The 62,162-nt window shown below is 38.4% G+C and overlaps 2 protein-coding genes across 2 annotated transcripts; both read right to left on the bottom strand.

Annotated features, from left to right (window-relative positions):
• Nucleotides 1–26,103: 26,103 nt before the first annotated feature.
• LOC131040595 (UDP-glycosyltransferase 86A1) lies at nucleotides 26,104–27,823 on the bottom strand. The gene is made up of 2 exons (XM_057973549.2): nucleotides 27,252–27,823; nucleotides 26,104–27,153 (listed from the first exon to the last, which is right to left on the bottom strand). The coding sequence occupies exons 1-2, from the start codon at nucleotides 27,706–27,708 to the stop codon at nucleotides 26,258–26,260; spliced, it is 1,353 nt and encodes a 450-aa protein (XP_057829532.2). The 5' UTR covers nucleotides 27,709–27,823; the 3' UTR covers nucleotides 26,104–26,257.
• Nucleotides 27,824–30,619: 2,796 nt separating this feature from the next.
• On the bottom strand, nucleotides 30,620–33,057 carry LOC131040593 (UDP-glycosyltransferase 86A1). The gene is made up of 2 exons (XM_057973545.2): nucleotides 32,459–33,057; nucleotides 30,620–31,681 (listed from the first exon to the last, which is right to left on the bottom strand). Exons 1-2 carry the CDS (start codon nucleotides 32,916–32,918, stop codon nucleotides 30,744–30,746), a joined length of 1,398 nt encoding a protein of 465 aa, XP_057829528.2. The 5' UTR covers nucleotides 32,919–33,057; the 3' UTR covers nucleotides 30,620–30,743.
• Nucleotides 33,058–62,162: the final 29,105 nt, after the last annotated feature.

Below are 62,162 nucleotides of genomic sequence, written 5' to 3'. Positions count from 1 at the left end.
ATACAAAATCCAAAAACATTCAAAAATATCTCGCAAAAATACCAAAAACATTCAAAACAATTCAAAATCCAAAAACATCGACAAAACCATTGAAAAATCACACAAAAACATGGCAACACCTTGTACATATTCATCCGATCAGATACAAAACAAACATTGACAAACTATTCACACAATGACCATTTACCAATCAAATACACAATCAACATCAACAATCCAAACTGTCTTTAAAACAAGGATGCATCCTTCCTTACCAAAACAAAGACAAAAGTGACGTTTTCTTTGACAAGGAAATTATGTTAAGCTATCAAATACTTGGTTGATTTGTGAGTACAATCGTTTGTTTATCTGTATTAGGATCTTGCAACATTGTTTTGTATCGTTTGCGCATTACTTCCGATGAAGTACTGGGGCATGTACTAATGGTGTCTACGTGGGAAGTTCACCAAGCTATGTGATCTTATGCAAAATGCAGTCATAGATCACTATGGCTTGTTGACTACAGCGTATACCTCGACCATATGAGCATGAACCATTACCAAGGATCCTTATTCTTTATTCTTTATGTATATATACTGTTTGGTTACAGGTACAATGCTTTTTCTTTGGTTCCTCCTACCTCATCCAAACTGGATAAAGGTTTTATTTCTTAGTACGGTATGCACTTGTCTCAGGATCTAATCAGCCTAAGATCAAGGAGGACGATCCAAGTCATGCATGAACGAAGATAATCCTTGTCTGTTCCGCAAGCAATACTCTGGTCGACTTGACCCTTATATCAAGTCATTTGTATTAACTTGCTATATTAAAATCCATGAAAGAAATACTCAGGTCATCTTGAATCATTATGTCAAGATGCTTGTATTCTCTTCCAACATTTTAAAGCTCAATGATGAAAATAGAGCACTATGGATCGTCATTTCATCTCATCTGTTTATATATTGCATTCCATTGCATATCACCCATCCGTTCGCTCATTCATATGTAGGTTTTATATGCAAAAGTGACCATTCAAAACTGGTCTTGGATACAATCACGACCGAGTACTCTGATACATCATCCAATGCATCATGCAAAGTCTTACAAACCTTGCATTCCTCATGATCATATCATCCTAACATTTAGTTACATCTTGCATTAAACATTCATGTCATTTTTAACATTGCATATAGTTCATTTTGGACATTTAGTTTTCATTTGCATCATTGCATTAATCATAAATAATTAGATTCATCCATAGGATCAAATTGTCTTTGATTATTTTAGACCATTTTATTAGGCATTCATTTAGTGTCAATTATCCATTATCATCTTATCAACTTGTATCATTTATTATGACACACATTCATTTATCGTTAAAAGGTGCATTCATTCATTCATTAATAAAGTATTTTATTATGCTCATTTTAGGATTCATTTCACATCGCATTCATTTATCATCTTTTTAATTGCATTAAGGTGCAGTTATTAAAAACATAAGTTATCGTATCATCACATTATCATTTGTACTTAAATCCTATTTAAAGCATTTAGAATCATAAATCCATTTGTTCCTATAAACATTAGTACCATACCATTTCATATATCCATTTTCCAAATACATTCATTTAAACACATTATCCTATAAACATTTGTACTTTACATTTTGTTTATCCATCTTGCATTTGACAAAACATCTAGATACATATCCATACATAACATCATTCATTCAACCATCGCATTTACCTCATCACATAAAGCATCTCATTCTTATATCAAAATAGGAAACACCAAAAATCCTGTTCATATAAATCATCATAAGCATACATCATCATCATAGCATTACATACATAAAATCATTGCATCCAAAAATCAAAAACCAAACCATACATATATAAACCTGCATTCATATGTCAGTATCCAACATCATACCTTGTCATAAAAACATGCATATAGGAAACATCTCATCAAATGCATACATGTACACATATCCATCTCAGCAATAAATCATCATCATGCATAAACATCCATACATAATCAAATGTATATCATCAAAATATGGGATCTCCTCATATATATATCATCTCATATATCAGAGTACAATGAAGTCTACAAAAAATCGGCTACCAAGAGCCATCCAAGATACAGTCCACAAAATAAAGATACAAATACATATATGCATGAATGATCTCTCAAATGCCGCTCTAGCCTGATGCTGTCCCAATACCTCCCCCTGCTCCACCACTGGTGCCTGCACCACCTAATCCATCTCTCCGTGGAGGCCTCATCGAACCACCACTCCCTCCTACATCTCCTGATCTCTGCCGCCTCAAAGGACCCATCACTCCCCCACTACTCTGCATCCTCTGTGATTGCTCTGATCTCGTATGCCGCATCTGGGTATAACTGAGAGCTCGCTGACTGAGTGGCACCACCTGCTCATATAAACCTTGCCAGTACTCTATCTCAGCCTGTGCTCGCCCAAACTGCCTCATAACATCCCCTGAAGGCCCCTGTGCTCCTACTCTAGCTCGGACTCTCTCCTGCAGCTCCGCCAATCTCTCCACCGCAGTATCTCTCTCCCGCAGCACCACTGTCAGCTCTGACTCACGTGCAAATAGCTGCACATCCCTGGCTACTACCTCCTCCTCTAATCTCTCTATCCGAGTCTGCAAATAAACTATCATATGATCTCGCAGATCTCTAGTAGCTCCCTCTCCCGTGTCCATCACTGCCTCACCTGTATCATCCTCTCCAATAGGTCCCTCCCCTGCACCACCCTCTCCAGCAATACCCTCTCCTCTATCCATCGAGATCTCTCTCTCCATACCCCTCCCACTCAGCTGCACTCCTCCCTGCATCAAAGGTCCCTGTGATATCTACAATGGTAGTCCACCTCTCCCTCTCCGCTGCCTCGACATCCCCAACCCACCTCCGCCACCTCCACCTCCATCTCCTCCTCCTCCTCCCCCACCTTGACCTCCTGCTCTCCGTCCTCATCCCCGTCCCCTCTCATCCTCAAAAGATGGGATCGGCTCTGCCAGGTCTGATATCCGTCGAATCGGGTGTGCTGCTCGATACTGTGTATACTCCGCTGTCACCCCTGCATCAACGACCCTCGGTCGTAGGTCCCATGCCCTCGCCTGCAGTGTCTGAAACTCTACCAGTGCCTGATCATACGGTAGCACTGGACCCCATGCATACCGCTCCCGAATAACCCATGCATACTCTCCAGATCCACTAGGCAGTCCTTGCTGCCGTCCGAACTGCCTCATCACTCGTCCCGGCACCTGTCTCTCCACATGATACGAGGTCCTCCCAATGAGGAATCGGGTCATGAACACATAAGGTAGTGCCTCCGCGTCATCCTCCCATGGCTCACACTCCAAGTATGGCCGCCATATCACTGCATCTAAGTCATCCAATGCCCGCCGCCACCACTCTAACTTCCCCAAGTGGGGCTGACTCATCATGCCACTGTACATAAACATGTATGGCTGATCCACCGCACGAAATCTAAGGCTCACCGGTCGGGTCACTGGTAGGTGCTCCCAAGCCCACACATGCAGCACCGTCATGCCCACTGCTAGAGAACCCCTCCCTCGGTACACTACCTCGTGGAGCTCCTGATACATGTGCGCCAGCACGCATGACCCCCATGCAAATCGGGTCCCCTCGGTCATCATCATCTCTATCACCTGTCCCCATCCCACTGCCAATCCATGTGACCGCCTGTCTGGACACAGAAGTCCTCCCACAATCCCTGACAACACTGCTGGAAGGGGCTCATATAGTGCCGCTATATCCTCCCATGCGATCGAGCCATCGTCAATATACACGTCCTCATCAAAAATCCTCTGACATGAAAGAGTCCCCCAGGATCTGTCATATGTAACCAGCTCTCCTCGAATCGGAATCCGAAGGATGCGCCACACGTCCTCCAAGGTCACAGTCATCTCTCCCTGTGCCAAATGAAAGGTGCACGTCTCACTGTGCCACCGCTCTGCCAATGCTGTAATCAAACCGTGATTCATACGAATCACGGACATGTGCATCACCTTGTACAAACCAGTCGCAATAATGCAGTCTATCTCAGTTTGAGTCAATCGGTCCCGCAACCCCTGTGTCGCAGGATGACGCTCGCGTAACTGCAACACGCGTAGATCCTCCTACAGATAGACATTCATCAATCACCATCAGTTGTTTTGTTTTCAAACTTTCTTAAGTTTAAACCTAGACTATCATCAGATACTTTGATCAAGTATCTTCGGGTCTCAACAGGTAAGCAATCATGGGCACCTAGACTTCAACAGAAATTTATCCTAACAAATGACCTAAGTCTCATCGGGCTGCTATGGTTCAAAACAACTCCCACTTCACCTCACCATCCATCAATCATTGACATCGGGAGATTTTCTTCATTCAAACTGGGGCATCTCTTTATCCTAAGGCAAAAGCGCTATTTTACCTACAAAAGCGCTACAACCCTGACAAAAGCGCTCAAAAAGCTATACAACAACGCTACAACTGCAAAAGCGCTAAACCAGCTATACAATAGCGCTCTTTTACATCAATAGCGCTCAATTCACCCCCCAATAACGCTATTTAGTCCAAAGCGCTAAAACTTTCATACAATAGCGCTAATGCATTGCAAAAGCGCTCAAACAACAGCACAATAGCGCCATTGCGGTACAATAGCACTAGTTTATGGAGCAAAAGCGCCAAAACCAGAGTTCCAACGCTCTTGCTCCGACTTGACTTGGACTCAGCTAAAAACCTATCAAAAATGCATGAAAAGTAAGTTTCCGAATTTGCGTACCGCTGGTCCGTAGTCATCTGGGCGCTGGAACCGTCGGACTTACTCGAATTTGTGCTCGATGATCAGAATCGGCATCGTAGCTGCTGCTTGCTCCTCCAAATGTCACTGTCAGAGCTCTCGTTTTCAACTGGTCACGGTCACAAATGATCATGTTTTCACCTCTTTCACCCCATTTATACCCCTCACCATCACCGTAACTTCGTCCCGCTCATCGCCGTGGTCCTCATGAACTTCCTGAGCCCCCCATTTCCCCACGTTTCCCCTGATTTCTTCTATTTTTCACCAGTATACCCAACTTCTTCTCTTCTATCACCCTGCCAATTTTCATTCTTTTTCGAGAGATCGCCCGATTTTTCAAAATTTTCCGACCCATCTCTCGAGGGGGCATACCACCCATAAAATTCACATTTTATGGGGCATTTCTTCACACCTATTTTTTCTTTCTTTGAAACGACGCGATAAACCGCACCGTCTCAAAGAGGGGCAAATGTAGTCACATAAATCTGTCCATTTTAATTAAATGAATATTTCGTATTTATTTGATTAAAAATCCACTAACCATCAATTAATTAAATTAATATTTAATTAATTCATCCCCAAACATTCTTCTATTAATTAAATAAATTATTCAATTTATTTTAATTAATTCATTAAACCAAATACAAATCAATTAAATAAATAAAATCTATTTATTTAATTAAATCCCCCTTTTCCTCTTTTAAATAAATTAAATAAAACATTTATTTGAATCATTATCCCCACCCCACTTGCATTTTCCTACAAATGCAACTTGCACACATTTATTGAAATAAATGAATTTTTATTTTAATAAAATCCTATTTTCCCTCACCCACCAAATCCACTTGCAAAAATCTAATCCCCTTCTAGATTCTTCTAAACCCTTCCTAATTAGCCTAATCCCTCCTCTAAACTTTGTCACATCCCTAAGCAAAGGGAAGTCACTTCTCAAAACCTCAAAGTCTTTGATAACCATTAAAGGCTTCAAGTCTTCAACCACTAAATGGCTCAAAGTCTTTGATAACCTTTAAAGGCTTTCAATCTTCAACCACTTAATCCCCAAAGTCTCCAATAACCATTAATGGTTAACTCAAACCCTCCCACATGGTTAAAACATTTGTTTTGACTCAACCTCTATCCAACCCAAAGGTCTCATCAAGCATTTAATGCTTTGACCATGATTATCTCTTAATCATTTGCACAAAGGTTTATCCTTGCATTAACTTCTAATCCAGTGGGTAATCTTAATTTAGACTTGACCCTTAGCCTTTAGATAACCATGAGGTCTTCTCAGGCCTTTAATGCCTCCAACCTCTTCTCTCAACCCAATCCTGTGTTGACACTTGTCACTATTTTATTGGTGCAAATTGTGCACATGGATCCCCAACTTTCAAGCTTGACCCTTGATTAAACCCTTCAATCCTGGCCATCCATTGCTCCATTTTTTCTATAAATAGAGCCCATTCCTTCATAATCCAGATCCTGAAAACTTGTATGCATTTAGGCTATAGACATTTTTAGAGAGCATTTAGCATAAGCAATCTAACATCTTATCATTTTGGTTAAAATACATCATTTTAGCATTAGTATTAGCTTTTTATTTCACATTTAGAGCTATACTACAATCTCAATCCTCCATAAGCATCCATAGTGCAAAAAGCTGCTGAGAGCTACACTATTTTGGAACTTGGAGAGGAGAGGAACAAGGGAGAAGAAGCTAAAGCCATGCTAAGAGGCAGTTGGAGATGCCTCATAATCTGTGTTTTGTTTATTAGATAAATTAGCATGCTTTTAGTGTCTCTCTTGGTATGCCTTTTTAGATTAGTTTTTGATTGACTAACACTAACGGTTTTCGTGTCTTTGGTGTTGTTTATCATTTGCTAACCTTGTGCCATTTAGGAGGGCATCACTTTGTATGGAAACAATGTTCGAACCATAGCTACAAAATTTAGGATAGATGAACAAGTTAGATACATACTAACAACTCTAAGGAATAACAACATCCATATAGAAATAGAATTGAATAACTTTAATTGTAAGATAAACAAATATAAATGATGCAAATATAGCAAAGTAAATAGGCTACAAAACTCCCATGTAATTGTTTCATCAATGATACCTATAGTTAGATAGAAAGAATGTGGGTAATTGTTAGGAAGCATGTTAAATAGACATAAATATATTGTTAGAGTATTCGGGTATTTACTTGATTAATTAAACAATATTTGTTTAATTATTTAAGTTTCTTTTATCTCTTTTACACTTAAGCTAACTTTAGGTGCATATAATTAATTATTATGTGCAAACCTAGGTTTTCCCTTTTAGGGTTTATTGACCTATTAAAGGTTGAGTTATTTCTTTTCATTGTATGAAAAAGGATTATTATTGACAATACATTTTGGAGATTATTGAGCTCTCATCTTTTGGAGCATATTTTTCCTATGTTTTTGTTCCTTCTGTGATTTCCTTCCTTGCTTCTCCTTGTAACAGGTTTTTCAGCTTGCAGAGATCATTTGGGCTCTTGTGGTGTTGTATTTTCTCAACTCCTATATGATATCAGAGCTTCAGATCTACAGCTACTTGTTCTTGTTTTGAGAATTTTTTGCTTTGGAAGCAGATCAGGGGTTTCAGTATTTTTTTTTGTACCTAGGGTTTGACCTTTTTTTCTAAGCACTTTGGGCCTAAACGGACCTCACCATTGTGCTCAGAAGGCCCGAAAATCCCTATGGTCATATAAAATTCGACCTATTTTGGTTCCTGAGCCTCTGGGAGTTTTTTTTTTCAGATCCAGGCCGTACGACCTTGACACGCATTTTGAGAAAAAAATATTTTGCCTTTTTACGGCATGCAGGCCGGATTTTAATTTTTTATTAAAAAAATCAAAAGCGAAAATAGGGTTTAAATAAAAATTTGTTTTTTGCAAAATTTATTGGGGGGGGTTCCCACGGTATGCAGGGTACCGTGGGGCCCCTGCCATGTTGCAGGCCCCGGTATAGCCGCCGCCGACAGCTTTCCTAGCCCCTGCCGGCCCTCCGGCCCCTTCGCCGGTCTCCAGCCCCCTGACGGCTCGACCCCCTTCCTGCCTCTCTACGACCGCCGATGGCCCACCGGCTCCACCCAGCATCGCCACTGCCTCCTCCGCGCCGTAGGGTGTTCAGCTCCTTGGCCACCACTTCGCTCCACCCCTGGCCTCTGCCTCCCTGCGGCCCAGCAGCTCCTGCGTCGCCTGTCGTAGCACTCGGCCGCCGCCGCCGCCGCCGGATGCCTTCGCCACTGGAGCTCCTCCCTGGCCCCCGCCGCCGACCTCCGCCCGGCCCTGCGCTCGTCGGCCCAGCCCCGCTCTACCGGTGGCTACCCTGGCTCCGCCACCCGACTGCCACCGGAGCTCCTCCCGGCCACCGAACCACCACCCGGCCACCATTGGAGCACCGCCTAGCCACCAGACTCCCTTTTTTGCCTCTTTCAGGGGGGTTTGGTTTGTTGGCCATATCTTGGGCATACGAAGTCATTTTTTCGAAAACGAATAGGCGTCGGAAAGCTGGTTCTGAGCTTGACCTCATGGTTTTGGTAATTTTTTTCCAATTTTGCTGTTTGACTGTATTTTTTTTCCAGTCAAAGTGGGGTCTCTTTTTTGCACTTCGGGAGCCATAAAATGAGCATCTGAACTCCGTTTTTTGAAAAGTTTATATTTTCGGAAAGCATGTGTTGTGTACTTTCCAGCCATATGAGTTTTATTTACAGATTCTACTCCATGTATATTTCATTTAGTTTTTTGCTTTTCAACACTCTGGTGGATATCTTGGTTATTTCAGGTCTTGGGATCTCTTATCTAGTTCAGATGTCTCTGTAGACACCTAAAATTGTCCAGTCTAATTAAATAAATACTTTATTTATTTAATTACTTTAGCCTAATTCTTCTATTAATTAAATAAATCCTTATTTATTTAATTAATTCATTTATCCTCTTCTAGCCTTATTTCTCATTTAAATAAATACATTTATTTATTTAAATTATCATTTTCCTAAATTAAATAAATATCTTATTTATTTAATTGATCCCACTTCTTCTATTAATTAAATAAATCTTTATTTATTTAATTAATTCATTAGCCTTTTCAACCTATGACACATGTCATTCATCTCTTAATTCCTACACTACCTACCCCCTTCATTATTTTATTATTTCTTCTACCTACCCTCTAATCCTAGCCGACCTCCTTTTTACACCTCTCAATCTTATCCCTCCATTTCATATTGTGTCTTCTAGTTAAGGAGATGCCTTCTTCATTATCAAACCCTAATGATCATCTTGACTACACTACGATTCTACTTGCAACCACATTCCGTTCTTTGTTGAGCTCTTGTGCACATAAAATCTGAGAGCAAATATATCAAGCAAGATCAATGGAGATAGGAAGGATGGAGATCAAAACCCTATTGGACATGTGATGGTATAATCTTTGTGATTTCATGTGATTTGCATTGTCTTAGGTAATCTTCATATGTTATGGTGGATCTTTGTTGATTGTTAGGCTAGGGTTTTGTGGTTGAATTCATTTAGCCTTTCAATGTTGTTATTATTGTTATCCATTTTCACCATATACATTTTGGCATGCCCGGTGGGACACTTGTCCCTTTGCATCTAACCTCCTTGTTGCAGATTTTGCGTTTTTGAAGTTGCATATCGGACATTTTTCGACAGCATTTTAGTTTTTTTTTCGCGTCTATGAACTTTCGGATCGCGTCTTTAATTTTCTGGCGCGTTTGCGGGATCTGGAATCGCGTCTGTGTTTTCGACAAATTTTATTTTGCAGGTTTCAGAAAGGAGCGTCTGTGTTTCAGAAACGCGTCTGTGTTATTTCTACCCGCGTCTGTGTCGGAAAGGAGAGTCTGTGATTTTTAGGCGCGTCTGTGCATCACAGAACCGCGTCTGTGTTATCCAGACGCATCTGTGTTGAGGGTAACAGCGTCTGTGTATTTACTATTTCGGAATTTTGAAGTTTTCATTGATTCAATTTTCGGATTTTGTACTTAGGGTTTCAAATCTGGTTTATTTTTGGACTAACACTTTCAGATCTAGCTAACTAAATTGGTGCAGCTTGTCTTGAAAGCAAAACGTTTTGTTGAAGGCCCCTATGTCACAAAGTCTTTTGAGTTTTTAAAATGTACCTAACTTGTGTGTTTGCAGGAAGGGGTGATTATGTCAAACAACCCAAACTACTAACAACTTTTGTTGCAGGTCCTTGGCTAGGGTTTTGAATTTTTATTGTGTGCCTTGTTTTCATAGATTAGCAAACACTTCCATTGGTGCACTAAAATTGAATCATTGTCTTTTGTGTCTTGAGCAATAGGCTCTTTTTGTTTAATCTTTAGAGGGCCTGTCTTCCCGTGTGGTCATTAGGACTACTAGTGAGAAGAGGACGACCCAAGTGGTAGCGAGGAAAACCCACCTCATCTGAACCACTATAATCAAATGTATTCATGGTGAAAACTATGAATAACGTGTGCTGATTAGTTCATACCGACACTATGTCTCCCCATAAACCCGTTTGATCAAATTTATTTGATCATTTGTAGGGCATAACCCCTACCGGCTGGGAGCCTTTTGTATTTACAGAGTTGAAAGTGCCGCATGTATGGCCACACGAGCGGATGCCCTTACTAGCACCATTTTGTTTTAGAGGCCCAAATCCTTCTACTTGTTGGGGCAGGAGGTCGGACCTTTGGTAGCGGCCCACACACATACGGTTCTTAGTAGAGATACAAAGTTCGCCATGGGGAGTTTTCATGGGGACTGATGCTTGGCTGACCCGAGAAGTGAGTGCCGAGGGTGGAGCCAGTGAGGTCAAGCATCTAGTATCCGCTCTGAATAGCGTAGCCTCGGGGGTAAAACCCCATGTGGGATCAACAACTATTGTCTTGGCCAGCCATAAGAATTGTGCTTGACTTATGTTAAACATTCAAAACAATCAAGACCAAACAACAAAACATTGTGTCTTTTGTGTCTTCAAGTGTATGCAAAACAATTTTACATCAAACAACACACTTTTCTTGGAGTCATTTTGGAGTCTAAACACTTGCAAACATTGATTCCTCATCAGCATTGTGTCCTCTTGTCACGAAAAACAGTCAAACAGTCAGATTTGGTCACAACAAAACGACTTCACAGATTGGAAAAAATTGCACAAATTTTACAGAAACGCGTCTGTGTCTGTTTTAACCGCGTCTGAGTCATATAAGCGCGTCTGTGAAGGGCAGAATAGCGTCTGTGTTTATAACAACGTCTGTGTTGAATATAAACCTGTCTGTGTCGGATAACAGCGTCTGTGAAGTATACAGTCGCGTCTGTGTCCAGAATTGCAAAAATCTTTACAGTCCAGCAAACATAAACAAGAAAATCGCAAAAGCGCGTCTGGGTTAAATAGAGTAGCGTCTGTGTCCGAAAACTGCGTCTGTGAAGTATACAGTCGCGTCTGTATTCAAAATTGCAAAAAAATTTCACAGTCCAGCAAACAAAAGAAATCAGTTTCGGAATACTTGAGCTTGCTAGGTTGTTTCTTCAGGTTTCATCTAGCATTCAACCTGTCCTTGGGTCTCACATAGTCCATCATTTCTTCACATCTCATTTTACATTCATACTTGTCTAAACTTGAGTCAAAAGGTCACTTGCTTGTCCTCATCATACTTTGTCAATACACTACATACAACAACACTTTGCTAAGTGGTCCCTCATCAAGGTTTCTTACCTTTGGGTCTCATTTGGTCTTACTTAGAGTCAAGGTCAACTTACCTCATCAAGAGAAACTATCCTCTCTTTGGAAGTCACACCTACTCTACTACATACATACTTGGTCTTACACTTTGGACATTGCAAGTACACTTCAGACTCATTTACATTTCATCCAACTCTTGGTCTTCCATACTCTTTCCATTTTTCATCTAGTCTCACACATCTTGGTCAATACCTAGTTCATGGTTGAAACCTGTCTTCAAAAATCTAGGAGAGAAACTAAAGAAGCTCAAGAGTCCGCAAACATGAGTTCTTATGAGTATGACAATGATTTATTTTTCAATACTGATCACACTACATTGCCGGACATGGATGTCTATAGAAACAATCCAAATGTTGAGAACGTGGACACTACAAACAACAATGCTACACACAATGATAATAGGGACAACTTTTCAGTACATTCAGCAGATGTGGAAGAATCCATTATGAATCCCCATTTCAATCGATTGGTTGAGGAAATAATGAGGAGATATAGACAATACTTCTTACACATGATGGCACAAAGTGGAGCCAAGATACCTCATGATTTTGACATGTCTCAAATAATGGAACATAGACCTTTGCTACAACCTCACTCCAACATGGATCAAAGGAGACCTAATAGTGGAGGAAATAGAGGACCACACATGGTACCTGAATCACCATCAGCTTTGCTTCAAAAACCAGAGGTCCCACATACACATGGTCAAGCATATGATACTTACCTTCGCAGACCATTATGGAGGTAGTACGCCGACAGAAATACTCAATCACATACTCAAGCTAAGGATCAACCACCAAAACAATGGGATATTCCAAGGCATGCTCAAAATTTGGACACAAGGAAACCTCATGTCAAATTTGGGGGCAACACAATGGAACATGACATGCCTGTAGAATATGGTATACATGCGCAAAATAGATATGGTGTTCCTCAACATGAATCTATACCAAGTGGTCCATATATGCAGCATCATTATAGACCTCCTCCATATGAACATGTGTATGATCAATACCATCCATATATGCAACATGCTCTTCCTCCAATTGGTGCCTCAAACATGGGGTATGGTCCAAGAAGTCGATCTCCACCTAAGAGCAATTTGGAGGAACAAATCAGGGACTTACAAAAGAAAATGGAGGACATAAATGCACCAAAGCCAACATACACAATGAGAGACATATGTCCTTATCCATTTGACAAGAGCATTCCAATGCCTCCATTTCCTACACACTTTGTGACGCCTAAATTTGACAAGTATAGAGGAAAAGGGGATCCTAAGGCACACATAAGACAATTTTTCACAGCTTGCATTGAAGTGGCTTCAGAAGAGACATATTTGATGAGATTATTCCCACAAAGCTTAGGCGATCAAGCTATGGAATGGTTCTCCCAACTTCCACCTGGTATTAAGTCATGGGGTGACTTAGCAGAGGCATTTATTCAACATTTCTCCTATAACATAGAGACAGACATATCAGTCACTACTTTGTGCAACACCAAGCAAAAAGAGGGAGAATCTTTTGCATCATTTTTACAAAGATGGAGAAATCTAGCCAGCAGATGCTCTTGCGAAATTCCACAAAAACAAATGGTAGAAATGTTCACCCAAAATGTTAACAAAGACATTGGCTACGATCTAAGGAAAGCTTGTTTGTCCACCTTCAAGGACGTCATTGAAAAAGGCTTAGCAACAGAAAAGGTCCTAATTGAACAAGGAGTCATTAAGATATTCAAGGAAAACAAAGATGACTTTAAAGGAAAAGACAAGCCAAGATTTTGGAATAAAAACAAGAACATAGTCAATGATGGTGTTGTTGATGCCAACACAGTGCGACCCAAAGTCATCTTTTCAGGATCAAGTTCTACAAACAATCAAGTGAATACTCAAACAACTTCTAGATCACGAAGGAAGTATACCCCGTTGGGAGAACCACTTGAGTCAGTCTTCAAAAAGCTGGTGGCAAACAAGGTGATCACAGTTCCAGATTTTCCTCCATATGAACCAAAGGTTAAACCAAATTGGTGGAATGATGATGAGTATTGTGAATTTCATAAAAGCAAGGGTCATAAAACAGGTAATTGTCATCGACTGAAGAATATTGTGCAAGATCTCATTGATAGAGGTGACATTGAGATTGAGGGACACTCATCCAATCAAGAACATGAGATGTTTAAGGAACCATTCCCAAAGCACGACAAGGGAAAAGCTAAAGTCACAGATGATCAAGCCAACTATACTAGAGCACCTTACAACTATGATTCAACTACCAATCATATCTCGATGGACAATCATATCTCTACTATTACCATCAAGAACAAAAACCCTGAGAATCCTCCTCAGCGACCCAAGATTGTCCTAAGAGGTGTTGGATCTTCTTTCGAGCCTACCTCTGAATGTCATGTTACAACTCGTCGAGGTAAAATTACTTTGCCAGGTGCTTCAACTAAAAACACCACTTCTTCATCTACTAAACCTGAGTATGACCTTGTAAAACAGTTAGGGAAGACACCCACGCTCATCTCCATCCTTGAGCTCTTACGCATATCCCCCGCTCATAAAGCTATTCTTGACAAAATCTTGAGAGACACCGCCGTTCCTACTGATCTGAACGTGGACCAGTTTCAAGCCATGGTGGGATACCTTTCCATTCCACACTCCCTTACATTCATAGAAGCCGATGATGCCTCCATAAGTCAACCACATAATACACCTTTACACATTGAAGCCTTCATACACAAACATAAAATCAAACGAGTCCTGATAGATGGAGGAGCTGGTCTAAACATTTGTACATTGAGCACCATTAAACAATTGGGATATTCCGATAAAGCTGTGAATTCAAAAAATCAAATCACCATCAAGGCATACGAGGATGAAGAACGCTCATCCAAGGGCATGGTCACCTTACCTCTAAAAATTGGGCCAGTTACAAAGGATGTGGTTTGTCAGGTCTTGGATTTAGATCTCACTTATAATATATTGCTAGGACGTCCTTGGATTCATGAAATGAGGGCAATCCCATCGACATATCACCAATGCATTAAGTTTCCTCACAATGGAGTCAAAGTAATAGTTAACGGTGATCCTAATCCGTTCATATATTGCAATAACTTGAGATCACATACTGAAACCATCATTCCCAGTAATCGTGAAGCTGTTCCTTCTTCGGCATACATTGACCTTGAGTCATTAAAACCTTCGACATCAAAACAGGGTGAACTTAAAGGCAGATTTCTGGACAAAGGCATGGGAGAATACACTTTAAATTAGACCATGTATTTACGACAAGTCATGAGCTCTCCAAAAGAATATGGAAGGCCACATCCTAACAAGCAAACATTCATCATGACGCTCAAATGGGACCCTACTACCTTTCAAAGATGGGGCGACCTGGAAGAGGAAGGTTTATACAAAATGCTCTACAAAGACATTGAGGATGACACACAAGATCAGATCAATATACCCTGTGAGAAATTTGGCAAAGGCTTCAAGATTCTAAACAAATTCGGGTATGATGGAAAAAGCCCTCTCGGGTTACGAAAAGAAGGCGTCATGGAGCCCTTACAACCTGAATTGACTGTAAAAAGGGAACGCTCGAAGGGACTTGGTTTTCTGACTTCCAAGATCCACACTAAAAGGACAGAAGAGGCATCACGAATCAAAATTGCCAAAATTCAACAAGAGGATCGCTATTCCACAGACTCCAATGAATTGGAATGGGGTTCAGACAAATCCTCCAGTGACTATGAGCTCACCGAGACATTCAGAGAGCCAGATGAACCCACAGAAGAGGAGGAATTTTATAACAAATTCAGAGTTGGTCAAGAAACAACCCATGAGGAGTCTACATAGTCTGTGTCTCAAGGTTCTAGGTTGAAATCACATAGGATGAGAACACCTGTTCCGGAATGCGCTACTAGTGATGATAATTTGGATTCATTCATGATCGAGACTGATGAGGAGAGTGCCATTGATGACCTCGATAATTACCTTGACATACCCGAATATAACCACATCTTCACTCTTAGCCCCGCAAACTCCAAAAATATTAAAGGCCTTCCCCTTGTTCATCACCAACTCATTGACTGGGATAATGAAGGACCTGCACAGTTGGATACATTCCAAAACGATGAAGCTTTTATTGATTATCTAGGCATATGAGATGATCTTCCCCCTGGAGACCATAAAGCGAGATACACCATAGAACTCAATAGCGTGGCATATTTTGGTGAGGGTGTCGGACATTCCAGTCGCAAAAATATGAAAATAAGAACAAATCAAGGGTCTTATGGCGAAAACCACACTGTGACGCTATCTGACCCCAAAAAAGTAAAAAGAAAGGACGTATCTGAGGGTGAAAACCTCTCTGAGGCACCCGAAGATGGAAGGCTCGACATTCTCCCAGCATCATATGAGGAAAAATCATCCATGTTGGTAGAGGAGACTATCAAAACAAACATCGGTACAGAAGAGGTTCCACACAACATATTCCTAGCTCAATCACTGACAGAGTCTGAAAGGTCGAAATTCATAAGTTTCTTCAAAGAGCGACAAATCAACTTCGCCTGGTCATACGCTGATATGCCTGGATTGGATCCGGATTTAGTAATGCATCATCTGACGGTCAAACCGGGGGCAAAACCAGTAAAACAGAAATTAAGAAAAATGCATCCACAAGTGGCATTACTAGTCAAAGCAGAACTTGAGAAATTACTCGATGTCGGATTCATACGTCCAATTGATTATCTTGAATGGATCTCTAACTTGGTACCTGTCAGTAAACCAGACCGCAACATCATAATTTGCACAGATTTCAGAGACATTAACAAAGCTTGTCCAAAGGATGACTTCCCATTACCAAACATTGACTTGATTGTTGATCTCACAGCAGGTCATGAAATGCTATCATTAATGGATGGATTCTCTAGCTATAATCAGATAAGAATTGCACCCGATGATCAACATAAAACAACATTTACTTGTCCGTGGGGAACTTTCTGCTGGAATGTCATGCCTTTCGGGTTAAAGAATGCAGGTGCTACATATCAAAGAGCTATGACTACTAGCTTTCATGATCTCATGCATGTAACTGTGGAAGATTATGTTGACGACCTCCTGGTCAAATCAATAGACAGAAATACACATTTGGACATACTTTCAGTTGCCTTTGATCGGTTGGAAAAATACAAAGGAAGATTAAACCCTAAGAAATGTGTCTTTGGAGTAACCTCCGAGAAGCTCCTAGGATTCATTGTATCCAAAAGAGGAATTGAAGCGGATCCAACAAAAGTCAAAGCTATCTTGGAAATGCAACCACCAAGAAATATCAGTCAACTTCGATCCTTACAAGGCAGACTCCAGTCCATACGAAGATTCATAGCACAACTGGCGGATAAGTGTAATCCTTTTCAGCACCTGCTACATAAAAACATCAAATTCAAATGGGATGACAACTATCAACAGGCTTTCCAGACGCTCAAAGACTATCTCCTAAATCCACCAGTTCTGATGCCACCAGTTCCAGATCAACCACTGCTATTATACATATCAGCTACTCCAACAGCACTGGGGGCACTCTTAGCACAACAAATTGCTGGGGGCAAGGAAAAAGCAGTATACTATATCAGTCGCACATTGGTGGGATACGAGCTAAACTACACACCAATTGAGTGTGCATGTCTGGCTGTGGTCTTTGCTTCACAGAAATTACGACATTACATGCTTACTCATAAGACAAAGTTAGTTGCAAGGATAGATCCGCTGAAATACCTTCTCAATAAAGCAACACTTACTGGGCGACTGGCCAAATGGGTAATGATCCTTAGTGAATTCGACATCGAGTATGTGGACAGAAAAGTAATAAAAGGACAAGCCATCGCAGATCAATTAGCAGATGCTCCCATGATAGATGATGTTCCTCTAAGTTTAGAATTTCCAGATGAATCCATTTTAACAGTGTCACATGCAAAGCCATGGCAACTGTACTTCGATGGCTCATACACACAGCATGGGGCAGGAGCTGGCATCCTCTTTATAACTCCTCAAGGGGATTCTATACCAAAATCATACCGCTTATCATTTCCTTGCACTAACAATATAGTGGAATATGAGGCATTAACAACAGGATTACGAATTGCAGTTCAATGGACGATCCAGGAACTTCGTGTTTTTGGAGATTCTCAACTTGTTATCCGTCAAGCAACTGGTGATTACCAAACAAAAGATGAAAAATTACTGCCTTACAAGCAAATGGTGGATGATTTGAAACAACACTTCACAAGGATAGATTTTGAGCAGATACCAAGAGAGCAGAATCGTGCCGCAGATGCCATGGTTACAATTGCTTTATTGATTGATTTACCTCCAAACGAGACCCGCTATGAGTTCTTGGTGGATAACCTTTTGGTCCCTTCATATGAGATAATGCCTACTGAGATGATATGTGTTGTCAGTCCCGAATCTCAGTTATATGGTTCCATTTTTACATACCTACGAGACAATACTTTACCCCCTGATCTATCAAATAACCAACGTCGTACTTTCATTCACCAATCCTCTCGATATGTCATTTTAGCTGATATCCTATACCGGCGAGGTCTAGATGGCACTCTTCTTAGATGTCTAGAAAGCGACGAAGCTCAGATTGCGTTACGAGAAGTGCATGAAGGGATATGTGGTCCACATGCTAGTGGTCCTACCTTGGCCAAGAAACTCATTAGGACTGGATATTACTGGCCCAATATGGAAAAAGACTCATATCAGTTTGTCAAGAAATGTAAGCAATGTCAAATTCATGGAGACCTCATACATGCGCCAGCACAAGAACTACAACCACTTGCGTCTCCTTGGCCCTTTTGTCAGTGGGGACTCGATCTCATAGGCAAGATTCACCCTCCTTCCTCTAATGGTCATAAATTCATTATCACGGCCACAGAGTATTTCACAAAATGGATTGAAGTCGTGCCTCTCACACAAGTCACTGGAAAACAAATTGCTACATTCATCCTTAACTATATCATTTGCCGATATGGTATTCCTGTTTCCATTATCACTGATAACGGGCGTCCCTTCAAAAATCAGGATGTTTGTGAACTCTGTGACCGCTTCCATATTTCCCATCGTTTCTCCACACCGTACTACCCCCAAGGTAATGGCCAAGCTGAGGCGTCTAATAAAACAATCCTTAAAATCCTCAAGAAGACAGTCGACGACGCTGGCCGTAATTGGCATATCCAACTCAATCCTGCACTTTGGGCCTACCGCACAAGCGTCCGTACACCTACAGAAGCTACACCCTATTCACTAGTCTATGGTTCTGAAGCCATCTTGCCTATTGAGGTTGAGTTACCCTCTTTACGGGTCTCTTTGCAAAACATCATCACTGATGAAGACTACAGGGTCTCTCGCTTATAAGAACTAGAATTGCTGGATGAACGGAGACAAACTGCTTTTAATCATCTCAAGGCTTATCAACAACGAATAAGTCGCAGCTACAATCACAAGGTCAAGCCTCGCACATTTGAGGTAGGTGACTTGGTTCTCAGAGAAAACCCCAAGAATCAGCAAGACAGAGAGAAGAAGGGCAAGTTCGAACCAAACTGGCTTGGTCCTTACATCGTTACAGCAGCATATGGATCTGGGGCATATCAGCTCTCAACTACAGAAGGTGAACCTTTGAAAGATCCTATCAACAGCATGCACCTTCGCAGGTTCTACATATAGCTCTTCGGAATATCCTAATTCAAAAATACAAAAAAAATCAAAAATTTCAAAAATACAAAAAAAATTATAAAACAAAAAATCGTTAATTGGTGAAAACCTGGCAAACAGATGCCTTGTGACACAAAAAAAAATTGAAAAATAGAAAAAAGTAAAGAGAAATAATTTCGTCCAACGGTGAAAACCACTTCGGTGGTGCCCTAGGCAAGTACCATGGTGAAAACTGGGTCACCAGCGCCATGTGTAGAGACATTGCTCCTCCCTCCTTCAGGATTCTCTTTCATCATTTCACTTTGCACACACTCACAACCTATTCGTTCATAACAAACTTACCCAGTCCCATCATGGCTTGTTATTGATCTACCTAAGATTAGCTAGCCATTCATAATAAACATCCCTTTCCATCCATAATAAATCAGATCCTATCTGTGGCTAAGACAAATCCTACGTCTAGTAATGGGTGTGGAACTGAGAACACCACATGTTTCGAGGAGTAAAGTTTCTTCCAGCTTCCTTCAGTCTATCCGCGCACAATCCGCAATAAAGCAACATTTGCATCACAGATCCGCAATAAAGTTTCATCTTCTCCGCAATAAAGTATCAGTTTCATGGATTCAGTCAGTTTCAGATGAGACACAACAGCAACAATGGGCTTCAACAAATCAAATATTTCAACAGACTCGGACAACATTATGGTTCAGTGCTATCTATCCTTTCTGTGAAAGTAAACATTGTGACCACAATCAAATAAGACTTATACAAGTGACAAGAGACACTAAACTTGAGGACTACAGTGGATGTTGGTGTCGAGTCTTGGTTTTCTTTTGATTTCATTTTTTTTGGTGACATGTCTTTTAGCTTTTCCGGGATGTCTTTGACTAGAGCTTCTATCTCCAGGATGTCTTTGACTAGAAAGGCGAGGATGGGGTATCGTCACCTATTTGTATTTTCTGTCTGTGGATTGTCTCTTAGTAATGCTATGACTTGTCCAAGGATATGAGGACACTGTGAGTCTAGTGTGAACTGGGGCATTCCTTGTTTGTGACTGTCTTATCTCCATGCAAACAGGTACAATGACTTTCTGGGTCGAACATATGCCTCGATTGTCATAACCTTCTTACCATAATAAAGCTCAATGATGATAACGCACAAGAAGCTCTTTCACTTTCATATCTTCTGTCTTCCATCCCCCATTCTTGATTGACTTCCATCATCCTTCTCGAGTCCGCGTAGCCTGCTATCACATGATTGAGTATAATGACACACCAAAAACATTTGCATTTCATGTAGCTGCACCTGCATTACCACATATAAGCATTTCATACATACATATAGATATCACAACTGCATCACATCCTGCACACAACACCTGTTAGCACAATTTACATTTGCATTATCATATTCATATGCATTACATACATTTACATTTGCATTGGCATAACATTTTAAAACATAAAAGAACAAAAATATTGCATTACATACATATTTGCATCCATATCATAAGCATCACATAAGAACATCTCATCACATAGGTACACAGGCATATAGCTGCCACAAAGATGAATCATCTCATATATATATATAATGTCATGATACAATGATGTCAAAATCATATGGCTACAATCACCCGCAGGTATCTACATCATCATATAAAATGGTACAAAACTGATACAAAGGAACCCACTGATAACTCCTGCCAACACTATTGGTAGTGCTAATCCTATCCATGTCATGGTATCCCATGCCACATGTCCCAACCTCATCTCCAGTCTTGGATCCTAGAACAGTCGTCTAAGGGCATCCCTATCTCCGTCTCGATCGTACAAAATCAGCTCCCCATCAATCGGTATCCGCATAATCCTATATACATCCTCCAGGGTGACTGTCATCTCACCTATTGGCAGATGAAACGTGCATGTCTCAGAGTGCCATCTCTCAGCCAGCGCAGTTAGCAAACTCATGTTTGCCCGAAACTCAAGCACATACAGTACATGTCTCAAACCCATCTCCTCGATGGCAACTCTGTCCTCAAATGACAACTCAGGTCGCAACCTCTGTGTCGATGGGAATCTCTCCCGTGACTCCAGCATCGGCAAGTACTCCTGCAGTCAAGCAAATCAAATCATGTCAGTCATAGTGGCATTCATTGTTTGTCACAAAATGCTACTGGCTATCTAAATGCATATGGCTATCTACCCTAGTGACACTCACTGTTCATCACAAAGTGTTGCTATTTATCCTAGTGGTACTCACTGTTCATCACAAAGTACTACGTGTGTGACACTCCCTGTTCATCACAAAGTGTTGCTCACATTTGCACTCCCTGTTCATCACAAAGTGCTGCTCATATTTCAGTACTCCCTGTTCATCACAAAGTACTCTATCTTGGTACTCACTGTTCATCACAAAGTGCCTTGATCTATCCTAGTCTTCCTAGAGGACCTGCTTGAGTGTATCCCCTCAGCAGCTTATCTAATCGACAGTATATGTTCATCACAGAACTGCCGATTTGACCTAGAAGACGCAAATTCACATTTTTTAAACACAAACGCGCTTTCCTGACATAAACATGCATTTATTACATTACCTAGCATGCATTAATGACAAAAATAAATACGTCAAAGTACGAGGAGGTTTGGTGGTACTTACCGGCTCTCCTGCCTCTGCTGGCCTCTGGAATCAGCGAACACGGTCGAATCTATGCACGAAAGCCATCGCTGCTGACTGCTCCTGCTCTTTTCTCGCTCTGCACTTTGATCTCGTGAGGGTGTAGATGACAATGAGGATGTCTTTTGCCCGTGGTCTATCTTATAGCCTACCCTAGCCTTAGCCTTCATTTCCCGAGTTAGTCTTCCTCATCCCGTGACTCTGTCACTTTATTCGGTCAGTCCATTCTAACCTTTCTTTCTTATTGAGAGATTGTCTGCAATCTTTTCAGACATTTTCATCCAATCTCTCGAGGGGGCATATCATTCCCATCCTGGGGCAACTCCGTATCAGTTCATCTTATCTTCTTTGAAACAACGCGACAAGCCGCATTGTCTCAAAGAGGGGCAAAATGTAGACACCTAATATTGTCCAGTCTAATTAAATAAATACTTTATTTATTTAATTACTTTAGCCTAATTCTTCTATTAATTAAATAAATCCTTATTTATTTAATTAATTCATTTATCCTCTTCTAGCCTTATTTCTCATTTAAATAAATACATTTATTTATTTAAATTATCATTTTCCTAAATTAAATAAATATCTTATTTATTTAATTGATCCCACTTCTTCTATTAATTAAATAAATCTTTATTTATTTAATTAATTCATTAGCCTTTTCTACCCATGACACATGTCATTCATCTCTTAATTCCTACACTACCTACCCCCTTCATTATTTTATTATTTCTTCTACCTACCCTCTAATCCTAGCCGACCTCCTTTTTACACCTCTCAATCTTATCCCTCCATTTCATATTGTGTCTTCTATTTAAGAAGATGCCTTCTTCATTATCAAACCCTAATGATCATCTTGACTACACTACGATTCTACTTGCAACCACATTCCGTTCTTTGTTGAGCTCTTGTGCACATAAAATCTGAGAGCAAATATATCAAGCAAGATCAATGGAGATAGGAAAGATGGAGATCAAAACCCTATTGGACATGTGATGGTATAATCTTTGTGATTTCATGTGATTTGCATTGTCTTAGGTAATCTTCATATGTTATGGTGGATCTTTGTTGATTGTTAGGCTAGGGTTTTGTGGTTGAATTCATTTAGCCTTTCAATATTGTTGTTATTGTTATCCATTTTCACCATATACAGTCTCTATTTTGGTTCTCGTGTCTATTTCCAGTATTCTTATCATTGTCGCATTGTATTTATGCAAACGCACTGAGATAAAGTGCCATCATGCATTGTTTACTTGGAATCTTCCATATCTTATGCCTTGTTGTACATGCACTACTTATAAAGTGCCATGAGGGGGTTGATGTTTGCCTGTTGTTTGCCATCTTCCTTTGTCCAGTGAGTGTTCCTTCCACGACATTCGCCTCATGATGTGTGTCAAGTGAGTGTTCCTTCCATGACACCATGTACTTTTCTCAACACCTTTGATGCTCCTAGTTCTTCGCCATGCATTTCTTGTTGGTCGTTCTTTTCAGTGTACCTGTCCCTCTCCCTTTTCAGCATTATGGGGAGGTTTGTCTTGTTGGTTCTAATGCTTCCTTGGTTCGATTGATCAGCTCTTCAGGCTTTGGTGTCTCATGCCATCTATATCTTCGAGTTCAGTTGTTTGCCTTTGTTTGCCATTTGATTCGAGTAGTGTCATTTGAGGGCACTCATATAGATTATAGTCTTCTCTACCTGGTCATGTTCTATTTCAGTGGAGGTTCTTCAGATCAGCAGTTATTCTTCGACAGAGTTTGCAGGTTCTTCATGCTTCAGTGGTATTTTTTTCCATCTCTTTTTGGAGTAGAGTTTTGTTCCCGCGTGGTTTTCTCTATTTCTCCAATTCATAGAGATTTCATTGTATTTGGGTACCCGATCAGGCCTTGTTACCGGGACTCATCTTTATTGCTTTCATTAGCTGTTCTAGGTTTTAGCTTCTCCCTAAGTCTAGCTTAAGGGGGGGTGTTAGAGTATTCGGGTATTTACTCTATTAATTAAACCATATTTGTTTAATTATTTAAGTTCCCTTTATCTCTTTTGCACTTAAGCTAACTTTAGGTGCATATAATTAATTATTATGTGCAAACCTAGGTTTTCCCTTTTAGGGTTTCTTGACCTATTAAAGGTTGAGTTCTTTCTTTTCATTGTATGAAGAAGGACTATTATTGACAATACATTTTTGGAGATTATTGAGCTCTCATCTTTTAGAGCATATTTTTCCTGTGTTTTTGTTCCTTCTGTGATTTGCTTCCTTGCTTCTCCTTGTAACAGGTTTTTCAGCTTGCAGAGATCATTTGGGCTCCTGTGGTGTTGTATTTTCTCAACTCCTATATATATATTTGGTCTATTGACCTCCATGCACAATTGATAAAAATATGATTTAGAATTGGATAATATGTGTGAGTTTCTAGTCTTAAGTATTTATAGAATTTGAGAACAATAATATAATGCTAATAAATAAAAACTTAACAATGCAATGCTATTAAATGTCCTATGTGTATAGAAAATAAGTGTCAAAAGTGGAGAATTTAGGAGTGCCAATAGTTTGTTTAAGGGATTCTACATTAAAATGGAAATTTTTATATGTATTCGCTTTTAGAGAATAGAGAACATAATAACAAATTTATGAGAATCCAAATAAGCATATCTAGATTCAAGAGACATAAGGACCTAGAACAAGGTAGGACAAAAAATCTATCACTAGCTTAAGGAAGTTTAGAATAGATGTCTTTCATGGATAGTGAACAATTTTTTTTGTCTTAAGCTATTTGCATCAATAAGTATAGAGAGCCTCTGCGTTAATAAGTGTAGGTAGCCACTAAGAATAGATTATGCCTCTAGAATCTTGTAATATTTATAAGACATTTCTTGTACACCAATTTAATACCCCTAACTCTTCAATCAACAATTTAAAATTGACAAATCCTAAGCATATTTTTTTCTTGAACCATTGTAATTAGAAATAAAGTTTATTTAAAAAAATAAGAAAATTACAATTAATGTTGTATCTAGATGGACTAACCATTAGAAATATATATAGACTTTATACTTTAATATTTAATACATCCTTAAGAGTCATCATACAATATTTCAATATAAATTGGATGTTCTAGTAGCTAAATAGGGTCCAAATTAATTATCAATTGATTAAAATTTTGAAAAGAGCATATAGAAAACTAAGACATAATTTCTTTCTTATATCTGATTAAAAATCTTTTAATTTGCATGCCCTCGCCTGAGAAAGGGAATACAAGAATCATATAATTTCACACTAGGGGAAGGGTGTGATAAATTTTATATAATTAATTTGTGTAGTTTGATTCATTAGAATATTTGTATGTTAATATCTTGTCTAGTATTCTTATTTTTTACCATTATTTTTAAATGCTACATAATTTTAAAATCTATAATAATAGATTAAAATTGTATCGAGATATTTATTAAATGCTTTGAAAAATATAAAAAAAATTATAATAAGAGGTGAAATTTCTCAACCAATAAGAATTCAAAACATCTTTCAAATAATCAATAAAAATACTTCTTACCAAGTTGCTTCACATGGCTTTTGTACTTTCACCTATACATGCTATAGACAAGAAGATAAAAATAAGATAATTATGAGTGAGACCCTTCTCTCTACGTTCTAGAGCTTGCTTCTTGAGTACAAGAAGATGCTTCTCTAGTAGATAGAGATATTGAATTATGCTTCTTACTTAATCAGGTGGAAGAAAGAGAAACATGCTCCTCCAATGTATTTTTCTTCTACAATAGATAGAGATATTGAATGTTGCTTCTTACTTATCGAGATGGGAGAATGCTCTTCTCTAACACTACTTTTTACCACCTAACAACCTTGTTTATATTTTTTGCTACAAGCTTCAGCCCCCTTGGACTTTAAGAATATAACATATTTTTACCCACCTTTTTTTTATGAATTTGTGTGACATTATTTATATATATGTATACGTATACATATACATATAAAATCACTGATTCAATTATTTAATTACAATAATATTATCTGCCAAAAACTGGACACATTGCATGCTTGAGAAAACAACAGGCTGGAAAGCAGAGTGTGAAAGCATCAACAATGATGACACCATTTTTTTACTAGGTGTCTTACTTCTGTTCAAACCTGGATATTTGATATTAAATGCTTTATTCTCGTATTGATATACAATTTTTTTGCGACTGACTGACATAAAAAAAGACAAACAGTGGAGAGAAAGATCAAAGCAATTACTCTGTTTCAAATGCTTGATATCCTGCTATTTCTTTCATGGACATTGGGGGGCTTTCAACCTATCGGAAATAAGCTTCAAATTAGTGGCAGATCCTCCATTGATGACTTCCTCTCTGGCGAGCTCTTTAAGCCTCTCCACCGCTCCTCTAAATCTCACGTTTTCCTCACCTTCCATGAACACTACAACCCTTTTGGAGATCTCCTGCGCCGCTATTACCCTGTTTTCATCCTCTCGACTCCTCACCCTCATCCCAAACTTCCATTCCTCCACCACACGCTTGCAATTTACGAACTGATCCAGCGCAAGAGGAAATCCCAGGATGGGAACACCCGCCGAAATGCTCTCCATAACGGCGTTCCATCCACAGTGGCTGAAAAACCCTCCCACCGAAGGATGTTTCAGAATGTCGACTTGATTAAACCAGCTTGAAACCAATCCCTGCTCTTTACTTGTCTCCAAAAATCCAGTCGGCAACATTTCAGAGACATGCGACGCCTCTTTATCCGGACGAAGAGCCCACACAAAATAGCACCTGCTCTGCATCAGACCCATTGCTATTTCCCTTACCTGAGCTCTTGACACCTGGATAAAGCTTCCGAAGGAAACGTATATGACCGACCGCGCCGGTTTCGAATCCAGCCATTGACTGCACTGTGAATCGTCCTTCCCGTCATGGCAGTGGGCCTGAGAGGGCATGATTAACAATGGACCCACACACTGTACCGGTGTTCTGTTGATCATGGCCTCCACTGCACTGCAATCCAAGTCATAGAAAGAATTCCCCACAACCCAATTTGCTTCTCTCACATCCATTAAGCATTTGGCTATTTCATTGCTTAGAGGGGAGGCAGAGAGAATCTCGTGTGGAAGTTCTGCCCGTTGAATGGAAGGCACCCCAGGAATACAATCTATACACACTTGCAACCCAACTGCAACAACACATCATAAAAAGGTCAAAAACTCAGTTTTTTTCTTCTGTCAAGCGACAAATCATTTAATCTCTAATGGTTCAAGTGTATAAACATACCTAAATCAATATGATAAAAGATGGAGAAGGTTGTGACAGACATTGGCCACAGGGCTATAGAGAGGAGATTGTGTCTTTTAGCCAGAGGCACCGCCCATCTGAGGAAAGTGTCGGCCACTATGCAGGACGGGGCGGTTCCCGAGCTTTTGAGGTTGGTTATAAGCTCGCTGACATGAGTTTCCATGTTGGAGAGCGACAGAAAAAAGTTCGTCATGTTGCCCCACCTTTCTGATTCCCCCACCACGCAGTCCGGAATGATGGCCGCCCGAATGTCCAGGCCAAGCTTTTGGGCATGGGAAAAATCATTGTCCATGGCCTTTGTCATGATTTTGTGCCACGACTCAGTCAGCACAAATGTAACAGAGATTCCATGAGAGGCGAGCTTTGTGGCGAGCTGCATCATTGGATTTACATGGCCTCGCGCTGGATACGGAACAACTACTGCATGCCCTGCCATTTTTCTGTGCAATCTAACAAGCAAATGGAATGTTAAATTTATAATGTTTTTACTGTCGCAAGGTTGGATGATACAAGATCTTCTGTATGATATTTTTTTTACCAGCGAGCTGAACAATGTAGAATTTGCCAGGACCCTTTTATATTAATTTTACAGGAACTCTGTTGTTAATCAAACAATTAGAGTAGGTGGGCAGGTGAACGACTTCGACGGCTGAATGAAAGCGGGTAGGTGAACGACTTCAACGGCTGAATGAAAGTCGTTGAGACTGGTATTTTCTATATCTTTTTATGCGTTGTTCATAAACACTGAGAACAATACCGTGCAATGCTTTATTTTCTTATTATGTTTTATGACATCAAATGTCATTTGCTATGCTTTATTTTCTTATTATGTTTTATGACATCAAATGTCATTTGCTATCTGACTCATCTCCCACTAAATTTCTTAAAACAAATCAATATTTTTTTTTGAAATGTATAAAGGAATCTACAAGACAAAAACAAGAAGATGGTGGAGGCACTTCCAAAACAAAAAAAATGTTTGAAAAATAAAAATAATGTACAAGTGAAAACAATCTCGTGGAGGCACCACTTGTCATTTTAGAGGTCAAAGGGGGAAAACATTTTTCTGTTTTGAAAATAAAAGCATCTTGTTTTAAATTTTTAAATATTTAATATATGTAATCAAAGATGCATTTTAATATTTAGATAGACAATACGTTTTGTTTGGAGTTAGGCTGATCAATTGATTTTATATGTAATAATTAGTGTATAGATGACACTCTATCATTAAAATGAGAATTAATTAAATCTTTGACTAAATCTTATTTACAATATTTTTTGATTTTTTGATTTGGATTGAATCCACAATTGTAAAGTTAAATCTAGCTCGGATCTATAATTATGAATTTGACTAGATAAATTTTAAATTCAAATTTAATCATGTGTCCAAGATAAGCCCTACCTACAAGACATTACTTCTTGACTAGAAAACAAAATATGTTATTTTTATACTAGAAGACTGCACCAAAAAACAATGCTTAATTAACTTTTAAAACCCAATTGAATCCATCATATTTCATTTATGATCACACTAGCACTTAAAGAGCATAATCTAAGAACTAGAGAATCAAGTAACACCAACTATTACACCAATAATAACAAACTAAACATATTGAACTATTAATTGACATGTCTTTGATCTTGTTCAAATTGTTAAATCAATAGAAAAAGATTTACTACGAAAAATTTAAGTATAACAAAAAACCCCAATAATATTCATATATACAAATATTTTCAACTTGTAGTAGATTTCAAAAAGTCAACAATATACAAGTAAATTTTCAAATTGAAGTAGATTTTTAAAGGTTAATAATGTACAAACAAATTTTCAAATCGCAATAAATTTTTAAAAGTCAATAATGAATAGGTCTTTTCATTTCTCAAAGGATCATTAGATATGAGATCAAACCCACATTTGAAGCAATCATTTTCACAACCATAGGATTCAACCAAAGAAAAAAGTCAAGTGGTTCCCATAATAGTCTTAGATCTTATATCAAGCAACATATTAGATCACCCATTATGGGATATAACAAAAAACAAAATCATGGATCACACATGAAGCTAAATGATATCAAATTGGCATGTCTTTGATCTTGTTCAAATTGTTAATCAATAGAAAAAGATTGACTAAGGAAAATGAAGTGTAACAAACAACTCCAATATTATTCATCAATACAAATATTTTCAAATTGTAATAGATTTCTAAAAGTCTATAATGTACAAGCCTTTTCATTGCTCAAAGGGTCAGTGGAGATGAGATCAAACCTACATTTGAAGCAACTATTATCAAAACTATATAGGATTGAACCAAAGAAAAGAGTCAAGTGGTTCCCATCATAGTCTTAGATCTTATATCAAAGCAATATATTAGTTCACTCATCATGGGATACAACCAAAAAAAAAAAAAATTGCAAATGAAGCTAAATGATATCAAATTGACATGTCTTTGATTTTTTTCAAATTGTTAAATCAATAGAAAAAGTTTGACTAAGAAACAATTAAGTGTAATGAAAAACTCCAATAATATTTGTACATACAAAAAATTCAAATTGAAGTAGATTTCTAAATGTCAATAATGTACAAGCTTTTCAAATCGTAGTATACAAGTCAATAATATACAAGTCTTTTCGTTCCTCAAAGGATCATTAGATATGAGATCAAACCCATACTTGAAGAAATCATTTTCACAACTGTAAGGTTGAACCAAAGAAAAAAAGTTCTAAGAGATTTCCACAATCCATCATATAATTGAGAGAGTATTTCTGGATTCGATTGTGTGAAAGATTTTTGCATCCAGAAATACTCTCTTAATCAAAGAAAAAAAGTCAAGTGGTTCCCATCATAGTCTTAGATCTTATATGAAAACAACATCTTAGATCACTCATCATGGGATACCAAAAATAAATATATCATGAATTAAAATGAAGCTAAATGATATCAAATGGACATGTCTTTGATCTTGTTCAAATTATTGAATCAATAAAAATGATTAAGAAAATTTAATTGAAAAAAGAAATTCCAATAATATTTATGGATACAAATATTTTCAAATTGCATTAGATTTCTAAAAGTCAATAGTGTACAAGCAAATTTTCAAATTTCAAGATTTCTAAAAGTCAATTATGTACAAGCCTTTTCATTGTTCAAAAGATCGATAGGTATGAAATCAAACCCACATTTGAAACTATCACTTCCACAACTATAAAATTGAACCAAGAAAAAAAGTCAAGTGATTCCATCAGATTCCTAAATCTAATATCAAAACAACATATTAGATTACATAGCATGACATACAACCAAAAAAAAAAAAAAAAACTTATAAAGAAAGCTAAATGATATCATAGTGGTTGAAAATCTAAAACTATAATAACAAACAAATTCAATATTTACTTGTGCGCAATTTACAAGGCAAATTGATATCACTTAATGAAAACTAGAGTCATGCCGCATGCAGGACTAACACAAAAATTAATAAATGATATTTCGACTGGACACTACTTTAGTTTGCTTCAAACTATTCACAAGGGCTTCTAAATTATTGGCAGATCTTCCTCCTTTGCTTACTTCCTCCTTGGCTGCATCTCTAAATCTCTCTGCTGCCCTTCTTACTCTTACACTCTCCTCCCCCTCCATTAACAATTTTATCTTCTTTGTTATTTCTTGTGCGCTTATAACCCTGTTTCCATCATCTCCTCTCCTCAACTGTAACCCAAAATTCCATTCGTCGGCAATGAGTTTGCAGTTGGTGAACTGATCCAGCCCAATAGGAAATCCCAAAATGGGAATACCAGATGAAACACTCTCCATAATGGCATTCCATCCACAGTGGCTCAAAAACCCTCCCACCGAAGGATGTGAAAGAACCTCCACCTGGCTAAACCAGGGTGCAACAAGACCCTGCTCTTTAGTTTCATCCAAAAATCCAGGAGGCAACATCTCTGAGACATCAGATGCATCTTTATCTGGACGAAGAGCCCAAACAAAATGGTACCCACTCTGCATAAGGCCAGCTGCTATCTCTGCTAACTGAGGCCTGGAAACAGAAACATGGCTGCCAAATGAAACATAGATGACTGACTGCGCAGGTTTGCAATCCAGCCAGAGTTTGCAGTCAGTTTCGATCCGGGAACTTGTTCCCATCTTCCTATCTTGGTTGTCAGATTGCTCAAGGTAAGCACAAGGCAATAAGGAGCCAACGCAATGCACACGGATTTTGGGAAACAAGGCTTCCACTGCCTTGCAATCCAGAGGGTACATGGAATTGGCAACAATCCAATCTGCTTCTTTCACAGTATCAAAACACCTCAAAAATTCTACTCTCAGAGGAGTGACAAATGGGGAGGGAAGGTCTGTATGTTGTAACGGAGGAACCCCTGGAATATTGTCTATGCATCCTTCCACCCCAACTGCATCATAAAGTAACAAAGCAGATCTTAGCAGATTTGATATATGAATCAGAGGCTGCTCTGCCCCAAATAAAGATCAAATAAATTATTTTGCCCCAAATAAGGTGCTAGTAAATCCATTGTTTATCGATATGGAGAAGCTTTGCCTGAAAACTGACCTGCAAAAACAGAGCAATCTTCCATGGTAGAATTATAAAATTACAACTGCAGATTAAATAAGGGTTTGCTGACAGCTGAAAAGTAAATAGCCCACACATTGTTTCTTATTTTGTGCTTTGGAAGTTTTACATGCTGATTCAATTGTAGTGCACACTGTAACTTACTTTGGGCTTATGGATCTTTTATCATGCCGAGTCAGTTATAATGCCCATCCTAACTTACAACAATCCCAAGTTAATCTTTTAGCATACTCACAAAGTATTACATAATGTAATTCATACTGATAAAGTATCACAGTAATGTAATCTTAGATACTGATGCAAAATCCTTATTTCAAAAACTTCTTCATCAATACCCAAACCAAAAGACTGCAAAATCCTAAAATCCACCCATGCTTACAACAACGGACTAATTAATACTGTTCTACATTCTGTTTCTTTCCTCCTATAACTACACAGAAAAATAAGGACATGAGTGGAGACAGATCCTAATTTTTCAATCACTACCTATGGCCCTAAGATTCTAGCAATGATCGTCAACAATGTTTAGCCAAACATCCATGCAAATTTCCATCAGAATCAAATGTCCTTAGTAATCTGTAAAGGTATAAATTCTTACCTACCAAATCTGAATGATAGAAAATGGAAAAGCGGGTTACAGACTCTGTCCACAATGAAACGGATTTCAGAGCATGTTTCTTAGCAAGAGGCACCGCCCACCTGAGAAAGGTATCAGCTACCATGCAAACGGGGGGATTTTCTGAACGAGCGAGCTTGGTTATGAGTTGACTGACATGAGCTTCCATATTAGCAAGTGAGAGAAAAAAGGCCATCAAATTAGCCGACCTTTCTGACTCAGGCGCCACACAGTCGGGTATGATAGCGGGGCTGAGGGGGAGGCCCTGCTTCCGAGCGCTTGTGAAAGCATCGCCCTCTGCGCCTGAAATAATTTTGTGCCATGACTCTGTCACCACAAAACTTACAGTAATTCCATTAGAGGCCAGCCTTCTTGCAAGTTGCATCATGGGGTTAAGGAGCCCTTGACCTGGATAAGGAACAACCATTACATGAGCTGCCATTTTTATGAGCCAAGTAGTAATTTACCCTCAGTTCTAAGAATCGATGAAAGTGCTACACATGAGTGTAATCATGGAGAGCATAGAGTATAATCATGTTTTGGTTGTCCAAACCGAAAGGCACAATGTGACAAATGCTGTGAAGAGTATCATTGAAGATTGCTTCTTTGAAAGCGAATATTATCCTCTACAAAATGTTAAAAGGGTTTTTACAAAGAGGATCTTTCCAAAATCTAATGTAATGTGGTAGATATTTTTTTAAAGGAGTGGTAGGGATTGGGAGATAGTTAGAATCACATCGATAAAAAGTAGGAATATACAATTAGGAACCTTCATGAGATGATGTCTTTCAACCAAAACATAATAAAAAACGTGACATTAGTCTATTTATTTTATAAAATGAATATGATAAAAGAAGACTTTAAAAAATTGAGCGCATCTCAACCGCTACATAAACTCCTACTAAAATGACACATATGAGGACTACTCAACATATCATAGATAAAGGGATTATGGTGGAGGATGATGCTACTGAAGCCTCCTTTGAATATTAGGTCAACTTCCTAGCTAGTGAATGAAATGATACCTCTAGTTTGAAGATGCTAGTTTAGCATGGATAGCTTTCATCTATGTTGTGTTCTCTTTGTTCTTAACTCTTTCTACTCTAGTTTTTGTTGTTGTCCTTTGGTGATGCACCCACATCTTGTTGGGCTTACTTTTGGGTGTGTCAACTATTTTGTTTTAAAAGGGAGATCCCTTTCAAAACCCCTTTATCTTAATAAAAAACAAATAACTTATAAATGAGTCATACCCATGTTGTTAGGTTGTGCTGATATAAAACAAATGAAAACTAGTTCTGGAATAGAAGAATGAGCCATACAAAATTTGATAGTCTAGTGAAAATCAGTACTAAACAAGACATAAGTGATATGTCAAAGATTGATAAACCTTCAAAATATCTTTGCAAGCAGTGTCAACATGTGAAATAGACAAGAGAAACCTTCAAGTAAAAGGAGTACACAACAAGAAAGCCACTGGAACTTGCCCATTCAGATAGATGAAAGTTATTTTTTGTTTCATGTTACCCAAGGATGACATGGTTACCATCCTAAAATAAAAACCTTAATTATTCAACAAATTTAAAGCTTTCAAAGTCTTGGTTCAAAATGAAATTGGGTTAAAGATCATGTGTTTAAGATTCAACCATTGAGGTGAGTTTACCTCATGTGATTTTGAAGATTGTGAGCATCATGAAACAAAAAGGCATTTTTCAACTAGGAGTCCATGGAAGAAAGAATTTGTAGAAAGAAAGAATCAAAACATACAAGAAATGGCTAAAACAATGTTGAATGATTCCAAGCTATTAAATGAGATTTTAAGAAAAGTAGTTAACACAACAATCTACATTCTGAATAGAGGAAACATCAAAGACAATAATAGATTGACACCTTATGAATTATTGAAGGGAAGGCCAACAATAGTTAAATACTTGAAAGTTTTTGAAAGAAAGTGCTACGTAAGAAGAGATGACAAGGATGTGAAAAAAATGACTCTAGATCTTATGAAAGCATATTCCTTGATTATTCTTCAAGAAGCAAGGCTTATAGATGTTACAATATATTACTACAAAAGATTGTGAAAAATGCCAATATAAAAGTGGATGAAGAAAGACACATCAAAAGGATAAAATACAATAAAATGATCATATAGAACATTCAAGTTGTAAGGAAGAAGAATGTAAAGACTCAATCTACAAGAAAGAAGAAGAAGTTATAAAAGAAGGAAAAGGATGAAGAGATACAAAGAGACCATCTAGATTTATTTAGAAAAATCATTTAGAAAATTTAATTATTGATGATAAGATACTAGAATATAAACTAAAAAGAATATTCTAAGCGAGTGCATCAACACATGCAAACTTCTCCTTGCTATCTAAAATAGAGCCTAAGGAATTTGCAAAAGCTAGAGAAGACTTGAGTATTGGGTCATTGTTGTCAAAGAAGAGATGAATCAAATTGAATAGATTGAGACGTGGGAACTTGTTCCAATATCAAAAGATAAGAATGTGATTGGTACCAAGTGGGTCTCCAGGACCAAGTTGAACGTATCTATGGTCAAATGGTAAGAAGAAAAACAAGATTAGTTCAAATGGTTCTAGTCAATTTGAAGGTATCAAGTTGGAAGAAACCTTTTCTCTTTTTGTAAGATTAGAAGCTATCAGACTATTTTTGTCATTTACTTGTTTAAGGAGCTTTAAAGTCTATCAAATGGATGTCAAGACAACCTTTTTCAATTACAGTATAGAGGAAGTATATATTAAATAGTCAAAATATTTTTTATTAACAAAAAATGAGGATTATGTGTACAAGTTGAAGAAAACACAAAGCCCCCAGAGCCTAGTATTCAAGACTTGACAAATATCTACAAAAACAAGGCATTCAAAGAGGAATTATGGGCAGTAATCTCTACATTAAAACTGAAGGTGAGAATCAATTTATTGTTTTGGTTTATGTTGATGACATCATTGTTGGAGGTAGTAATAATTGAATGTGCCAAGATAATGATAATTTATTTATTACAAAATTAAAACCTTGACCTTATGAGTTGGTTGACCTCCTCCAATTTGGGTACTCATTTCTCAAGGTTATCAAGACTAAATTTAATAGTATTTATGGGTTGTTGTAATCAACTAACCCTCTTAATCTAGCTGCCCTTCTTTTGGAAGCAATTATAGTTAAGTAAATCAATGTATTTTAAGATGTGGCCAACCTCTTGGAAGGATTTCCTCATTTGGGTGAAGAGGCATAAGGAGGATTTAAAAAGAAGTTGTTTGACGGTATAGGAAGGCAACCAATTAAATTTATATCCTTCCTATTTTCAACATATTTTTGAAGAAGATATATATGTGAAGAAGTTGTGAGAATATTTTATGAAGGAGCTTCAAAATATCATCATCAATTGAAGATTTTATTTTCAAGATGGTGAAATCTTGTTCATTTAGAGTTTGGGGTAAGTGTGCCAAGATGGGGTACCAAAAAGGAGCCACTTTTTTATCTTTTCATAAAAACATGGCATTGGCATGAAATGGTTGTCCAAACCTTTGGGTTGGATGCCCAAGGCAAATCCAACCAAAAGGGTTTGTATTTTCCAATGCAAACAATTTGGTGAGCTCCAAATGTGGTGCTCACCCTATTTGGTGCTTCTCAAATTCAAAGAATGCACTTTTCACATTTGCGAGCACCAAATGTTCTACATTGATAAATTGTATGTGTCATGAATGGAAAAATGTTCTACTTTGGACATAGTTATACCCAATCCCTGAAGAGGAATATATATATATATATATATATATATGAAATATAACATTTAAGTATAAGTCACATTTCAATATGTCTTTTTCCATTAATTTATATTTCATTTATATATTGGTAGGATGTTTGAGAGTGGTTTCAAATCTCTAGGAGTTGTAATGTAAATTCTAGGTTTTAAAAGCTCATATAATTTTTAGACAGTCAAATTTTAGTAATCAGCATGCTCCTATCATCTTTTTGTCACTCTCTCTATCTCACTCTCTTTATCTCCCCCAAACTCTATACCTATAGATCTCTCTCTATCACTCTTTCTATGTCCCCTTTCTACCTCTCTCTACCTCAACTTCCCTCCTTACCCCCATATCTATCCCTCCCTCCCTCCCTCCCTCTCTCTTATTCTCTCTCCCTCTCTTATTGTTTCTCTCCCCTCTCTCTCCATTCTCTCAATCACTACCTCTCCATCCCACCCTCTCTTTCTCCATCCCTAGGTCTCTCCTTCCCTCCATTTGTACCTCTTTAACTCTCCCTCCCTATCTCATTATCAACCTCTCTCACTCTATCTCTGAGCCCCTAAGTCTCTCTCCCTCTCTCCCTAGGCTATAGAACTTATATCTCTCCCCTCTCTAGTTATTTACCTCCCTTTCCACCTCTCTCCTTGATGCCTTACTCCTCTTTCTCTCTATGTAAACTTCTTTCTCTCCCTCACCTTTATATCACTCCCCTCTCTGGGTCTCCCAATCACTCCCTATTTACCCCTCCCTCCTCCCTCCTTATCACTCGATTTCATTTGTTCTTATCTCTCTTATTTTCTCTCTCCCTCCTTTCCCAGTCATCACCCCTCCCTCTCTTGTATAGGGTTTAGGGAATATAAAGTATGATATAGGGTTTAGGTATAGAGTTGAGGATATAGAGTTTAGGGTTGAGGGTATGGTATAGGGTTTAGTGTATAAGATTGGTGGTACAGGGTTTAAGGTACATAGGGTTGAGGGCATTGCCCATATTGATAATTTCCTCTCTCTTCTCTCTCTTCTCTCTCTTCTCTTCAAGTCTCTCCCTCCCTCTCTATCTCCCCTTTCCTTATTACCCTTATATATATATCCATCCCCTACTCTCTCTTATACTCTCTCCCTCTCTCCATTATCTAGGTTGTCACCTCTCCCTCCTACCCTCTCTCTCTCCCCCTCTCTCCCCTTTCTAGGTTTCTCCCTCCTTCCCTCTCCACATCTATACCTCTCCATCCATGTCTCATTAGGAACCTCTCTCTATGCTCCTCTATCTATTTATCCCCTCTCTCTCCCATCTAGGTATCTATCCTCTCTCTCACCCTCTAGGTATCTCACCTCTCTATCTATCCCCTCTCTAGTTCTCTCCCTCCCTCTCCACCTCTCTCTCTTCATCACCCCTTACCCCTCTCCCTTTATGAACTCTCTCCTACTCTTCTCTTTCTCCTCACCTCTTTATCTCCCCCAAACTCAAGACCTATTATTCTTAGTCTCTCTTGTCTCTCTTTCTCCTCTCAGACTCTCCCCTCTTTAGGTCTCTCTTATACTCTCTCCCTCTCTCTCTCTCTCCTTCCATCCTTCTCTCCATATATACCCTTCCCTCCCTCCATCTCTCTTATCCTCTTATGGTTTCTCTCCACTCTCCATTCTCATGATCACTACCTCTCCATCCCAACCTCTCTCTCCATCCACGTGTCTCTTCTTCCCTCCATCTTTACCTCTCCATCTCTCTTTCTTTGTCTCATTACACACCTCTCTCTCCCCCTCTATCTCCCTCAAAGTTCCTCACTTGTATCTCTCCACCCTATGTCTCTCACATCTCTCTTCCTAGGCTCTAGATCCCTCACCTCTATATCTCTCTCCTCTCTAATTCTTTCCTCTATGCCTCCTTACTCCTCTTTCTCTCTTTGTAAACTTATCTCTCTTATTTTCTTCTCTCTCTCCCTCACCTCTCTACCTCTTCCCTCTCTAGGTATCTGAGTCGCTCCTTTCCCACCTCTCCCTCTCTCCTTAGCTATCTCTTTCTCTTTATTCTCCCCTCTCTCCTCTTCTATCTCCCTCCCCTCTCTAGGTAATAACATCTTTATCCCTTGTATAGGATTTATATAATGGGTTGTAGGATATAAGGTTTAGGGCACAAGGTACAGAATTGATGGTACACAGTTTAGAGTACATAGGATTGAGAGTACTAGTCATATTCATACTTCACTCTATCTCTACATTTTCATCTATCTCTTCTTTCTATTCTCTCTCTCCCCTATCTCAGTTTCTCACTCATTTTCTTCCTCTTTCCCTCTCCATCCCCCCTCCCTCCTTACCCTCATATCTATCTCCCTACACCACTCTCTCTTATTATCTCTCCCTCTCTTATTCTCTCTCTCCATTGTATAGGTCATCACCTCTCCCTCCCAACCTCTCTCCCTCTACTATTTAGGTTTCTCCCTTCCTTCCTCTTTACCTCTCTAATTCTTCATCCTTACATTACCCACCTCTCTATATCCCCCTCTATCTATCTCACTACTATATCTCCCTATCTAGATCCATGTGGGCTTCACTTTGTGAACCTGGGTTATATCACATGTGTTCATGGCATACTAAATAATCCCCCTATTTTCAAAAAATATTTCCCTAAACTCATTTTTTGTCACCCCCTCCCAATACACAACCTAAATTAAAAGCCCCTATTTTCACTAGATATTGTATTTTTTCATAGCCCGAATTAAAAACCCCCCTATATTCATCGATAGGAAAAATATTGTACCCTCAATTTTAGGATATTAAACCCCCAAATATGAATGCACATGATATAATATTATCTAGCTAGTGAAGCCCCCGTGTCTAGGTCGCTCTCCTTTCTCCCCCCCACTATAGGTACCTAACTCATCCCTATTACCACTCTCTCTCTCTCTCTCTCTCTCTCTCTCTCTCTCTCTCTCTCTCTCTCTCTCTCTCTCTCTCTCTCTCTCTCTCTCTCTCTCTCCCCTTCCCTAGGTACCTCACTCCTTCCATGTCTTCTTCTCCCTTCATCCCTTCTCTCTATCTCTCTAGTATAGGGTTTAGGGTATATAAATTCTTTAGGGTATAGGTTTTAGGGTATAGGTTTTAGGGAATAGGGTGGGGGAAATGATAGACCTAGGGAAGGAGATATAGAGGTGAGAGAAGAGAGAGTAGAGAATAAGAGAGTATATAAAGGGAGAGTGGTAAGGGGGAAGGGAGAGAACTAGAGAGGGTATGCATAGAGAGGTGATAGACCTGGAGGGGGAGAGAGAGGTGAGAGACCTAGATGGTAAGATAGGGGTGAGATAGATAAAGGGGGATAGAAGAGGAGAGTTAATGAATTAGGAGAATGAGAGAGAAGATGAGGTAGAGAAAACAAAGAGAAAGAGAGGGCTAAGGGAGGGAGGGAGAGGTATGCATGGAGTGAGATACCTAGAGAGGAGAGAGGTAGATAGGAGAGGGAGAAAGAGAACAAAATGATAGAGAAGTTAAAGAAGAGAGAGAGGGGTAAGGAGGTAGGGAGAGAGGTGGAGAAGGAGGGAAATGACTAGAGAGGAGAGAGATATAGTGATGAGAGACCTAGAGCTTGGGGAGAGAGAGGCGAGTAAGTAGATATGGATGAAGAGGTAAAGAGGTGAAGAGAGAGGGATGCAGAGACTTATAGAGAGAGAGAGAGAGAGAGAGAGAGAGAGAGAGAGAGAGAGAGAGAGAGAGAGAGAGAGAGAGGGTGGGAGGAAAAGGTAGTGATCAAGAGAATGAAGAGAGATGGGGGAGAGAAATAATAAGAGAGGGGGAGTAGAGAAGAGAGAGAGAGGGATGCAAGGATAGAGATGGGAGTAAGGAGGAAAGGAAAGGAGGCAATGAGGAAGTGAAAGGTAAAAACTCAACTATACATCATCAATTATAAACTCTAAATTCTAAGTCTTAATAGAGATATGAGATATGATCTATATAAATAGGTGGAGAGGGAGAAACCTATAGAGGTGAAGAGAGGGTGTGATGGAAATCTGATGATGTAGATAGTAGAGAGAATAAGAATTAGTAGAGAAGGGAGAGATAGATAGGGGTAATGAGGTAGAGGGAGAGGGGAAGAAAGGGAGGGAGGGATGAGGAGAGATGAAAGAATAAAGAGAGAGGAGTAAGAGGGGATTGAGGATGAGGTAGACATTAAGTGAAAGACTCAGAGGAGGAGATAGAGAGGTGAGGACAGAGAGAGAAGAGAAGGAGAGAGTTCAGGAATAGATAGGGGTAAAGGGGGAGGGAGATAGATGGGAAGAGAGAGGGAGAGAACTAGAGAAGGGATTGAGATAGATAGAGGGGGATAGAGAGAGGTGGGTAATGAGACATGGATGCAGAGGCAGATAGCTGGAAAGGAATGGAACAAGAAACCTAGAGAGGGGAGAGAGAGAGATGATGACCTAGGTGTGTGTGTGTGTGTGTGTGTGTGTGTGTGTGTGTGAGAGAGAGAGAGAGAGAGAGAGAGAGAGAGAGAGAGAGAGAGAGAGAGATTGGGGGAGAAAGATAGATATGGGGATATGTATGGGTGGGGAAATAGAGAGGGAGAGGGGAAGAAAGGGAGGGAGATACTTAGAGAGGGGAGGAAGGTAGAAGAGGAGAGAGAAAAGAACAAAGACAAGAGTAAGAGGGGATGGATGGATAGGTAGATATGAAGGGAGTGAGAGACCTATGGAAGGAGGAGATAAAGAGGTTATGAGAGAGAGAGAGAGAGGAGAAGGAGGGAGTTCATAAAGGGATAGGGTTGAGGGGGAGGGGGAGAAAGGTAGAGAGGGAGGGAGAGAACTATGGAGGGGAAATACAGATAGGTAAGAGACCTAGATAGCAAGAGATGAGTGAGATAGATAAAGGTGGATAGAGAGAGGTGATAGACCTTGATAGCGAGAGATGAGTGAGATAGATAAAGGTGGATAGAGAGAGGTCAATAATGAGACCTATATGTAGAGGTAGATAGGTGGAAAGGAAGAGAGGGAGAAACTAAGAAAGGGGAGAGAGAGGGAGGGTGGGATGGAGAGGTTATGACCTAGGCAACAAAGAGAGACAATAAGTGAGGAAGAGATAATAAGAGAGAATGGGGGAGGGAGATAGAGAGGGAGAGGGGAAGAAAGGAAGTGAGAGACCTGGAGAGGGGAGGGTGGGAGAAGAGAAGAGATAGAAGAACAAAGAGAAAATTAAGAGGGGATGGATTGAGAGGTAGACATGGAGGGAGTGAGAGACCTAGGGAATGAGGAGATAGATAGGTTTGGGGAGAGAGAAGAGAACAAGATAATTCATAAATGGATAGGGGTAAGGGGGGAGAGAAAGATGGAGAGGAAGGGAGAGAACTAGAGAGTGGACAAATAGATAGGTGAGAAACCTAAAGGGGGAGAGAGAGGATGGAAGGGATAGGTAGTGATCAAAAGAATGGAGAGGTAGGGGAGAGAAACAATAAGATAGTGAGAGATAAGTAGAGAGAGGGAGGGGGTCAAGGATAGAAATAGGGGTAAGGAGGGAATGAAAGGTAGAGAGGGTGGGATATACCTAGAGAGGGGAGAGAGAGGTTAGAGCTACAAGAGAGGGAGAGAGATAGGTCTATAGTTTGGGGAAGATAAAGAGAGTGAGATAGATAGCTAAATAATGCTAATAGGAGCATGTTGATTACTAGAATTTGACATGTTGATTATTGAAATTTGATAGTTTGAAAATTTATATGACCCTCTAAAACCTAGAATCTACATTATAACTGCTACAGAGCTGAAACTACTCTCAAACATTGTGCCAATTTATACCATAATGTGGAAAAATTTTAGGGTTTCCACCCAAAAGGAATGAAAACCACTATTTTTTTACTTAGGGGACATTACATTAAAAAGAGGGTGGGGAATTCACTAGATCTAGTCATGAATCAAATCAAGAATAAATGTGAAGTGAATTTGAGTTGAATGTGTGTTCCTCTTTTGTAAGTTGAAGTGTTGAAATTAGGTAAAATGCAGAAAAATGGAAGTAAAAGCATGAAAACAATAGGCTAGGGATGTAGGATTTTCACATGCACCTAGATTTGAGTAATGTAAGCTGAATCAAAACAACTCCCTGAAATTCCCAAAAAGTGTCGAGACCATGGCACATCACATCGGTCTTCCAAACTTTTCGCAAGCCAAAGGAGGATGATTTGTCTTTGTGAATAAAGCTTAATCTGAAGAGTACAACTCTATATTGGTTTCCTGCACACAAAAAAAAGGGAAAAGGGGTTGGGAATAAGGGGTTTGCCTAAGTCAAACCTCGGTTTTAGAATTAACCTTGAATGAAATATTGCAAATGCTTGAAATAAATGAAGTAAAGGTATACCTCAGATCTGCATTGATTGATAATGATGTTGTTTTCTTCTTGACTGTAATCACATATATTGTATGAAATGGCATGAACATGACAAAACCCTATCACACATGCATGCTTACAAATGAATGATGTAAAGTTTCTCCATAACGGTTGATGTAGACTTCATGAATGCTTGAGAAGACTTCACATAATAGACACTTTCACTTCACAAGAGGCTCCTTCAATTGTTTGTTCATGGATCCTTCAAATGAGGTAAGGAAAGGCTATATGTATGAAACCCTAACATTTTTTTTGTTCATAGGCTGACCTAGAAATGATATATTTTCACACCAAGTAGGGTTTGAACATTATAATACTGCTAAATCATGATCCCAAAATACGGGGAGAAAAAGAAGGGACCAATGTGATTCACATCGGTCCAACCAACTTTTTTCTAATTTTTTAGGGATGCAAGGGTTGTGATTATAAGGTGATTCCCAAGTGGGTGTGATGATTAAAGATGTTAGATATGCAAAATCAGGCCTTGAAGGTCACAATAGGACATAATTAGGGCTTTTGATGAATTAATTAATTGAAGGAATAAAAGGGGCACACCTAGGGTAAAGGGCCCAATTTTATGATGTGTGGAATGATAAAATAAGACTTTAGATGCTTAAAGGAAATTTAAAATGATTCTCCAAATTATCCACTTATGCCTCTTGTATCCAAATGAGAGGGAAGACCTCCTTATGCACTTTCCCATCATCAATTATGTTAATTATCCAACATAGGCCAACACGGGAAAAGGTTTCCTACCCAAAATGGATACAAAAAAGGGTTCAAAATGGGCCCCAATTAGGGAGGGCCATGGTATGGTGTCATGGTCCTAGTGAGGACCAAGGCGCCACACCCTATTCCTACCCCATAATTGGGCCAAGGTTAAGGGGTCAACAAGATAAAGTGATATAATATGGTCATTATTGCATGGTGGGGGCATAAATAGGTCTCTATCAAGCGTGGAGATGTAGGCGCTAAGGTGAGAGCCCTAAACGCAGTCCAAATTGTAAGGGAGTACAATTTAGGATGCTACATATACATGAAATATAACTTAAAGTACAAGAAAGAAAAAATAAATATTGAAATGTGACCTATACTTAAATATTATATTTCATGTATATATTCTTCTTCGGGGATTGGGTTTAACCTATGTTTAAACTAGAACATTTGTCCATTCACAACCTCTCCTTCTATTTACCAGTTTAAAACATATGTCATACACCAAATATGGCACACGCCCTTGCACAAAATAGGGCATGCGCCAAATTTGGCACATACCAAATAGGGCATGCACCAAATTTGGCACATACCAAATAGGGCATGCACCAAATTTGGCACATACCAAATAGGGCATGCACTAAATAGTTTGCATTGGAATACACCAATCCTTTGGGTTGGATTGTACTTGGTCATCCAACTCAAAGGGTTGGACAACCATTTCAGGCCTGAGACATGTTTTTATCAGAAGATTAAAAAAATTCACATATTTTTTGTCATGTTATTCATCAGATTTGCACGGGTTTCAATGTAAATTAAAATAAAATACTCATAGAGCTCTTAAGCTCTCTCATAGCTATCCAACCATGTAATTTGTTTCACATTTTGATCTTGTTAAGACTTCCATATTTAATTTCTTATGTTAGTGTGTCTATTTTTGGTCAAAAATCAACATTTACTATTTTGGGTATAGTTTTTTACACATCCATTGGATTTTGAAACAAATTACATTTTTAGAAAGTAGAATCTATTCTACACACTGTGAAATTTTTTTTTAATAAGTTTTCAATGATTTTAGGGGGCAGCATGCTCAAATTTCTATTTTTCAAGATGTGTCCACTCCAAAAATTAGTAAAAAATCATATACTCATTAAAAATTCTACCAAAAATTTTGGCATAAACTACAAGGTGTTAGCTAATTTCTTGATGAAGCCATTTGAAAAATATAAGAAAAATTAACATTTTAGGGGGGCACAACAAACACTAAGTTATGTTTTTTGCATAAAAATAGGACCACTTTTTGTGGCCCCCCTTTTTGAAACCCTTGAGCTCCACCATTTTCAAAACACATTAGTAGTTTAGAAAATAGACTCGAAGCACTTTAACTCTTGTTCTTGTTTCATCTTCAAATTTGGAGTGTAACTAGATGTTCAATTTATCATCAAAGTTCAGACTTGTTTGCCTGTTGTCATTGATGTCATTGTTGTAGTCCGGTCCGACATACATAGTTTTGGTGTGGTCCGACTGTTTGATTTGACATATGTTTTTGGTCTGATTTTTGCTCCTTTAAGTGTGCAAAGTATGTACACCTGTTTTGGTATTTATCTCACACAACTTTGTGATCCTGTAAGGCATCTTAGGTCTGATTCCATCCAAAAATGTTGAAGATATGCTCTACAAGGCAATTTTGGATCTGGTCCTATCCAAATATGAAGGAGGCATATTCTACAAGATTTTTTGGATTCAAGATTGTACCGAACATTATATGAAGCTATTTTGTAGTAGCGTGTGTGCATCTCGGTCTCATCCCCTCTCTATTTGAGCCGATTTAACAGTGTTTTTGGTTGGATATGTAATCAACAATTTTTGCAAGATATGTGTAGAGTTGTTTTTATAAACAGCTAATATGTACATATTGTATATGTGAAAGTTTTTGTAAACTATGAATGTGAATGTTTCTTTGATGGTATATGTACTCTGGATGGAAAAGCATTTATGTACTTCAATGAAACTATGTTTCATGCATATGACGGTTGCAATTCTAGTAGTTAAATTTTTTATTCTAGCTATAAGCCTATCCTCCAGAAGTGAGCCACTTTTGTATTTGGGTAGTGAGCCCCATCAGTAGTAAGCCATCTTTGTACTACGTAACCGGTTGCATATTACACTATACTTGAGATTTCATCCTCTTTGTTGTTTTTTTCCATATTGGGTTTTCCACATAAAAATCCGGTTTTATGTGTTGATTTCCCTTTACTACATTTAAATTATGTTATGTGATTGGTTAGTTATAAGTTTTAATAAGTTCAAGGGAATATTTAATCACCCCTCTCCTCTCATTATTCTAGATATTCAACAATTGATATCAGAGCCAAGTCCTTTGGAAGAGTTTAACCACTCAAAGGAGATCCAGAAAGTTGAACTTATGGACTTAAGTGAAGATCTTAGGAATGCTCTTAAGGATCTTGAGGCAATAGAAAGTGAAAACAAAGATCTAAAAGAAAATATCTAGCTGGCCAATGAATGTATTGACAAGATGGCCAATGAATGCATTGAGAAGCTAAGAGAACAAATCCTGAAGTTTAAATTGAGGCATAAATAAGTTAGTGAAGAGCTTAGGGAAGCAAAAAACACTATTGCAGATCTAAAAATTAAAAGTGAAGATAATGAGAAAACCAAGGAGTACTTAAACAAAATGATGAAATGCAAATCAGAGGAGTCTGAAAAGCTAAAACAAGAAGTAACAACTCTAAAGGCAGATCTAGAGAAACAAAAGAAAGAAGAAAACAAACCTAGTTCTAATAAATCTAATAAGATGATGGCTAAAAAGATGCCCTAAAAAACAAAGATGCAAGATTAGAATCTGACGAATGCTCACAATCCAACATGAAATGCAAAGAGGATATATCTCCAACAAAGGGATTAGAATTTGACAAATCTACCAAGGAGGATAAAGGTACGTCACCGGTCGAGCGACAGGTAAGTAAAAGAAATACTTTCTTTAATGACTCTTGAATTGCAATAATATAGGTCATAAGGTAGTAGAATGTAAGAGTAGTATAAGTCAAAATTCTAAAGTCTTCTTTGGTAGATGCTATGTTTGTAATAAATATGGTCACAAAGCTAATCAATGTAGGAATTCAATTATAGACCAAAATAGATATAACCACTTTGAGGGTCGATGTTATACATGTTAGGTCCCAGAGACAACTGAGAGGGGGGGGGGGGGTTGAATCAGTTGTCAAATAAATTCAAACCAAAGACAACTTAATCAACTTAATGCTTAATACCAGTAAACCAGTTAAGTATGCCAGTAGACAGTGTTAACAGTTAATTGCTATACCGGTAAAGATTAATGCATGAAACATAAACACAAAGTCATTCACAACACATAACACCAATATTTGTACGTGGAAACCCTGTAAGGGGAAAAACCATGGTGGGAAACCTTACCCACAATCAGATGATACTACTACAGATAGTAAGTGTACATAAATGGGGTCTGCACATGCAGAAAAGCCAACAGCCTAGAGCTCACTGCTCAATCACAAAATGGGAGTCATACTAACTATAGTTGGATGGCTAAATCCAATAAGAATGTACTACACAAAATAGCATCTTCATATGTTGGATTCAGTACCGGTGTAATGCTGATATGCTTTTACAAAAACCTAGCTTCACCTTCAAATGATGTCTTCATGTATAGCTTTGCTTAATCTCGCATATACCTTCACACACTTCTTTTTCGCATTCCACATTCGATCTTACAAATAAGATCTTACATTTATACCATAACCTAAGACCAATTTTAGTAGGTCGACTCTACAAGATATTACAATAAAAACATTTTACAAACAATATAATATTTGATGCAATAACCAATTAAACATGTCGGCTTAATGCATTTACAACAATAATTAATCATCTCCATAGTGTGCCATGCTGATCTGGAAAAGATAAACCTGCCGGTGTAACCCTAGGTAACCCTGGACCTATTTGCCGGTAAAAGCAAATATGCAAATATGAATATACCAATGATTAATTCTTCAAAACAAAGTGTCCACATGATGTCTTCGACATTACCAGGTGTCTTCCATATCATTCCAAGTGCCGGTGATCATTATGTCCTGCCGGTGAACCATATACCAGTAACTGTGCAATAGTTACTTGCTTGCCAGAGAATGTTGTTGGATCTCCAAAGTGCTAGTGTTTTAGTAGGTGTTGACATCAATGACAAAACCATACCAAAATACCAACAATACATGCAATATTTCTGGACATAAAGCTAACTAGTGCAGGTCAAGACAAGCTCCAGTAAATGTTAGATGCTATAACTGCAACGGATCCGAACACATGACAAGGTAATGTAGAAGGAATGAGGTTAAAGCTCCAAATAAACCAATGAAGAGAATCAATGTAGAAGACATGAAGGCTAAGATGAAGAAGATCTAGAAGAAGAAAGAAATTGTGGATTCACCTAGCTCTATTGTAGGTACTTCATCCAACATCTAAAGAACATGTGGCTTTGGCTCAAGGGGAGTAATCAAAGAAAATATCTTTTTTCCCTTGCCAAAGAAAGTGAGGTTGTAGTGACAGATTAACAGAGAGTGTGTAAATCCGGAAAAGTGCATTGAGTTATGACTCATCATAAAGGTCCGACAAGTAATCTCATAAATCAAGGTAGTGAATGACATCGCATAAGCATTTAATGGAGCTAGTGGATGAAAGGTTAAAAGAAGATTTTTGGCAAATTTTTTTATCTCACCTAGAATTGAAAAAGCATTGTAAGTGTCAAAGGTGATCAAGGCAATTAGGGTTTCCTGGAAAATATATCTGAGTTGCAATCCATTGAATTTGCTTCCATGGCTAGTCATGTAGTTGTTGACATCATGACTAAGCCTCACCTAGTATTTGAGAAAACTCCTTACAAGGTGATGGAGAGTGATCCGACTGGTGAATTTTCCAATATACCTATTAGAGTTGTGTTGGCTGAAGATATTCGAGCATACATCCATGTGAAGCTTGTTGAATTCAGTCATGATGGAAAATTGTTGAATCTATGGATAAATGAGTTGATTGGAGACAACCTTGACGTAAAACCTAAATTCAAAACCCTAGTTGAAAAGAAATTGAATACCTGGCATGATTTTCCCAATTTCTGCTATGATGATAAATGGGTAAGAATGACAATGAGAATATTCCATGATGAGTTCTTATGGTTAGATCACACCTATCATATCACTAAGGAAGTAATGAGGGTTATTATTGGTTTGAGTGATTATGGGGACATTCCTGTTTTGAAATTGACAAAGAACGAGGATGTAGTGAACCTAATAGGGAAAACCTATGATGGGTGTTCCTTGTCCATCACTTCTATTAAAAAAGGCCATACATTATTTATCAATGATGATAGGAAACAAACTCTACTTTACCAACCGCGACAATTCCATTTCTACCACGACAATAAACACGGCTTATGAGATAGTTGGGTTAAACAATGACTTTGATCTCTATGATATTTTGAAACAACAATTCTTGGACAACTTTGTGTAGTGAAGAAAGATGAAACACCCTTTCAAGTATGGAAACCTAGCACTGTGTATTTTGTTCTACTTTCTGTAAGAAATTCTTGGTCAAGGAAGAGTGCTTTGGTCACCAGATAGATGAGTCTCTCATCAGATTGTGGAATGACTGAGGAGATTTCCTAATGATGTGGCAAGAGAATATTTGTTCACCTCCTATTTCTCTCTCTTTCAACTCAACATGCTGAGGAGACAAAGGATTCTCAAGGAAATTTTTGACAAATACAAAGAAGATATCACCTTCGTGTTCACAACTAACAAATACTTCATGGAGGCCATTGTCCCAAGAAAAATTTGGATTCCACAATTCGGTTATGAGGTTACCAAGGACATGATAGAAAGTACAACTCAGGTGTTGCCGAAGAGCCTTGTGGATGACACACAAGAAAGGTTTGGTACAACAACTAAAAAGTCTCTAAAGGTCCACATGGAACATACCAAGAAAACTCGTGAGAAGAATGTGAAGAAAGTCATTCAGGAATCAATGGAAAAAGAAAATGTGACTACAGAGGAGATTACAAAGTTTAGGCACTCTGGAAGACTAGTTGACTCATCTTAAACCTCTACCAAAGAAAAGAATCTAAAGGTACTTCCTCCATCCGGTTCCCTCAAAGAAAAGAAGTAGAAAGATGCAAAAAGGAAAACCATAGAAATTGAATCAGAAGAAGAAGAACTAGAGAAATACCAAATACATGTCCAAAAGTCCAAAGTCAAGAAATATTAGAGACTCATTGATGTGGATAACCCGTTTGAGTCAATTGTACAAGGAGAAAGCTTGAAAGAGGTAGGTGATCTCTACAATGAGGCTAGTAATGAAGATAAAGATAGTGTAGTGAAAGCTTTTATACTGTATTGTGTTAAGTCAGATGCAGTTGCAGAGAGTTTAGAAAGGATATACCAGATGAATTGTGGAAAAAATTAATTATAATTAGACAAGCTGCAAGAGAAGAAGAACAATTCATTAAGGATCGTGCTTTTGATATAGTTGGTGTTAGACTGTTCAAATAATCGAAAGACAACTGAGACGGGGGGGGTGAATCAGTTGTCACAGATTACCAGAACCTTAAACAATTAAAACTTTAATACCAGAACCCAAAACATTAATACTGGAATAGTAGTTAAAACAATTAAGCATAAACAATAACCACAAAATAAATACCATCCACATGACACCAAGATTTATATGTGGAAAAATCAATAAAGGGAAAAACCACGGTAGGAAGCCTACCCACAGTTAGATAATACTTTTGCAATAAGTATGTGAATTACAATTGAGGGGCTTGCACTTGCAGGAAGACCAACAACCTAGTGCACAATGCTCATCACAAAAGGAGTCTCACTGAATACATAGAAATCCAGACTACAATCCAGAGAAGTATTGAATTGCAAAGATAACATCTCCTATGCCTGAGTACAGTTTCGGTTAAGCTCAATACCAGAGGACTAAATCCTCTTACATAAACCCAATTCGATCTTCAATTATCAACCAAATCCTCTGCCTGAATGATATTACAATATTTGCACATTACATATCCATATCCCTGTAAAGCGGAAAATCGCAATCGAACCCTAGTTGCTCTCCCCTCTTCCAACTCCGAGGAGAGAGAAGGGAGGTTCGCTAGGGTTGATGGTTTTCACTTAGGGGAAAGACTTTACATTCAAAAGAGGGGTTGAAACTCACAAGATCCAATCCCACACAAGGCAAGATTGGATGCTAAATGAGTTTCAAGGGTTAAGAAAGCAAGGCTACCCTCTTTTGTAAAGAATGTGCATAGGAAAATTAACTAGGAATGCATAGAAAGTGATAAAGATTCGCTTATAAACTGAGTTAGGGATATAGTATGAAGCTGCGGACCTGGAATTAGCTGTAGAATGTCGATACGGTGCTGTCCTGCAAATTTGAGCAAAAGTTGTCAGGATGATGGCACCCGGCGCCACGGTCCTCCGAAAAATCCGCGAAACGAAGGGGGATCTGTTCGTCTCTGCACAAGGATTCCAGATCTTCAATTTCAGCCGCGTACCTGCAACCTACACACAGAAAAGCGGAGAGGATTGGGGGGTTAGGGATTAGGGGTTTGCCTTTAGGTCAAACCCCAGTTTTGGAATTAACCAAGAAATGAGAAATGCTGTAAATGTAAATGTCTGTAATGTAAAACAAGTACTAATACCTTGTTCTAAGGATGTTTGTATCCTTATGTGCGAAGGTATAGATGTTGTATGTTGTTGTATGTTGTATGTTGTAAGTGATCTCCTCTTCAATGGTTGAATCCTTGTCTTGAATGCAACACTTAGCCTTGAATGGAGACTTAGAAGGAATGCTTGAATGCTTGAATGCTTGAATGCTTGAATGTTTGAATCTTGCTTTCACCTTTTTTCCATCTATCCCAATGAGAGAGGAAAATGTCATTTATATACTTGCCAATTAGGGTTAAAAGACTAATTTTCCTGACCTTAGGCCAACCAGGAAAGTTTATTTCCAAATTGCAAACAAAAAGACCCGAAGTCCCCTTAGGAGACCGGGCCCAAAATAGGCCCAGGGACCAAGGCGCTGGGCGCCATGTTCCTGGGGGACCAGGGCGCTGGGCGCTCTAGTCCCACCTCCTGGGACAACAGGGTGCAAGGAGGTTCAGGCCAGGGTGCTTGAACAATGCAGTTTTTAATGTCGTAATCAGGTTTCGGGGTCTCCATTCAGGTTGCGTGTTGCGTCGCCATCGTGAAGACCGAAATGCAGTCGAAATTGCAAGTGTCACAATTTTAGGATGCTACATTTAGCCCCCACTTTAGCGGGAGTATGTATGCTCATACTTCCGGTAAAGTACAAGGAAACAACATTGAAAGACTTTCACCACATCAAGGATGCAAGATACACCAAGCCCCCAGTGGACTAAGGATCTTACAACTTCGATTGACAAAGTAAAAGGGAAGATCGCGAGGGAGAACCATGACTGTCAGTAGTAAGGTTCCCTCACTATGAGTCATGCAAGAGAAATATCAAAAATTTTCAAGGCAAAGCCAAGTTCGCCAAGAAATTTTCGAAAGGATAGATAGGGTGTATGCCCCCCTACGTTAAAGTGATCGCACATGCCTCAACGGGGGTGATTGTTTTAACGTAGTGATACACATAAGAAATGAGAAGGGAAAGGAGCACGTTATCACAAAGATTTAGCCCCCAAGTGTGAGATAAACCCAAGGATAATAGACACAAAACACAAAGCACAAGGTGACTTCGCTTTCCTTGGGGTCAGTATGCTGTATGATAATTCATGTATATATATCATATGTATGTATGCATAATTGTTCTTCATTCCCCAATCAAGGAAGGTCACCTAGAAGAAGGGAACACATGTGTCTTTTGAGTCAACATGAGAGAGACCAAAAGAGATCTCAATGCTTTGCATCGTCCTCAAGTAGACAACACTAAGGACAACAAATAGAAGAATGAGAATAACATATAGAAGAAGTAACACAAGAGAGGAGGAGAGTATCTGCTATGCTAATGTAACTAGTCTAGCACGTCATCTACCCCCCAATCTTGCTGATCAATGTTTCGGGAAGGCAGGGAACAGGCTAGAGGAGGAACATCCAACACAGCAGATGGAGCTATCACAAGATCCAAACAAGGGCTATGTTCATGTTCCAAGCCACATTGTTCTTGTCTAGGAGCTAGGATAAGTGCTTTAGAAAATTCGTTAGATAAATGGTTATCAACATCAACAAGTTCATATTCACTGTCAGAAGCAAGAGGAGTAACATGTTCATCATGAATAACATTTTCATCCATATCATCATCAAGATTTATAAAAATAGGATCTTTAACTCGCACAGGATCAAGACCATCATGCATCTTATGTTTAGGAGATTTAGGCTCAATTTCTGACTGAGGAGAAAATAGAATAATGCTTGTTGAAGGTGTTTTTGGAGATTGTAAAATTTGAGAAGCGGCTGCTTGAGCCCTAAGACGACACTTTCGTCGGTGTTCACGTGCAGAAGGATTTCGTCTAGTCTTAGTAGGAAGTGAAGAAGATAGAGGAGGAGGAATGTTCTCATCCTTATCACTTGGGTGTTTAGGTTGTGGTCTCTTAGGCTAGATAATAGGAGAAGAAGAAGGTCTCTTTTCTCTATAAAAGGCAGGAGGAGGAACTGCTCCATATAAAGGAGGAATTTTTGGTTTAGGAAGGAGACCAAGTCCATCATGACGAGGAGGTATAGGTCTACTTGTAGAAGGTTTATTAGGCATAGACATAGTCACATCCATGGGAATGGGTTGAGAATCTTCTTGAGGAAAGACATTAGTTTTATCTTTCAAAGGAAGAACTTCCTTCTCAAGAATGATAGGAATATCGAGTTTAGGTGTTCTAGGTTCACTTAGAGATAGGATCATATCTGTTTTCCACTTTTGATAAGATTTGAAAAGATGATCACTTCGTGGAGGAAGAGATTGAAATTGTTTAGGCCAAAAGTAATCAATAGGAACGCTAGAAGTTCTTTCAGCTGGTTTAAAGAGACTATGATTGACAGTAACAATTTCACCATTATGGGGAAATTTCAAACACTTGTGAATAGGAGAAGCAATAGCTTTCATGGAAGATAGCCAAGGATAGCCAAGCTTCACACGAAATTGTTCGGATGAAGGAATAATAGCAAAGTTCACATCAAGGGATTTGTTATGGACCTCAATAGGCAATGTAATAGAACCAATTGCAGGAGAAGAAAATGCATCAAATAATTTCACAATCACATTTGTTTTGTCATAGATCACTTGATTCAATTGCAAAGTAAAAAGAAATTCTTCAGTAATAACATTAACCATGCAAGAAGGATCAATAAGCACTCCACGACAAGGTGTATTCTTGACTTTTGCAACTATGTATAAAGGACCATCGGGTGCCCTAATAGTTTCACTAGAATCAAATGTGATGGAAGGTTCTTTAGGGTTTTCTTGTTGCTCTACAAAGTTAATCACATTTGGAGTCATAGACACAAGACCATCAGATGAGAGAGAGGAATCATTAGCCTCAATCGCATTAGAGGTATGAGAAGTATGAGAAGGTAATGGATCAGTAAAAATCTGAAGATTTTGGTTAGGAGGAGCTACAAATGTATTGCCTCTATCATTCACTCCAGAGACAGAAATAGTATTATTATCAATCAAATCTTGAATTTTACCCTTTAAAGAAAAACATTTTTCAGTATCATGCCCAGGCTGACGATGAAATTGACAAAAAGCTTTGTTATCAAAATAAGGTGAAGTAATCTTTTCAGGATCAATTTGTCTTATAGGAGGAAGAGTAAGCACATTTTGTTCCAATAGCTTATTCATAATACTATGCAATGATTCATTCAAAGGAGTATACTTTCTTTCTTTCTTGAAAAACTTAGAAATAGGAGGCACACCTGATGCTGCATTCACATTGTTGTTGATGATGTTTTCATTGAATTTGATAGAATCTCTGTTTGGTTTAAACTTCCCAAATGGTTGTTGACTGCTATCACCCTTATCACTCGGAGCCATAGGATGTGATTGTTCCATTTGACTCACAGTCAGTTGATAATTGTGAAGAGTTGCACACAACTGTTGGAAAGAAGTAAACTCAGAAAACAAAAGTTTGTCTCGAATATCTTTTTGTAAATTAGAAATAAAGATTCTTTGAATATCATTGTCAGGCACTGGAAAAGAAATTTGAGCATACAAATGCTTATATCTACCAATGAAATCAGTCACTTTTTCTTTAACACCTTGTTTACAATGCATTAAATCAATCAAAGTAACTTTAGGACTTATATTGTTTTGAAATTGTTGAATGAAAGCATTTGCAAGTTGTTCGAAAGAAGTAATAGAATAAGAAGGCAACGAGCAATACCATTGTAGGGCTTTATCTCTTAATGTTCTAGTCAATAGTTTTGCAAGCAACCTTTGGTCATAAGCAAAATCGGTACAAATTGTTTGAAAAGTCTTAACATGTGTTAGAGGATCACCTTTACCATTATAAAGCTCCAAATGTGGGATTTCAACATCTTTAGGAGGGATAGCTCGAACAATGTCAAGAGAAAGTGGGCTCGCAACATCAAATGTGGGCACACTAAACTTAGATTGATTCATAGAGGCAATTTGTTGCTGTAAAGAAGAGACAGTTTGTGCAAGATTGTTAATGGTCGCTTTAGTTGAAGAGTTCATATTAGGTGTGTTAGATTGAGATGGAGGTGTTATGTTATTGAAAGAAGGTAAAGAGTAAGGTGGTGGGACCCTATGATAGTCAACCATAGGGGATGATTGGACAAGAGGAACACTACAAGGAGGAATGGAATGGTTAAATGAATTGCCCCCTTGCGTCATGTTCATTTGTGAAGATGTAATAGGAACACTCATTGAAGGAATGTATGAAGAAGTTGGATCAAATGAAGGAATAGGGTTAATTGAAGAAAAGGGATTGCCCCCATGACTAGTGATCACAGGAGGAATGTCTTGTATAGAAGTAGCCATTATGTTTGATGTAAAGGTAGGTATGCTAGCAATAGAAGTTGTCAAAGGAATAGAATGATTGACTTGTGTAGGAGGTTGTGTATAACCTAAAGATTCGGCACAACTCTTCATAGGAATCACATTCGAATCCACAATGTGTGCAATACCACGCAAAATATCAATTCCATTCTTATCACTTTGAAGCATATGTTTTAGACCCTCAATTAAAGGAAGAGCTTGACTATCAAAATACTCATGAGACATCCATTGGTGAAAATCATCAAATTGGTTATCCAATTTTGAAAGTTGTTCTATAGAAACCTCATGGAGAGCTTCTTCATCATTAGGAGGATTAGAGGAATTACCCATGTCCTCGTTAAAAAGGCTATTCAAATTAGGTTACATCTCCTCGGTAGTTAAACCTCGGAGAGACTTAATTCTACAGCTTCGTCTAACGGGAATAGTGTAAGTAGGGCTTATTGTTGTAAAACTCATGCACTAGAAAGGAAGAGAAGATTTTGAATTTAGAGGTAGCAATTTTCAAGAAAATCAGCCAATCTTCCAGATTTAAGCTGTTAAATGCAATCACGACAGTCTCCCGAAATTTCGAAAAAAATGTCCGGGACCGTGGCGCTCGGAGTGCAACACGGTCCTTGCAACTTTTTTCGAAATTTGCAAGGATGAAAGTTATGATGATTTTAGAGCTAATCTGAAAAAATTGAGTGATTTTACGATCTGTAGATAGGCCAAATTAAAGTTGCAATCTCAAAATTGAACCCTACCAAGATTGTCGAAAAATGCAAAATTTGAATTTTGAAAAAAAAGAGGGAAATTGAAATTTTGAATTTTATGATTTTAGAGGGAATGTCAAAAGCAATGTAAGTTTTTAAATTCAAAAGTTGACTCAATTTCACGCAAAATTCAATTTTGAAAGCGGAAATCAAAGTTGTTGTAATTAAGCATTTAATTTCAAAGATCACAAATTGCAAGAATTTGAATAAAGCACTGAAATTTCGAATGAATGCAAACACACTTTTCAAATTTAGGATAGTAAGAACACAATTTTGACACAAAATTTCAATTTCAATGATTTTTGAATGATTAGAAGCCTTAAACCAAGCAATCACAAGACCAACTTTGACTGTAATTTTGAAAGTGTTATAATTGATAAAATCAGCCAAAATTCTGGATTTTAGCAGGAAAATACAGTAAGATCTTGCTCCCGAAACTTCGGAAAAAATGTCGGGGACAATGGCGCTCAGAGTGCACACGGTCCTCGCAACTTTTTTCCAAATTTTCAGGGATGAAAGATATTGTGATTTTATTGCGGAATCCAAAGTTACAGCTGATTTGGAGATGTTTTGATCAGTCAAATTGTCGGACAAAGGTTGAATTAAGAGGGTTTCAAAAATTAGGGTTTTGACACTTAACCACTTAATTTTCAAAATTAAAGCATGGATATGAATTGATAATTTGTAATAGAAGGGCAGATCTGAAACAAGCATTAACAATTAAATATTTCACAAGTTCAATTTTCAAAAAGAAAATTTAGGGTTTTTATGCAATTAACCTCTAAAATTTTGCAAAAGATCAAACATGGAAATGTAATCAAGGAATCCAATTTTCAGATCTAAGCATGAAAAATTAGAAAGGATGTTCACGTCGGGTTCACCAAAATGTAAAGCGGAAAATCGCAATCGAACCCTAGTTGCTCTCCCCTCTTCCAACTCCGAGGAGAGAGAAGGGAGGTTCGCTAGGGTTGATGGTTTTCACTTAGGGGAAAGACTTTACATTCAAAAGAGGGGTTGAAACTCACAAGATCCAATCCCACACATGGCAAGATTGGATGCTAAATGAGTTTCAAGGGTTAAGAAAGCAAGGCTACCCTCTTTTGTAAAGAATGTGCATAGGAAAATTAAGCTAGGAAAGCATAGAAAGTGATAAAGATTCGCTTATAAACTGAGTTAGGGATATAGTATGAAGCTGCGGACCTGGAATTAGCAGTAGAATGTCGATACGGCGCTGTCCTGCAAATTTGAGCAAAAGTTGTCGGGACGATGGCACCCAGCGCCACGGTCCTCCGAAAAATCCGCGAAACGAAGGGGGATCTGTTCGTCTCTGCACAAGGATTCCAGATCTTCAATTTCAGCCGCGTACCTGCAACCTACACACAGAAAAGCGGAGACGATTAGGGGGTTAGGGATTAGGGGTTTGCCTTTAGGTCAAACCCCGATTTTGGAATTAACCAAGAAATGAGAAATGCTGTAAATGTAAATGTCTGTAATGTAAAACAAGTACTAATACCTTGTTCTAAGGATGTTTGTATCCTTATGTGCGAAGGTATAGATGTTGTATGTTGTTGTATGTTGTATGTTGTAAGTGATCTCCTCTTCAATGGTTGAATCCTTGTCTTGAATGCAACACTTAGCCTTGAATGGAGACTTAGAAGGAATGCTTGAATGCTTGAATGCTTGAATGCTTGAATGTTTGAATCTTGCTTTCACCTTTTTTCCATCTATCCCAATGAGAGAGGAAAATGTCATTTATATACTTGCCAATTAGGGTTAAAAGACTGATTTTCTTTACCTTAGGCCGACCAGGAAAGTTTATTTCCAAATTGCAAACAAAAAGACCCGAAGTCCCCTTAGGAGACCGGGCCCAAAATAGGCCCAGGGACCAGGGCACTGGGCGCCATGGTCCTGGGGGACCAGGGCGCTGGGCGCTCTGGTCCCACCTCCCGGGACAGCAGGGTGCAAGGAGGTTCAGGCCAGGGTGCTTGAAAAATGCAGTTTTTAATGTCGTAATCAGGTTTCGGGGTCTCCATTCAGGTTGCGTGTTGCGTCGCCATCGTGAAGACCGAAATGCAGTCGAAATTGCAAGTGTCACAATTTTAGGATGCTACAATCCCATACCATGATCTTATGCCTATTATGATCTACAATGAGATCTTACATCATATATATACAAACCCTCGACCATAAACAATCAGGTCAGCCACCAGATAATAAACCAATTACATAATTACAAAACATGTCGGCCTTAGACCAAACAAATAATATCCAGCACATAAGACATCCCAAAAACCCATCGAGAGGTCCAATCCACACGTTACATTAAGTTGGTCCATAACCTAGATCAATTGGGACCCAATATAGGTCAAAACGCTAAAGAAATGATCTCCATTCACCCAGTCTCAAACATGATCACCATCAGCATCTTGAAACTCCACCAGAAGCTGCACCAGCACCACTTGTGCATATCATCAAAGATCTTCAACAAAAGCTCTGCCAGTGAAACCCTCACCGAAATCGCAAGCCAAGCTTCCTAAGCAAACATGATAGCATCTGATCACCAGACCAAAACCAACTTACTAAATATGAACATGATTATCATGAACAAGACAATTCCATAACCAAACTATATCGAAGCCTATCGGATCATGCCAGATCCAAACCAACCAGAAACCACTCATCCTACCGGGACCAGAAGGGTGCTGGGAAAGAATCCAAAAGAACTAATGTTGACATAAATGATGAAAAATCAATACAACACATAATCAATTCCACCAAATGGCCAACAATATCCCCCTTTGGCTTTGATGGAAACACTAGATGTGAAAAACATCTAAGTACCAAGAAATGCCAAACAAGTCTCCCCCAATGGAAGACAACCAACCATCTCCTGCTCAAAGATATAGCAATGAAGTTCTCAAATAAAGACCAAACTCCCCCTATGGATAATATCTCTATAAATCTCTGAATTGTACATATATCTCTCCCCCTAATGTATACATCTCCTTAAGTTTTTATTTTTCACACCAATATCTCTCCCCCTTTGACATCAATGCCAGAAATCTATCAAAAATATCAAAGTAAAAACATAAACCACTGAATCACAAAGTTGACTACTCCCCCTAAGCAATAGCCTCCCCACATCAACGCCAAAAAGAATAGTATCTCTGATAATGCATACTGGACTAATGCCAAACCGTATCAATTAGTTCTCTGGTGGAGGGGCAAAAACCCCCAATCTGCCTTTGAAATATTCAAATGATTCTTTAGCAAAAGGTTTAGTGAAGATATCTGCAATCTTCTCTTTAGTGTTCACATAAACTAGTCTAATTTCATTTGCTTCCACCTTTCCTTCAAAAATTTATACTTAATAGAGATGTGCTTTGTCTTAGAATGAAATATCAGATTCTTTGATATGTCAAAAGCAGTAGAGTTATCACAATGAATAACTATCGGTTCATCACAATCCACCTTTATATCCTTCAACATTTACTTCATCCATAGAACCTGTGTACAGTTAGTAGCAGCAACAACATACTCAACTTTAGCAGTAGATAAAGAAGTACATGACTATTTCTTGCTGATCCATGAAACAAGTTTCTTTCCAAGAAAGAAAGCTCCACCAGAAGTACTTTCCTAGTCATCAACATCTCCAGCCCAATCAGCATTTGTATATGCACATAAAGTAAAGTTATCATCCTTAGGGTACCATAAACCATACTCTGATGTACCTTGCAAGTATCTAAAAATCCTTTTCACCGCACTCTCATAATTTTTTCTAGGATCACTCAAAAATCTTGATACAATACAAACAACATTCATTATGTCAAGCCTAGTTTGAGTCAAATAAATCATACCTCCAACCATAGATTTGTATCTAGTAGGATTTACCAGTGCAGAAACATCTTTTCTTGTCAATTTATCACTTGTAACCATAGGATTACTTACCAGTTTAGAATCTCCCATACCAAATTTCTTCAAAAATTCCTTAGCATACTTAGTTTGATAGATTAAAATACCTTTGTTAGTCTGAGTAATCTACAAACCTAAGAAAAAATTCATCTCTCCAATCATAGACATCTCAAACTCATTCTTCATATTGTTAGCAAATTCCTTACACAACTTATCTTCACCTCCAAAAACAATGTCATCAACAAATACTTCAATAATCATTATATCATCATCAACTATCTTATAATATAAATTATTGTCAGCATTACCCTTAGTAAAACCAAGCTTCAAAAGATATTTATACAACCTTGCATACCAAGCTCTAGGTGCTTGTTTCAATTCATATAAAGCTTTCCTTAACCTGAAAACCATGTTTGTATCATCTGATAGTGAAAAACCATCATGTTGCTCGATATAAACATCCTCATCAAGATCCCCATTCAAAAATGCATACTTAACATCCATCTGGTAAACCTTGTATTTTTTATGGGCAACATAGGCAAGAAATAATCTTACAACTTCAATCCTAGCTATAGGTGCAAAAGTCTCTCCATAATCAATTCCTTCCTTCTAATAATATCCTTTACAAACCAATCTAGCCTTATTCCTTATAACTTGACCATCCTCATTTAATTTATTCCTCAAAACCCATTTAGTTCCAATAACATTCTTATTTTTAGGTCGGGGAACTAAAGTCCATATATTATTTTTTTCGATTTGATCTAATTCTTCTTCAATAGCTTTCAACCAATATTCATCTTTACATGCCTCAATTAATGATACCGGTTCAACTTGTAAAATTAAACATACCTCATTAGTTGTCAGTCTTCTTCTTGTCATCACTTCATTGTTCTTATCCCCAATGATCTGATCTTCTGAATGATTCAATATCACATACCTAGGAGTCTTCTGACTCTCTGTTCCTCTTCTCGGTTCTTCAGTTACTATAGAATTTTCTAATACTACTAGAGTAACTAGTTCAACACTCTATTCCGGTAAAGGTGCTACCGGTTCAGATATAATCATTTCCACTACTGGTTCCTTCTTATTAACTCTAATTTGACCTCTATTTAGCTGATCTACTTTGACATTAATACTCTCCTTAATTCTCCACAATCTCTTGTTATAACATCTATATGCCTTGCTTTCATTAGAATAACCGAGAAATGCGCCTTCATCACATCTAGGATCAAATTTTCCAATGATATCATCTCTCCTGATATAACATTTACTACCAAAGATTCTGAAATACTTAACTGTAGGTGTATTACCTAACCATAATGTATAAGGTGTCTTACCAATTTCTCTTTTGATATGTACTCTATTGAATGTATAAACCGTTGTGGTCACTGCTTCTCTCTAGTAGATATGAGGTAGAATAGCTTCCATCATCATTGTTGTAGCAACATCCAAGATAGTTTTCTTCTTCCTTTCCACAACTCCATTCTACCGAGGTGTCCAAGGAGCAGAAAATTGTCTTCTTATACCATGCTTCTCATAGAAGTTATTAAACTCACTAGATGTGAATTCTCCACCATGATCTGACCTCAAACATTTAATCTTCAATCCTATCTTAGTTTCCACTTTAGCCTTAAAGATTTTAAACTTTTCAAATGCCTCATATTTTTCCTTTAGAAAAGTAACCCACATCATTCTAGAATAATCATCAATGATTAGCACGAAATATCTGTCACCTTGAAAACTTTTAACTCTAGTAGGGCCACACAAATCAGTATGAATAAGATCAATAACATCATTAGATTTATCTTGTATACTCCTAAAAGAGGTTCTAACCTATTTACCCATTTGACATTCTTTACATATCGGATTATAGGGCTTCATAATCTTAGGTATATCTCTATCTGCCTTAGTTGAACTGATCTTTACAATGGAATCAAAATTCACATGACACAACCTTTTATGCCATAGCCAACTCTCATCAATTTGTGTAATCAAACATGTCTTCTCACCGAATTTGAAATGAAATATATTACCTTTTGTCTATGTACCGGTTGCAATCTTCAAACCAGATCTGTTAATGATTTTACATTTTCCATCCTTGAACTGTAA

Source organism: Cryptomeria japonica, chromosome 4 (assembly GCF_030272615.1).
Source record: "Cryptomeria japonica chromosome 4, Sugi_1.0, whole genome shotgun sequence".
Lineage (NCBI taxonomy): Eukaryota > Viridiplantae > Streptophyta > Pinopsida > Cupressales > Cupressaceae > Cryptomeria > Cryptomeria japonica.
This window is presented reverse-complemented; position numbering and strand designations above follow the sequence as displayed.

What these genes read in the sequence shown, in the direction of transcription:
- LOC131040595 (XM_057973549.2), bottom strand. Translation starts at nt 27,708, where the DNA reads ATGGCAGGGCATGCAGTAGTTGTTCCGTATCCAGCGCGAGGCCATGTA. An exon ending in CTTTTATCATATTGATTTAG is followed by an intron (nt 27,154 to 27,251) that starts GTATGTTTATAC and finishes GTGTTGTTGCAG; the next exon opens with TTGGGTTGCAAGTGTGTATA.
- LOC131040593 (XM_057973545.2), bottom strand. Translation starts at nt 32,918, where the DNA reads ATGGCAGCTCATGTAATGGTTGTTCCTTATCCAGGTCAAGGGCTCCTT. An exon ending in CTATCATTCAGATTTGGTAG is followed by an intron (nt 31,682 to 32,458) that starts GTAAGAATTTAT and finishes TTTATGATGCAG; the next exon opens with TTGGGGTGGAAGGATGCATA.